Source organism: Rattus rattus, chromosome 7 (genome assembly GCF_011064425.1).
Source record: "Rattus rattus isolate New Zealand chromosome 7, Rrattus_CSIRO_v1, whole genome shotgun sequence".
NCBI lineage: Eukaryota > Metazoa > Chordata > Mammalia > Rodentia > Muridae > Rattus > Rattus rattus.
Window position 1 is genome coordinate 105,086,953 of NC_046160.1, and position 72,089 is coordinate 105,159,041.

General features: G+C 41.4%; 1 pseudogene; it reads right to left on the bottom strand.

Annotated features, from left to right (window-relative positions):
- Positions 1-8,891: 8,891 nt before the first annotated feature.
- Positions 8,892-59,192, bottom strand: LOC116906172 (annotated as a pseudogene).
- Positions 59,193-72,089: the final 12,897 nt, after the last annotated feature.

Below are 72,089 nucleotides of genomic sequence, written 5' to 3' on the forward strand. Positions count from 1 at the left end.
ACACGAAGGTAGCTGAAGGAAAGTTGGATAGAAATCAGGAGGCAGCTCTTATCGACTGACGTAACTGGTTCCTGGTAGCCGGAAACCCTTTTTCATAGGAAAGAGATTCAGCCTCAGTGTGGATTCTGAGCTTCTTGAGTGCCCTTCACTGAGGTAGGAGATGCAGGCGGATGAGACAGAGTCATGAGTTCAATCATCACCTGTGAGTCGATGACTCCTACATCCATCCTTCAGTCTGTCTGTCTGTCTCTGTGTTCTACAGCCACACTTTCAATTCTTTAAAGAATGACGCCATATGTTCCAGCATATTTGTAAACCGACAGGGTGAGGCTTTCTTAATCTTTCCCTCATATTTAATTCCACACCCACAACTTGGGTACCATTCTTGACTCGTGTTCTTGTGTTATTCCAACCCAGTTATGAAATTCTGTCAATTTTACACCTTCAACAGCCTACAGAGTATCCATTATTTTCCAAGTCCATTTTATAAGAACAGGAAGTAGAAACAATATATGGAAGGAGATGCCACAGCAGGGATCTGGATTAGAATGTAGGATTTCAGAGGCATTAGTAATGATCATGTTCAAAATACAGCGGCTGGCGATCAGTGAACAAAGAATGATCGAGAGACCTTTAACCAGACCGATAAGATGAAGTACAATCCTTTTGGATAACACAGCAGCCCTTTGTAACACCTGGGTGAATCCTATCTTATAAATACAAAAGATGAAATAAATAAATAGAATATATAAAAAGATAAATAAATATAAAAGATGAAAATGCCAAATAGCCTAGGCTTCACTTGTAGATAGACATGTATGGGATCCATATTCCACCGACCACTGTAGAATATGTGTCTGATAATGGTCTGTGGGGCTGCAAAGCTATAGATGTGACCAAGAAGTGTCAGGGCTGATACTGTGGTGTTCATTGCAGTAAGAGTTTGTTTCTGGCACAGAAATGGCAGTAGCATCTAGTAGCTTGATGGCTCTCACTCAACTAGTTCCATAGAATGGGTTTGGGCATTAGTGTTGGCTACTTAGACTTGAGTTCTTCCAGTGAGTCAGGAAACATGTCAGCCAAACATTCTTTCACCACAATAGCAGCAAATAGAACCAATAGTGGTGTAAACTATTGTATTTTTCTTGCTCCCTACACTTAAAGTGAGAGATCTGGAATCCACTAGCTATTGACATTTGTTCAAGGGCTGTGACTGCCGAGGCTGTTTGTCAGTGTCTCGGCCTTTCCTTAGGTTGTGGTTTCTGTCAAGGCAGAGTGCAGGGGGCAAAGGTTGGCGCTATTTAAATCTTTCCTTTAACCAGATACAGAAGGCCAAGCTGACTTAGGTTTAAATCTGGTTAGCTAGATCTGAGCATTATGGCCAACCATTTGAATAGAATTACAGGGATTTGGAATTATACTTAATGAGTGCTTGGAGTATCTGAGTTCTACCATGGGAGTCCGGAAGTGGGGAAGTTGAGAAAGAAACACTCAGTCTAAAAGAATGTGGGTACTGCTTCAGTCATTCGCAAAGATCTCTGATGCATTCTAAAAGCACCACTGTATGATTCAAGGCTTAGCATTTGTGATGGTTAATGTGAATTGTTAATCTGGCAGTTTGGAATCAACTGAGACATTGGTTTCTGGTCATGCATGTGAGGAACTATCTTTATTGTATTATTTTCTGTAGGAAAACCCATCTTGCTATGGTGGGACTATTCTTTGAGCAGGGGACCCTGGACTGTATAAAATGGAGAAGAGATGAATCCAAGCAAGCTTGAATTTATCCCTCTCTGTGGGTTATGGTATGACCTCAAGCTTCTGTTACGGAGAGTTCTCCACCATGATGGATTATATCATAAACTATGAAATAAAATAAACCCTTCTCCTTAGGTTGCATTTGTTAGTTTATTTTATAACAGAGACAGGAAGGATGCCAAGACAATACCTGTAAATTCACACAATGAGGGGGCTAGGGACTAAATAGAAGGCTAAAAGTTTAGGATTAGAGAGTGATGCTTGCTTATTGATGGAAATGAGAAAAACACAAAGGAGGAACTCAGTCTTACTTTGCTAAGTCTACTCCCTGCTATCAGAGGAGAAGGGCAGAGCATGGTGCTTGCTCTCATGTACTTTTTTTGTCAAACTGACAAGCTAGGAGAATCTGGGTAGAGGAAATTGCAATTCCAAAAATGCCCCTATTAGATTGGCTTACAGGTAAGCCCATGGGGGCATTTTTCTCAATTAATGACTGATCTGGGAGAGTCCAGTCTACTTTGAGTGGTGGCATCCCTGAGCAGGTAGGCCTGGGAATAAGAAAGAAGACAGACTGAGCAAGCCATTAGGAACAGGCCAGTCAGAACATTCCTCTGTGGCATATGCTTCAGTTTCTGACTTCAGGTTCCTGCCTTGATTTCCTTTCACAATGGACTACCAGTATAAGCTGAAACAAACCCTTTCTTTCTTAACTTGTTTTTGGTCATGGTGTTTATGAAAGCAACAGGAAGCAAACTAAGACGGTATATACCTGTAATCTCAACATTTGAGGGGCTGAGGCAGGAGGCTCTGGAGGTGAAGATTATCCTCAGTTACATAGGGGATTCCAAGCCAGCTTGGACTACGTGAGACCTTCCAACCCCATAGAAGAAAAAAAATAGGTGGAGAACATTGATGTAGTTGAATATCTAATTGGTAATATGTGTAGCAATGGTATTTTTGGACTGGAAAAACTTACTTTATCTTTTTTGGTGCTGTAGTTCCCTCGTCCCTTTGCTTCTCTATTTCTCAAACATTTAGAGGCCACTCTGAATGACCAGCATCATCACAATTCCCTTGACAGTGTGTCTGTGTGAAGGCCTGGCTTTCTGAGGGAGAATTAACTATTTATTAGGGCATCAAGTGAAGTTGGTTACATGGCGATTTAGTAAATCAGTTATAATATAGGTTCATAAGGTACAACCCCTAGTTACTGATTTAATTTTTACAGCTTTTTCTTTGGGACAAAAACGTATTGAAAGGTGACAATAAGGGCATCTTCACTCAGGGTTGCCAGGCAATGCTAACACCCTCACACTGTCAGGTACTCTATACTTGCTGACTCTGTTTTGGCTAGCTTTTGTTCATCCTTTACGAAACTGCATAGCCTTTCCTCTCCTAGGTTATGGGGACTGCTTTAACCAGCAGAGTCAGTCTCTGTCACATTCCAGAAAGAACCCTACATGACTATCCAAAATATGGTTCATAATAATACTGCGGATTCCTGCCATGATAGAGATTCTCTGAAATCATGGGTTAATGTAAGTCTGCCTTACATAACCTGTCAAATTCATGCAAAAGTTAATAATATACAGTGTCCCTCACTTGAAAGGAAAAATCTCTCAAAGCTATCTCCAATTGACATGTGTTTTCACAGGAAAACACAGCTTTCTCTAATGAAGTCTCACATAACCACACCTAAGGGTAAGCCCCACCCGTGCCCAGTAGTAAATGACCAACACAAATCAAATTCAGTGGTATTTTCTGTAGAGTTTTTTCTCATTTGGTTTTTTAAAAGCATTTTTTTGGGTTTACTGTTCTTTTACTGTTCCTATAGCTTCCAAGTTTGTGTTCTTATGGGTTTTGTGTGTGTATATTTCTTGAGTCTTACCTCCCTCCCCCCCCCCATCTCTCCTCTCTCTCTCTCTCTCTCTCTCTCTCTCTCTCTCTCTCTCTCTCTCTCTCTCTCTCCTATCTAAAGAGAGAAAGTGTGTACATTTGGGTGGAAGGAGAAGTGGAGAGCACCAGTGAGGAGTTGGGGTCCTCTGGAAGAGCAACCATTGCTTTTAACCACTGAGCCATCTCTCCAGCCCTCAATTTGCAAAGCTCTTTCATAGTTTTAGGAGTCGGGGACTCGTAAGAAGTCCAACAGACTAAGGCCAAACATGTTTTCATCATCCATACTTTCAGAATTTGTTGTACATAACAGAGTTCAAGAATTTCCTCCCTCTTCTGTGTTTGCAGAGTACAATGGGTGGTGGGGATGTGTCTGGATCAGAGTCGACCTGCCCTCTGATAAGAAAATGAAGAACACACATTCTTCTTGCTTAGAATCAAATTCAAGTGGCCTTTACATTCCAAGGGCCATTATGCCAATATATTTAAAAAAAAAACCGATTTATTATTTGTACTTGGCTGACACTGGGCAAAGCTCCCAGAGTATTTTGTGGTAATCATGCTACCTAGGGACGTGAAAGTGTTGTAGGAGCTTGCTAAAGTGGCTGCTTGCTCTTCCTTGGAGGATTGCAAAAATATAAAAAGAAAATCATTGTGGTTTGGAAAAATCTTTTTCTGCTTTATTATTCAGAAAGCAGCGCTGTTAGTTTTTTTGGTGGGAGTGTTTCCCAGGGATAGGTCTTAATTATTGATGGCCAAGTACTCATCGCTTAATGGAATTTGAGTTTTAAAGGAAAACAGGAGAGAACTTTCCTTGCTAATTGGTAACACATCGAATTGTTTTCCTCACAACCACAGGAAGAGAGAGAGAGAGAGAGAGAGAGAGAGAGAGAGAGAGAGAGAGAGAGAGAGAGAGAGAGAGAGAGAGAGAGAGAATAGGAGATTATAAAGTCAGGGATTGTTTGAAACCTTTTCTGCCTCTCATTTATTTATTTATTTATTTTATGTATATGAGTACACTATAGCTGTCTTCAGACACACCAGAAGAGGGCACCAGATCCCGTTACAGATGGTTGTGAGCCACCATGTGGTTGCTGGGAATTGAACTCAGGACCTCTGGAAGAGCAGTCAGTGTGCTCTTAACCTCTGAGCCATCTCTCCAGCCTTCTGCCTCTCATTATAACATCATGTTACTTGACTTTTTATGTGTGAGAATGTGATACAGAGGAATAGTACTATGAGGCAGATGTCACGATACCCTGTGTGAGGATGCTTCTGATGCAGGAGAGGACCACTCTTTTTGCTGAGTGACTGGCCTAGAAGCCAACCCATTCTGTGTAACATATGGAGGCTTTAGAATTGGGAGGGCTGGGTAGCACTGTTGGAGGTAAAAAGATTGGAAGGAGCTCAATGCAATTCCTTTGGAATATCTGGGCCACTTTTAAGGGCTGAAATGACTAATGAGTGACAAAGCCAGGCAAAGTGACAAGCAAAGTGGGTGGGCAGCAGGTGGGTGGCAAGAGGAGGTAACAAGAGGCATGAGTAGGATTGAAATGTATGTGCACATGAACATATCATAATGAAATGCATCATAATGAAATGTATAACAAAGAGACGACAGTGAAGCATTTAAAAAGAAGTCTAAAGACATGGATGTCTAATACTCAATTTGAAGTTGTTTCTGTTGCTGCTGTATATATATTTTTTTTCCAGAAGAATTCTTTGTTCAAGTCAGTTTTTGCTGAAGTAATCTTTACAACAGCCATTCCTCCCTTTGCCCCACCTCACAAGTCTCAGTGGCTTACAACCGAGAACAATTGCTGTTTTCTTCACAGGTCAGTGCAGTTGGCTACAGCAGCTGTGCTCCAGGCTGTAGATGTTCAAGCTTGTTCTCAGGATTTTCATTCTTCGACTTGGGTGAAGGAGCAGTGGCTACCTCAGGCCAGGATTTCTCAAGAAGCAGGTCAGAAGCACAAGCAGCCAGGGAAGCCTAGGTAAGCACATTTAAAGACTGGGCTCGAGATGCAATGTATGGTATTTTCTCACATTCTCAGGGGCAAAGGAAGTCACGTGGTGACTAAGCTACTCATTCAGGTGGGAGGGAGAAGTCTACCCCTCTTTCATTTCAGGGAGGGGCGGAGTGAGTCCTGAACACAGGGGTCCACTATGTTTGCTCAACTGTAGTGCGATCAGTATTCTCATATTGGCAGGAAAGATGTGTTTATTCATTGACATGTGGATACACATGCCATCTGTATGCGTCATCAAATAAGCACAGGACTCTAAAACAACCTGACAATGAAAATGGAACTTTTCCACATACTGTAATTTACAAAATACTTCACCCTTCCCACAACCCCCGGAAAATGCAAAGAGTAACTGAAGGAGTTGGCTATTTGAGATCCGTGCCCAGAGCACTAAAGTCAATCCTATTCACTTTTAAGGGTAAAGAGACCCTTATGGAACTCTGCATTTACACAGGAGCCTTGAATAGAATTACTCATGCTGACACTGCTTATAGGCAACCAATCTATATTCTTGAGCATCATCTCACTTTGTAGAAAAGAAACCACATCTGATTGGCTCTGAGAGCATCATACCTGCCAATTGCCTTAGATGCATCAACTCCCCACCTAGGCCCTTAGCATTACCCCTGCCTCCATAAAGAAACATGGCAATAAAAGGGGAAGAGACTTCTGGTGCCAAAGGCTGTCAACTGTTGAGCAAGAGAGCCCATTGCCTGTTTCCTACATTTTTAAAATGAACTCCGTTAGGGGACTCAAAGGCACACATAAAAGGAACAACCCCAAGAACACGGTGTACTCTGGCTTTCCTCCAGCTTACAGCTTCCTCTCAAGCCTGAGGTGCTTCCCTCTTGGATCTGAAGGGTTGCAAACTGTTAGTTTTTTACAGGTGCAGCAGCCACAGTCAATCGCCCCTCCTCATCACTTCTTTCCATAAACAGAAATTTTATTTCTTCTATTTCTTCTTCAGCTTCTCTTTTTCTCTTTTCGTAGGCGAAGCCTTTACTGGAGGGCTTCACTATTATTTCCATCTTCTCTTCTTTTCCTTTTGTTTGTTTTTCAGATTGTGTGTTAATGATAACATTTCTCTTTTCCCTTTACTCCCTTCAAATCTTTCCATATTCCCTTCCCTGCTGTCCTTAAAATTCATGGCTCCCCTGAAGGGGTTTGCAACCCCATAGGAAGAACAACAATATCAACCAACCAGAACCCCTCAGAGCTCCCAGGGACTAAACTACCATTCAAAGAGTACAGTCTGCATGTGTAGTAGAGGACGGCCTTATTTGGCATCAATGGAAGGAGAGGCCCTTGGTCCTGTGAAGGCTTTATGCCCTAGTGTAGGGGAAGGCCAGGGTGGTGAGGTGGGAGTGGATGGGTGGGAGGGTGGGAAAGCACCCTCATAGAAGCAGGGGGATGGGGATGGGATATGGGATTTGTGGAGGGGAAACCGAGAAAGAGGATAACATTTGAAATTTAAATAAATAAAATATCCAATAAAAACAAAACAGAACAACAAAAAACATAAAAGGTTCATGACTCTCTTTTCCCCTATTTATGTTGAATGCATATATGCATTTGTGTATACATGTATGTTCCTAAATATCACCTATTGAGTCCATAGAATGTTACTTGTATTATATACTTTCAGGACTGACCATTTGCCAATGAACAACCAGTTGGTGGGCTGTACCCTGGAGCAGACCACCTCTCCTGTGTCCAGCTTTACTCACTTGCCTGTAGTTCTTACTGTAAGGTTGAAGCCTTGTGGACTTTTCTGTGACCTAGTTTGGTACATTTATTGGTGTCTTCCTTGTTCAGCTTGAGTTTGGGCAGCCATGTTGGTGAGACTTTATGCATATAACTTACTAGGGGACACAGTCTCACAGCAAAGTCCCTGATCCTTTGGCTCCTACAATCTTCCTAGCCTCTCTTTTGCAGGGTTCCCTGAACCTTACCTGCGTGTTTCATAGCTTTATCTATGCTATAGTTTTGCATGCTGCAATCTTTCCTTGTCATTGCAGCTTTATTTCCTAGAAAAGAGAATGACAGAGTGATAGTTCATTCATTTTGACATTCTGTTATCCTTGGTCCACTCTCTTGCATGGCTGTCATCTCTGAGCCTTGCTGCTTACTGCTAGAGAAGGACCCTGTTCCTTCTCTTGACTTTCCCAAAAGTCAGTTGTGTGTTAAAGGAAAACTGTACTGAGTTCTTGTCTGTTAACACCAAATGAAGTAACAAGAAAATTACTACCAGCAATCAGTTAACTTTAAAATTTGAGGGCTTCTTCTTTCTAGGAGCCCAGGGTTTTAGAATCACAAATACTAGGAGACTGCATTTCCCAACCTTCTTGTTTTATAGATGGAGTCCCAGAGAAGTTGAAGGCTTTTCCAAGGTCGGACACTTTATTGGTAGCACTGGGACTAGAGCCCAGTTGTCCTAATTCTATTCTTTCCATTACATTTGATTTAATTCCAGAATCTCGATGACAATTAAAGGCGCAGACATATTAAAGTTAATCATTAACCTCTAAAACAGCAGATTGAGTTTTAATAGAGAGAACACTAAAATTCTCAGTAGGAATAATAAGGAAGCAACTGGGAGAGAATAAAACCGCTCAAGAATAAAACAACTTTCAGACTTTTCAGCTTTGGTGGAAATATAACTAACAAGAAAGTTTATTCCAAGGCATGCACATTTAAAGAAAGGAGTTTGGCAGAAAAGCAGAGAGTGATAGTTAAGACTAACCTGGAGATTTCTTCCAGTGCCATTCTGGGAAGCTCCACAACAAAGAAAAACAATGTCACTAACACAGGAAGGAGGGATTTACAAGGGTTCTTTGTCTTTGCACTTAAAAATGTATTTTCTTCCTTCTGAGTATATAAATATGATTTTGCAGGTGAAAATTTATTGCAAAACAACCCTGGTTCCTGGCTTTATTCCTGTAGCAATAACATAATGCATAACTCCAGTCTCCAAATGGGCCATGGCACCTTGCAGACTGTGTGTGTGTGTGTGCGCGCGCGCGTGCATGAGCCCTAGTGAGTGTACACAGTGAACATTGTTGATGTCCTTCAAGAGATTAGGGCCCATCCTGTTATTCTGGGGGATTGGGATAAAAACTGTAAGAGAGATGCTCAGTGTTGGGTTTGAATTGGGACAAAGACTTCTCAGCAGCCACAGGCCTCTCTCTGCTCTCTTGTTCTTGCTGAAGTGGGTTAGTCCAGGGCTTCTTGGTCCTTGGAACCCATGTAAGCCATGAGGTCTACCACCCTGTTGCTGTAGCCATATACATTGTCATACCAGGAAACAAGCTTTGTAAAGTTGTCATGGAGAGCAATGCCAGCCCCAATAGCAAAAGTGGAAGAGTGGACATCACTGTTAAAGTTGCAGGAGACAGTCTGGTCCTCGGTGTAGCCCTCGATGCCTTTAGTGTGCTCTCACATGCATGCTTCACCACCTCCTTGATGTCGTCATACTTGGCAGATTTCTTCATGTCAGATCCATGTCAGACACGTTGGAGGTAGGGACATGGAAGACCATGTTAGTAAGCTTTCTGTTCAGATCCATAGCTTTGGCAGCACTAGTGGATACAGGGATAATGTTCTGGGAAGCCCCATGGCCATACTGCCACAGCATTCCAGAGGGGTCATCTCCAGTCTTCTTGGAGGCAGTGATTATATAGACTGTGTTCATGAGTCCTTTCACAATACCAACGTTGTCATGGATAATGTTGGCCAGGAAGCTAAGCAGTTGGTAGTGCAGGAAGCATTGCCGACAATCTCAAGTGAGTTGTCATACTTCTCACGGTTCACACCCATCACAAACATGGGATATCAGAAGAAGGGGTGCGGATGTTAACCCTTTTGGACCCACTCTTCTAGTGGACCCTGGCCTTCAACATGGTACTGAAGACACTGGTAGACTTCACAATGCTCAACATCAGCATTAGTGGGATCTAGTTCCTGGAAGATGGTGATGGCTTTCCCATTGATGACAAGCTTTTCTATTTTCAGCCTTGACGGTGCTGTTGAACTTGTCATGGGTAGAGTCATACTGGAACATGTAGACTATGTTAGATGAGGTCAGTGAAAGGGTCGTTCATGGCAATATTCACTTTGTCAGATAAGAGTGCAGCCCTGGTAACCAGACACCTAACATGCCAAATCCATTCATTCTGACCTTCACCACCGTGTCTAAAGGATGAGGCTGGCACTGCGTGAAAGATGCGACTGTCTCTGGAACAAGGAGAATCAGAGCCCCTTGCAGATGCTTCTGACTTGTTTGATGTGCTCATTCTATGCAAGCTTTTACATTTCTCGATAGCCTTCCTTCTCTTATACCATATCTTCTGGGAGAAAAGGGCACTGAAAACCATTTTGGTCATTTTTTCTCTTTCATACCATTTCTTATTGAGAAATTAGGCTGGAAATAACAGTTGTAGGTAAGGGTGATGGAGGTGGAGTGCAGAGCCAGGGAAATATTATTTGGGGAGAGAATTTGTTCCCATCCCCAATTAGGAATGTATTTAAAAGGAAACAGTGAAATTGGAGAGAACCAGGTAGTATTAGCAGTCACAGACAGGTTGTGAGGTAATGGATGTTGTTGGAATAACACACGAGTATTTTGGCTATCCCCCAGAACCCTAGGGTTTGGAGGGCAAGGTACCCAAATATCAAACTTCCCTAGGTGTTGATTCCTTATGTCATCCCACTTGCCCCTCCCTCATCCCAATACTTAATTGTTTTCTTCCCATTTATTATCTCTAAGATGGTCAGGTATGTGTTTAATATGTACAGTAGCCCCTTCCTTAACTTTAAAATAACATTTAATAAAAAATGTAGCAATAATGCTAATTTATCTACCTCTTGATGAACCTATTTCTTCTTCTTTTTTTTATCTTCTCCTTTTTTTTTTTTTATTAACTTGAGTATTTCTTTTATACATTTCGAGTGTTATTCCTTTTCCTGGTTTCCGGGCAAACATCCCCCTAATCCCTCCCCTTCCCCTTCTTTATGGGTGTTCCCCTCCCCATCCTCCCCCCATTGCCGCCCTCCCCCCAACAATCTAGTTAACTGGGGGGATGAATCTATTTCTAAAGTCCTTGCATGATACCATGATTTTAATCATTATGCCCAAATGACGATAGTTATTCTTTCTCTATTTTACAAAAGAGAAAAAGGAGGTGAGGGAGATTTAATAATTTAATGTGTAGAAGAGCGAGGGTTTGAACACACCTTTTTCTGAGTGGAAAGGCTGTTTTCTGTATTTTATCAAGCCTGCTGCTACTCATACTTTTGCTCCTTCCTTGGTTTCTAGTTCCCCATCACTTTCCCTCGTAGAAGAGTGCTATTGTATTGTATTTATCTTTTGGAATTGTGTGTGTGTGTGTGTGTGTGTGTGTGTGTGTGTGTGTGTGTTGCTCAAGGAGACCAGAGGAAAACCTGAGGTGCCATTCTCAGGAACACGATTCACATACTTTATGACAGGGTTCGTCATTGACTTAATGCTCACCAATTTAGTCTAGACTCATTGGAAAAGATAGCTCAAGGAATCTTTCTCTCCCTTTCTAGTCCTGGAATTACAAGTGTGGGATACCATGCTTGGCATTTTTATGTTGGGTCTGGGGATACAACTCATGTCCTTATACTTGCAAGGCAAGCATTTTTAATGACCAAGTCATCCGTTCAACCTGATTTAGCTTTGACAGTAAAGGTGGAATGGTACTTGGGTGCCTATGTGGTAAGAATTAGCAAATCACAGCAGGAGACGCTGTGGTTTAATTGGAGGCTGATCAGAAAAAAACAAGGAATGAATCCATTCCATTTATCTTATACACCATTATTGTTGGTGAGTCTGTGCCTTTCAGAAAAGAAAGCTCCTCCACCCCCCAAAATCTCTTAGATAAGTCCTTTTCATTTTCTTTTCTAGGTGCTTACTAAAGTTTGCTTCAAAATACACCCTGTCTTCCCCCCTTTTCTAATAGAAAAGACTTATGCTGTCAAGGGATCTCAGTTCAATAGTTCCAATGGCAGCTTAAGCTTCTGTTTACTACTAGGAGATAAATAAAAATTGTAGGTTAAAGAATATAATGAATGGGGACTGGAGAGATGGCTCAGTAGTGAAGAACATTGACTGCTCTTCCAGAGGTCCTGAGTTCAAACCCCAGCAACCACATGGTGGCTCACAACCATCTGTAATGGGATCTGATGCCCTCTTCTGTTGTATCTGAAGGCAGCTACAGTGTATTTATATAAAATAAACAAATCTTTAAAAAAGAAGTAAAGAAAAAAGAGTGTAATGAATGAGGGCTAAAGAATGGAATTCCTACCAAATCTCTCTCCTCAAAGCTCAGGAATCTCCTCTTCCAGTGAAAGAGGAGGCAGATAAGTGTAAGAGCCAAAGGGGATGGAGGGCATCAGGAGAACAATTTCCTCTCAATCAACTGACCAAAGCTCAACTCACAGAGAGTGAAGCAGAGCCTGCACCAGGTCTCTGTCTATACCTTATAGCTTTCAGATTAGAATTTTTATGAGATGTTCGAGTGTGTGAATGATTAGGTCTCTGATTCTTATGCCTCTTCTTGGACTCTCTTCCTTCTGTTGGGTTGTCTTGTCCAACTGGTAGTTTTTATTTTATCTTATTATATTTTATTTTGTTATGTTTTGTTATGTCTTTTCTAAGAAGCCTTTCTTTTCTAATGAGAGGCAGAAAGGAAGAGAATCTAGATGGGAGGGAGGGTGGGGAGAAATTAGGAGGAGTAGAGGGAGGGAAACTTCAATCAGGATATATAGTATAAGAAAAGTCTATTTTCAATAAAAGGGAAAGACAAAACATGAACACAAATAGAAAAAATAAGAAAGAAAAAAGAAAGAAGAAAAGAAAGAAAAGAAAAGAGAATCCAGCTTTCCTTTTTTGCTTTTGTGACTGTAGAACTAAGAACATATTTACAAAGGCTGTTCTCTGTGTCCCATTCCTAAGTCTGCCTAACCAGTACTTAGCTCCTATTTTTAACATTATCCCTTCAAAAGAAGTAATCCTAATTGTCATTTATAGAATTTGAACAAAGATCTATTTGGCTTCTTAAAGCTGAGTAGGGTTATCAGCTGTGGCAGTTGTGGAACTACCTAGGGGACCCTGAAAGTATGTTTTTTAAAATTTGTTTTATTAATCATTTTATCTGTTTACATTTCAAATGATATCCCCATTACCACTTACCCCTCCACAACCCCACCCCCACTCCATCCACCCTCTCCCAGCCTCTATGAGGATGCTCCTCCACCCACTCACCCACTCCTGCCTCACCACTCTAGCTTCTATGCTGGGGCATCAAAACTCCACAGGACTAAGGGCCTCCCCTCCCACTGATGTCAGATAAGACTGTCCTTTGCTATGTATGTATCTGGAACCATGGATTCCTCCATGTAAACTCTTTGTTTGGTGGTTTAGTCACTGGGAGCTCTGGGTGGTCTAGTTAGTTGATGTTGTTCTTCTCATGGGGTTGCAATCCCCTTCAGCTCCTTCATTCCTTCCCCTAGCTTAGTCCTTGAGTTCAGTTGAATGGTTGGCTGTGAGCATCTGCCTCTGTAATTTCTTCTGTATGATCAATTGGTGTAGGGAAGAAAAAAAATCATGTGGTGCCTGGATAGAGACATGGGGGAAAGGTAAAGGGTCACTGAATTATTCATTTCTTCTTTTACTTATTCATCTCATCATTCAAATGAAACAACAAAACAAATAGAATTATGACAATTCTTAAATACCCTTTTTGATAAAAGAGTATCCCTAACAATGTTGAAAATCTTTAGTTTACTGGGTGTGTTGACCACTTGAGTGTTTAAGATTTTAAAGGAGCTGTGCTTTAAAAAGGGGAGATGCATCTGGAGGCTCATGGTACATATTGGGGGAGGGGAGAAAGAGTAATCTTAAAAATAATTGGGGTCTTCAGCAGATAACTCGGCATCTTTCTCAAAATACCCTTGACTCACAAAACATACTTAAGATGAGTATGTTTGTTGAAATTTCTATGGTTGGAGGTCATGTTTTCATTAGAGATCATACAAATGAGCCTTAGTCAAGCCTGAGGGGCATTAGGAATTAACAGAGGGTTGGGGAAGGCTTATATTTATTGTATGCATGTACAAACATTTTATTTTGGAAATAGAAGAAGAGATTTCTTCCATTAAAATAAATATGTAAAGACACACACACACACACACACACACACACACACACACACACACACATAGAGAGAGAGAGAGAGAGAGAGAGAGAGAGAGAGAGAGAGAGAGAGAGATAATAATGCTATCCCAGGTCTCCTTCTCCTCTCTTGATCCTTTTCACTCTGCCCACACCCTCAAGATTAGCTTTAGATAATCAGATCATGAGTCTTTTGAAACGAATTGTTCTCTTTAGCAAAATCTCTCCTTGGCTCACAGAGAGCTTCTCTTGTTATGGGTGATGTTCTTCTAGTAAAAAGTGAGTCACGTAAGACAGTGACACCCATTTTGGCTCCCTCACTGACTATGTGAGGTGCCTTGGTCAGTTGTGATTGTGCCTAGACATCTATGTGCTTCACCTCCTTTGTTGGAACTTCGGATTATTGTAATCCTCATTCCAAAGCAGTAGTGACATCCTTTGTTGATCCTGAAGCGTTTTGAAAGCACAGGTCATAATGGTTACTGGCAGTGGTTGCTAGAGAACAAAACAAGTTAAGATGCCAATATCAATTTTAATTTTATTTCAGAATCTGTCTGGAATTCTCCTACTGAGCTCTAGGGGCTAGAAGGCCAGGGCTAGCTTCCATGTACCCTGGTCTTTGTGGAAGTGGTGTTAATTAGGATAACAATGTAATCTTGCTTGCCATTCTAATTATTCATTTATTTCTAGAAAATACTGGAGAGGGAAAACACTATGTATTTTCTTTTTATAAATATTTCTATGAATACTCATAATAATTCTATGAAGTCTGTTATTTTTGTGTATGGAAGTAAAGTATATCTTCTTTTAGAAAAACACAAATTAGGCTTCTCTGTAAGCAATGATACAATTTAGAATTATAATACATAGTGAAAACACACACAAATAAACAAACAGATTTCTCAGTGTTTTCAATTTTGGCATGTTACTCTCTGACACTAAATCAGTATTCCCAGATATTCCCAGTGTCTCCAAAATTATGATATTTTAAACATACCGCCAACACTCTTCACACTGTAATTTGCATTGCTAAAATTCTTATTTAAAGAGTAAAATACACTAAGCTTCATAGCACTTACAAGACACCGTATCCTTTAGGAACATTCCATGAAAACACAATTTGAAGTTCAGATCTCTTGTCTAGTAAGATAACAGCCCCTCATGGAATCACACGTGCCAATTTCAGGAGTTATTTTACATTGAAAGAACAGTTTAAGGATTTACAAAAGTATACTATATAAGTAACCCAGTTCACATATTTTTTATAATATTTTCTTAAAGTCAGGCTCAAATAACTCAGAGTCAAAAGTTCTCAAACTTACAATTTGATGCAGTGAGGGTTGTATCTGTAACAATGGTATTTTCTGCCCTTTAGAAAGAATGTGAATGCGAGTGCGACTTTGACAGAAATAGCTAAGCATTTAACGCCGCAGAGGGAAGAAAACAATTTCTTTGGAAGAAGTATATTTAGCACAGTTGCAGGTAAAGGCAGCTTTGGAGTTAGATACTCAAAGATTGCAAAAGAAAGGGATCCAGAATTTACCTGGCTTTGAATAAAGGAATAGGAAGCATGCTCAATCTCACTGTCAAAGAAGAACCCATTATAGCCAGGTCTGGTGATGCTGACTTGCAATGACTACTCCAGAAGAGCACAAGTTCAAGACCAGCTTGTGCTACAGGGTCTCCATCTTGAAGAGTAAAGAGGGCTAGGGATGTATTTCAATGGAAAAGTGTTTGCCTAGCATGCATAAGGTCACAGATCCAATGCTTGACACTGAAAAAAAATGTTGGGCAAAAAAGAGAATGGGGGGCTATTTTGAGAACCTGAATTTTCGTAGTGGTTTAACCTCAAGGCCATAGTGTTTGAAGCCTTAATTCTTATGACTCTACTAGGGTTACATGTTAACAAGTGTCTTAGTTAGGATTTTATTGCTCAACCACAATAACTATTAAAAAGGGAAATATTTAATTGGGGATGACTTACAGGTCAGAGGTTTAGTTCGTTATCATCAAGGCAGGAAGCATGGTGGCACCAAGGCAGACATGGTACTGGAGAGATAGTTAGGAGTTCTACATCTGTATCTGCAGGTAGCAGGAGAGACGGTGACACTCTGAGACCTCAGTGCATACCCTCTAGTGACATACCTCTTCCAATATGGCTAGACCTCCTAATAGTGCCACTCCCTATGAGCCTATGGGGTACATTTTTACTCAAACCACCATAACAAAGATATTAGCTTTCTTTGACATATTAGGGATTTTCTTCAGATGTATTCCATCTTCTCATTCAAATTCACTGTAAACTTAGTAACTCATTAACTTATCTAAATTACTCTTTTGAGATTGAACACATTTGAAAATAGTATGCTATTTTATTTTTATGTGCTCTTCAATTCAAATGATGGTTGTTCTAAGTTTGTTGCTCTGCTTTATTTTTCACTCTTTAACAATTTCACATATAATATGAATTTATATATATTCATATAAATATAGTGAATTTTAGTCCTCTATACCCCTCTCCCCCTCTTTTATCTACCCTTCTTTTCCCTAAAAGTCACCTTCTTACTTTTTTTGTTTGTTTGTTTGTGTGCACGTGTAAGTTTAATGAGGGCTGCTTTCATGCATGAGGTGGGTAAATTATTTACCGGAGCATAGGCTGCACCACTAAAGAAAACATTCTAAGTTCCTTTCACAACCATTAGCTGCCAATAGTCCTTGATGAGGGGTAGGCTCGTGAGCTCACGAGCCCTTCCCATGTCCATGATACAATGTTGTTGTAAACATCTTGTGCAGGTCTTTTGCAGGTGACCACAGTTGTAGTGAATTTATGAGTGACAGTTCCATGTCCTGTTCAGAAGACAGTGTTTTGCAGCACCACTTTTTAACCTCCAGTGTTCATGTTTTGTTTGATGTCCCCTCTTTTATGACATTTCTGAAACCTACATGTTCTGTTTATGGTTGATCACTTAATAGCTACTTATTCTTAGCACTTTGAACAGTTTATGAGTCTCTGCATTAACTAACACTATATAAAAAGACTGTTCTTTGGTGAAGCAGCAGTAGTCATTGAAGCTGAACAAGCAGAGGGTAGGGGAGAACAAGGAGGAAGCTGTATTCTTCCATGTTTCTACTTCAGTCACGGTCTTCAGTTACTATCTTGCCTTACCTCGGTGTCGGTTGTAGTCTGCAAGCTAAAGAAACTCCTTTTCCCAAGTAGGTTTGGGTCAATGTGTAAGGGTCTGAAAATTGCTGAAACCAACTGTTCATACCAGAACTTGGAGTACTATATTGAATAAACATGAGGAGAGGGGCAGCCTTGTCTTGTCCCTAATTTTAGTGAGATTGCTTCAAGTATCTCTCCATTTAATTTTATATTGACTTTCGGTTTGTTATGTATTGCTTTTAGTATGTTTTGGTATAGGCCTTGAATTCCTGATCTCTCCAATACTTTTAACACAAAGGAGTATTGTATTTTGTCAAATGCTTTTCCAGCATCTAGTGAGATGATCATGTGATTTTTTCCCTTGAGTTTGTTTATATAGTAGATTATGTTAATAGATTTTTGTGTGTTGAATCAACCCTGCATCCTGGGATGAAACCTACTTGATCATGACGAATGATGGTTTTGACTTGTTCTTGGATTCAGTTTGCTAGAATTTTATTGGGTATTTTTACCACAGAACTCAAGAAGGTTAACAACTAGAAGGGCACAAGTGAGGATGCTTCAATTCTACTTGGGAGGGAGAAGAAAACAATCGTGGGAGGCAACTGGGTGGAAGAGGGGAAGGGGATGGAAAAGGGGAACCTGATCAGGTATGGGGTATAGGAGACAGGAGAGAAGCTCTTGAGGACCAGCAGAATGAATGAAAATATGCGAGGGGGGATGGGAAGTGGGAGAACGCTCTAGAAAGTACTAGAGACCTGGGAGATTAGAGAAGATCAGGACTCAAAGAGAGGGACCTTAGATGAAATGCCCAACAGTGGGGAGAGGGAACTTGTAGAGTCCACCTTCAGTGGAAAGACAGGGCATCAAGTGGAGGGATGGGGTTGCCATTCCACAGTCAAAAACTCTGACCCAGAATTGTTCCTGTCTAAAAGAACTGCAGGGACAAAAAAATGGAGAAGAGACTGAGGGAAAGGAGGTCTAGTGTCTATCCCAACTTGGGATCCATCTCAAGAGGAGGCTCCAAGGTCTGATACTATTACTGATGCTATGATGCTATGGAGCCCACCATGGTTGGCTGTCCTCTGAGAGACCCAACAAGCAACTGATTTAGACAGCAACAGATACTTACACCCAACCGTTGGACTGCAGTCAGGGACTCCTGTGGTTGAATTAGGGAAATGCTGGAAGAAGCTGAGGAGGAGGGCAACCCCATAGGAAAACCAGCAGTCTCAACTAACCTGGACCCCTGGGATCTCTCAGACACTGACCCACCAACCAGGTAGAATATAGGAGGTGATCCAAGGTCCCGACACATGTACAGCAGAGGACTACCTGGTCTGGCCTCAGTAGGAGAAGATTACCTAATCCTCAAGAGACTAGAGGCCCCAGGGATTGGGAAGGCTCGGAGTGGGGGGCATCCTCTTGGAGGAGGAATGGGATGAGAAACTGTGGGAGAGTTGACTGGGAAGGGGACAATGACTGGGTTGCAAAAAAAAGTAATAAACAAACAAACAAACAAAAAACCAATGTAAAAAGGGTCTCTTTACATTTTTGATTAGGTTTGCTATTGGTTTTTCTGTGTTTGCTTTGGAGAGATGGCCAAGTTTAGCCTGTGCCATCCTGCTTTCTTTCCTTAGAGCATTTGAACCTATTTACACATGCAGCTTATAGAGCCTCTTAGGTGATGAGCTTCTTGTCATATTTGTTGTTCAAAGTTACACTTCCTCTTACTTTCTCTCCCTATATCCTCATTCTTATACATGTGACCGTGCAATTCGAGACAAGTGATGAATGAAGTTAAATGACAGTTTGTAAAATGAGAATTCGAGGGACAACCTTGATTTCCGAAGCTACTAAAAAAACCAAAAACCACAGACATTGCTAGCATTCAGCTTTTATGATACAGTCACACTGAGGTGTTGGCTAACTAAACTGGCTTTTATTTACTATAATACACCAATTTCTCATTTATCCAGATGTAATTACTCTGACAGCCTCATCTATTTGGAATGCCAGAGGAAATAGTAATGGGAAATAAATCACTTCTATGCAGACGAACTACCTGCATCAAGACCATTAAAATAAATTTCATATATTTTTGCTAAAAGGAGAACGCCCGATTCAGAGCTTGCTTGAGTCCATTAAAAATTTTAACCAGCTTGTCTAATTGGATTTCTGTTTTTCCTTTAGCAGGAGAAAGAAAGAGAGAGAGAGAGAGAGAGAGAGAGAGAGAGAGAGAGAGAGAGAGAGAGGTGTTTAAATGGCTAAGAGATGAGTAGTAAACACATACTATGTAGAATGGGATATAACAACTGTATATTCTCCTTTAGGGCCGTTAGCAATGTCCTATTATTATGTCTGTGTGTCATATTCATAGCATCAGTCACAATGTGTTCAAACAAACAAGAACAAAAGGCTGGAATGACAGAAGGCCCATATGAACAGAAAGAATTTAAACAGCAGCTTGAGGATGCTTTGGGCATAGGCAGAGTCTATACTACACTCTATTGCACCAGGGAGGAATTTATATTTAGAGAAAATAGGAGCCAGCATAGAGTATTAGCTCATATTGGTATCAGTGACCTGTCATTCAGAAAAGGTTACTTAAAAAAAAAAAAACAAACTCAACTGAGTACTTACTACATTAAAAATGCTTTCCATTCTTGTCCCTACCTCATCTTTTCCAAGTTAGCAACCAATGGCTCATTATCCTATGATGTTGCTAAAATGATGTTTCCGTACACAGAGTCATCTCGCCAGAAGAAGTCTTTGTTCAGTCAGTTTACAGAGAACAAAATGCTCGCACACACTCCCGCCTTACGTCTGAGAAATGCTCTTCCGGTTTAGAGTATGGAAAGTCTCTGTATAGGCAGTCATTTCTGGGATGGTTCTGATGATTTGTTTACTCAGATTTCCTTGAGCATACTCTTCTTGTCAAGGACTGTAAATTTGGAAGTGCCGACAATGGGAATGACGGTAGTAGGCATGTGCCAAAGAGTGACACGTGTGAATATGCACATACATACACCCGGAACTTTGCAAAGAGCTGTCAGAGATTAATTTATTATTTAATTCCCACCATACTTTATGGGGAAGGAGCTATTATTACCAAGTCTTGCACTTGGGGAACTAAGGCTTGGAGAGCAACCTTTCAAAGCCAGGAAATGGTAGCTCTGTGATTCCAGCCTTAGCCGTCTGACTTCACCTGTGATCTCAACAGGATCCGTGCAGGTCTTTTCTCTTCCCAGTTATTTCTGGGAATACATTAGTTGACAGTGGCACAGTATCTACTTTATGTCCCATTTAATAGAACTATACATTGCCTTGTTGCCATTCAGTCCCGATGGCAGTGATTAAATTAACCCTTGGTTGGGAGACAGTAAGTGCATCCTGAGGCATCGCTTAGTAATTTGGTAGCAGCGGCCCTCGTGCCCTCCTCCCTTCCCATGTACTCGGTCTTTCCTCTTCTTTTTCCCCATCATCCTTCTAGCTCTCCTTCCCCTTCCCTTTTCCTTTCTTTCTTCCTCCTTCTCTTATTTCTTCCCACCACCCTCCCTTTCTTTCTCCATCTCCCTCTAAGTATCACTTTATTCTTTACCACCCTTTTCTCTTGGACTACCTTAGCCCATTTCACTTTACCTCAACTTTCTATTCCTTCTGAATTATTTGGGTAATTTAATTATTTCCCTATTTCACTTTCCCTTTAGAGCTCCTTGGTCATAATTTTTATTCATCTCAATGTAAATAAATTTTGTTCATATCTATTTTTTTTTATTCTGGGGACTAGAGAGAGATGGCTAATTAGCTAAACATTATTTGCCTTGCTATTCCTGAGGACTCAAGTTCAATTCCCAGCATCCAAGTTCAGAGCCCCACAAATGCCTTTAACTGTAGCTGGAGTAGGAACTGATAGCTTTGTCGGCACTACACTTATACAGGTGCGTGTGAGCATGTGTGCGCGCGCGCGCGCGCACACACACACACACACACACACACACACATACACACACACACACCTTAAAAACAATAGTTTAGGATTAAGCATAAAATGATTTTATTCTGTAATATAGGTCATATTCTGAAAAAGCTTAAAAAGTTTTATTCAAAATGCACTGGAAAGAAAAACCTGCAGCCCTGCTTTGCATTTGTAAATGCAAATTTGCAAAGAAAAATTTTTTTGTAAACATCATTAGCTAATAGGAGGATATTGCCAAGTTTAATTATCTTGGCATCCAGATATGGATAAAACAAGCAACAACAATAAAAAAAAAATCATGCCACTGATCTTCCCCGCCCCCACCGAAACAAAGCAAACCAATATGTATCCTTGCCAGAGGGTGAGAGACGCAGGGATGCCTTGTATATGACTTTAATAAAAAACATGCTTGTCTCTTAAAATTTTCCACGAGCGAAGTGGGAATCTGGGAGTTGAGGAAGAGCAAAAGATGGCCGCATCGGGGAATAATGAAAAATGAAGAGAGCGGGAGTGAGCGGGACTGATAAGATAAAATGCATTTAGGCTGTCTGTCATATGTCAGAAGCCATGCCCTGCTGTTCTGAAATTGAGTTTTTGTGTTGCACTCCTTGAAGGTGAGCTTGGAGTGCAGCCTTTAGCAGTCTTTTGGGGAAGAGAAATTCAGTAGCAAATACAGTACTCCCTGTGTGTGCCCATGGCTTCTTCTTAGTCATTGTTCATCAAGACCATTGAAGTGGACCTTTTAGATAAAACTGAGAGCTACTGATTTTTTAAATTAAATTGGTTCTTTCCAGTCGTCCTCCACAGTTGCTGCTTGCCACTCTTTCCCATTTTATTTTAGGATGTCCTTCTTGAGTATGATTAAGAATGTTGATATCGACTGTCTGACTCTTGTCCTGACCTTAATAGTTATATTTGAGAAACTCTTTTCTTGCTTTCCTGGAGCCATTTCAGCCATTCTTGGAGCTTATTAATTTTCTTCCCGTATGTATATGGTTGGGGCTTTTTAAGGGACAATTATGACTTATAGTGAGTCACAGAATATGAAGTTAGAACTCTTTTTCCTTGAGCAGTTAGAGTGTGAGCAATCTGAATTCTCTCCCTAACCTATCACATTCTCCATCCATTTAGTAATGGTGGTACATGGGTAGCAGTAACACTCATATCCTGTGGTGATGGCTTCCTCAATAATCTTTCCAGACTCAAGTAGCCTAAACACAGGTGCTGTTGGAAGAAGCAAGATGCTTTTGCATTATATCTGGGAACATTTGAGTTGGAAATGCCTGTGAACCCCAGCTTTTAACTCTCTTCCCTCCTTGTGTTTCACTGTCTTAAGTCCACCAAGAAGGGACCTAGAGGTCTAATAGTTCCTTTGCTTATTGTCTTGAAGAGAGGGTGACCTTGATAGAAAGCTAGTGTCTTTTGTAAGACGTGTAGGCTGTTAGACAAAATTGCCAGAACTCTGATCTAATTTTATTCTGGGGTCAGGTTGGTATGCAGCTCTATTCATTCCCCAGCTTGTGCCTTGACATCAAATTGCCCACCGGAAGGATACCAACTCCCAGTGTGAAACAGAACATGTGATGGATGATCCTTTTACCGTTTATAAGAATATTCCTGATGCAGGATTTTTCCCTCTTATTTTCTAAAGCCCTTCTGCATTTTTCAGTCCACTTCTCTCAGCAAAACCAGGCGAAGGGAAAGATGATTAAGTCTCAGAAGAGGCATGAAATAGCCTGAAGCTAAAGAGGGAAAAAGTTTAGGGTGGACATTTTGAAAGATGAACACCAGGAGCGATTAGGCAGTGGAATTGAAGTCCCATCCCTGCAGAGAGCTGAGAAAAGGTTAGATCCGATATTAACATTAATGAAGTTGAGCAAAGCCCTGGAGAATAAAGGAGTCCATACTAAAAGGAGACGAGTGGGAGGGAGTCACAACACCAAGTTGACAGTACATGCTTTTTCTCCTGCTTCCCTTCTTTCGGGAGGCAGCCAAGCATCTCGATTGCAATCTCTGGCAACTAGGATACTTCTGTAAATTGTAAAGTTAATTCTTCACTTGCTCAATGATATATTTTTAAGTGTCTTCTGCATACCAGGTATTGCATCTATGAGAATGCAAACCCATGAAGACAACTGGTACTATATCATGGGGTGGGGCAGGCTGCACAATCTGGGAACATGCTGCTATTCCAAAATGGAAGAGATAAAGAAGATGGATGAAAGATCTGAGAATCTCCTAGTGCCTGGCAAAAGGCCTTGTCCTTCTCGGAGGAAGGCATGGTACACAGATAATCTGTTTAGTGGACTGGGGTAGCAGATGCTTCTCCCTTTTTCGAGTGCTGCCAAGTGCTACAGCTAGCGCTCTAACAACTCCACAGAACTGGTATTTACTTCCCTACGATGGTGGCACCTGTATTCCATTCCCTGCTCTCCCCATCGGGCTTTCTCTAAGAAGGTAGACCAGTAGGCTGGAAGTGTTCTGCCTTATCTGTGCATGATTTTCTGAGACGATAATAACCTAAACACAGACTAAGTAGACCTTCTACTTGAGACTATCAAGTATCAGGGGAGTCAGCATTGCTATTTTACTTTTCCTCTAGACTAAAAACAATAGACTTTCTTTCTGCACAAGCTCTGCCATTTGCCTTGCAAGTTTCTCCAGTAAAGTCTATCTCTTAACTCTTGCTAGTTGACTGGCATTTGGCTTCTTATTGTCTACAGTCCGTTGGACACGTGTTTTTGTTTTTGTTTTTGTTTTTGTCCTTGATCTACAACTTCTTCGTGGAATTAGGTTAGGAGACCTGTTTATTAGTGCATGATAATTTTAAATTAACCCTCACCCCAACCCCATGCCCATGTTCACTTAGGATGCACCTTGTTTGTGAATGCAGGCACCCCGTGGCAACCAGGATGCAGGATGCACAGGACACTTTGGAAGTTTATTTCAGAGGAAATGCTTCAAGCTAATCCCTAGGATGTAAAGGAGTTAACTAGTATTATGGATGCTAGTGGGCATGTGTTATTTCAGTGGAAGGAACTAGTCAAGAGAGCCTAAAATGAAGGGTGGGTATGGATGTCTCTATGCTGGGTATGATAATCCCAAAGGATCCACAGCCATTTGAAAATTTTTCTTTTGAGTTGGGGAAGAATTGTTCTGAGGACTTTCACGTTTTTTACAATGAATTTTCTAGTGCCAGATATTGGGAGACCCCAGCTGTAGTTAGGGGAAGACATTGTGACCAACCTGGGAATAAAGTGAGATTAATGGAGGCAGAGTTTCTACCACATTTTCAGTTTTCTCTTAAAGGCTAACTCTCTTTTTCCCTTTTATAGCTGTTAAAAAACTTGAAAAAGCATCTGTGAACTCCTATGTATTTCCTGCTTCTATTTCTATTTTTCCCTCGCTGTTCTGGGATCCCACCCTCCCCGCTCTGGGATCTCTTCCTTCTCTTCCTTCCCCTCTTATTCTCTCCTCCCTTTCTCCTTCCCTCCCCTTTCTCTCCTGAGCTTAGAATGACAATGGACACAACAACAGACAAAACAGTTCCCTGAGTTTACTTTCATCTCCAGTTGTTTGAGGATCTGAGCTGGAGCCTGGGTCCCCAGGGAAACATGAATGCAAATCATTTGAAAATTAGATTTGTCAAGGAAAATACAAATTAAGAGACAAGAAGCTGAATTTTTCTCTGCTGAAAATAAGAAACTGCTTTTCCTTAAAAAGATAAAGAATCAGAACATTTACTTTTGAAAACTTGTGAATGCAGTTACTTTCTCTGTCTTTTTGAAATGGCTCTTTTAGAAACTAAGCCTTTTGTCAGCTTGGTGACCAAAGGACCTGGGAGCCATCTCTTTGATATATGATATCAGAGGAGTCAGCATTGCTATTTTACTTTTCCTCAAGAATATTAGGAGCCCAATTTCAGTGCTTGCTCAACAAGATTCTCTTTCTTGCCTTAAACAACTCTCATCCCATCTAGTCAAGAGATTTCTCCTCAGTTACCAGGTAAACTTAGAATTATTCTAATTCATGGGTGATCTATGGTGTTTCTTAGGATAATTCATGTGTGACTTGTATGCTCTTTAGTCTTCTTACTTGAGGACCAGTTATATTATCTATCTGAAAACATCTGTAAGATGAATTATATTGGATTTCTCTTTGTCTTTAAAGTTCTTGTATTATATATGATATACTGGCTTACGACTTATTCAGTCACCCCACTGTTTTTTTTTAATTCAACTATATTTGTAGAAATAATTTCTGGGGACAGAAAGGATATTTATTATATCTCCCATAAAGGTCTTGAGAAGAGAATATTTTTTTTCTCTCAGAACCTTGTGTGAGAACCTAGTGCTCTGAAAAATGAACCTGTTATATTCTACTTCTCAGTGGATGTGTGCGATATGAGTTCTATTTGGCAGATGGAACGCCAGCCCTTTCAAATGTTCCCAGGTGGACCAAACACTGTTTGCTTTCAGAAGTTCTCTGCGAGGCTTTCATTTGAAATTCATAAAAGTTATCAGCCAACTTCCAACAATTGTTTAGTAAAAAGCAATTAGCCAGCCAGAAATATAATGGCTTTTATGTCAAAATATGGTGGAGACAGCTGCTAAGCGGGCCACTGATGGCCCCCAGGCCATATGCTGTGAGTCCCAGGCATATGTGTAGCCAGGCACAGCAGCACAGAGCATATTGGGAGTAATAAACCCAGCTCCCCAATATTCTTCTCTCACCCACCCACTTCCCCCACTCCAGAGAAACTGACAAGAAGAAATTCTCTGGGGTCACTGTCACCGTCAAGATAGACAAGCCCCATTATCAGGCAGGCATCTTACCTGGTGATAGATGTGCAAGGCACTAGGTCCAGCATGGTTTGGATAAATGCCATGCAAACCTTATTGAATTATAGAAAACTGATTTTTAAAAGGAGAGCGTCCAGAAAACAGCAACAACATCAAATCTTAATGTAACAGCCCTCATTAAGAAATCAAACTCTGAATATAGATGCTTAGCTCTTCGCTCCTTCTGGTTTAGTATTCGTGTGGAAGAGGTTTCTAGAGCTTCCTGTTTCCTGCAGAGATGGTCTTATTCCCTGCAGGGTGCAGGCACCACTGCTCAATGCTCCATCTTTCTCCTGCAGGACACACTGAGGATGGCTCTGTACATCTGCTTTTAGAAACACAAATCTAGACACAGGGTTATTTTAATCATAGGGGGGTGGAGGAAAAGGAAATTCCTGGAATAATTTCTGCTATCAAGAAAGGACATATTTTTGTCAAAAACGTGTTTATCTGGAGAATGAAATTCGGGCAAAGCAGTTTTTGCATAGAGAGAGCCTTCCCATCCCGAAAGGATGTGGCGGTTCTGAAACATTCCGAAGCCATTTCTTTTAGAGCACTCATGTTGCCCGACTCTCTGAGCACAGTTCGAGTAATGGCCCTTTATACTTTCTTTACAGCTTAAAATGAGGAGTCATGAGTTTTGAGGCTCGTAGGAACTTTTCTCTTAGACAAACTAGACGGGCCAGTGTGCACAGAAGAAACCCAGAATGGCTCTTAGAAAAGAGACTCTCACGGATCCCTAGATTTCTAGATGCAGGTTTTTCTTCTCTCTTTCCCCAACAGTTTCTTTAGCAGAGATATGGTGAAGGGGTCGGTTAACGTTACCCTAAGACAACCTGTAGCTTGGATAAATCGCTGGAAGGACTTTAGGGACCCAGCATACAGTTCTGATAATTTTAACATGAAAAGCGCGCAAAGCTAAATCAGTAAAGGAAGCAGCACATGGAGGTGAAGTCTAGGGGACTCTAGGCCCATATCTCCTCAGCGTGGGCACATAGCTTGTATTTAGTTTTCCTAGTGAAGAGTCATGACAGTACTGGTGAGATTTCTACCAAGGAAGCATGGGGCTGCTCACGTGAATACTCTTTGCCTGGTGGGTACCAGAGCGTCACACTGTGTGTAGCACAGGCAGCTAGCATAAACGATGCTGTGTGTACAAATACTGCAGGCACAGTGAATTCTTCTTGCCAACTTGTGGAATAATGGGGGACTTCTTGAGATTCAAATCTCAGATGCCAGTTCATGGTCTCTTTGTAAGTGGATCTTCCTAACAAGAGCTGTCCCCCACATAGGCCACGGACACTGTGACTTCTGCACGAGAGCTATATGCTGAGCGTCACGTTACTTTTCTCTCATTTAATCTCCCTGAGTTGGACTCTGAGGAATTTTATTGATGGTCCTTGGAAGTGTAGATGGATTTATGAGCAGTGAAAGCTACAGTCTGACCGTTGATGTAGATGCTGAATCATGAGGTCTGTATGTCAGGAAGCATGGTGAAGATTTAAAGCAGGGACTTTACAGTTCACACACCTGAATCCAAATTCTCCTTCATATTTCTATAGTACTATGACAATTTCCGCCCTTCCATATTCATGCCTTGTAGATGGTCCACAGAGTATATAACACATGTTACATATATATTACTCGAGTAAATTTCATGGAAAGGTAAAAAATTTGGATTTCATGAGGATGTCATTTAATCGCCTGATGAGTACATAAATATGTAAGTGAGTTAAAAACGAAATTAATATTATTGGATGTAGACTCATGTATTCTGACTTTGGTTGGGTGCAGAGATATTCTCTCTCTCTCTCTCTCTCTCTCAGGGTGTGTGTGTGTGTGTGTGTGTGTGTGTGTGTGTGTGTTTATGTGTGGTGAGTTTGTTCATGACAGGGTTTTTCTGTTTAGCCTTGGCTATCCTGGAATTCACTCTGTAGACCAATCTGGCCTTGAAATTAGATGCCTGCCTCTTCCTTCCAAGTGCTAGGATTAAAGGCAAATGTCACTATGCCCAGCAGTGATGGGATTTCCATTCCATGCTTTTTACAAATAAGTCTGCACATTTATCTGTATGAATGAGGAAGGTCCTCTACTTAATTTTTTTTTGAGAATTTCATACATGAATACTGTATTTACATAATTTCTACTGCATCTTCCCCGTTCTTTTTTTTTTTTTTTCATCTTCCCCATTCTTAGTACTCCAATGCTTCCTTCAAATTGTGGACCTCTGTTTTTTTCAGTTGTGGATTGTGTAGTGTGTATTCTGATATACATGTGTGAGTGTACACCCTTGAGTCTAATAATATTGGCTGCATGTCTCTGTGTTTATGGCTGATCACTTGGGTTTGGATAGCCCATCAGAGGACTAATTCCTGCAGGTCTAGTTTGGGGTAGCATATTGTCAGGATTTCACGGTGCAGCACTCTGTCATCTATAGAAGACAATCCCTTGCAGCAGGCATCCTGGTTCTCTGGCTCATGCAGCCGTTTCGCCTCCCTTTGTATTTTAATTTCTGGGCCTTCTGTGTAGGGGTGCAATATAAATGTATCAGCTGGTGTTGGGCACCACATGGCCTGTTATTCTCCACATTTTGAACATTTGTGTCTTTCTGTGAGGTTCTCCATCTGCCATAGAGGAATCTTTTTTGATGACAGGTGAGAGCTTCACTTACCTGTGTGTATAAGGATAAGTATTTAGGGTTCAGCTTGAATGAGCATGCTAAAGTGAATAAAAGGATATCATTTAGGCAGACTGTGCTCTTAAGTGCTTTTAATCTGATGTGGCATTAGATGGAGCAAGAGACTCCCAAGGAGGCAGGGAATGGAGACTTTCAATCCCAGAATCTTCTCTAGAATGACAAGCAAGCTACAAACACCACCCCTTCCTAATAATTCACCATTAATGTGTTACCTGCACTTAAGCTCTTCTAGTTATACTTCAGTTTAAAATCCTTGGGTTTCAAACCGCTGTCTCCTGAGCTACACACTGAAAATGTTAAAATTCTTAGGGAAGGAGAGTTGCCCTGTTCTGTTCTTCCAATAGTTGTAGGTTTGATGTGCCTTTCTTCTTAGACCTAAGGGGGTGGGGCATCTTCATTGCGTCTTCTCTGCTGTAAAATCTTTAATTCTTCTAGCTTGTCTTAAGGTTCATTTAAGTCTATAGTTTTGTTTTGTAATTAAGCATGGAGGTCAGAAGAGAAAATGCTTTCTTTGTGGTTGCTGTGATGTTTTCTCCATTTTCTGGCAGGTGAATTTAAATTTTGTGTTTAAGAAGGTCAGACAGACTTATTTTTCAGGCACCTAGATATTTGATCTGATGTTCAGGTCTCTGTGTCTGTCATTTTCAGATACACAGACCTGTATACAGAGAGTTTTGAGTGCTGATATATTTGTGCTTTGAAATCAGTTGGTTAGCATGTACAGATATTTTAGTCTTGAGGACTGCTCCTAATCCTAGGACAAGTATGGAACACTCTAGACACAGTCAATTTTATCTCTCTGTTCTCAATTTCCTTATCAATAAGACAGGACACAAAATACTATTATTTATTTTATTATTAAATATGACATTTCGGTATGCTTACTGCTTACAACAGTATCTGATATTACATATAGAGAAAGAATCTTATGCCATATTTCAATGGCTCTTAGGTTGGAAAAGATTGCCTTGAGCTGTGCTTTCCTTGACCAGTCTTAGACTATTTGAAAGGAACTGTAACACAGACTAGGTCTTCTCCCTGATTTATCTTTGTTAGCTCTATCCTGGTTTCCTTTGGCAGAAGTCTGGGTTAATCTAGGTTATACACGGAAATGCAAATTTTTATGGAAAGAAGACAGCATTATCTTATGATTAGGAAAGGAGCTGCCTTTCTATAGTTAAAGGCATGGCTGCAGTCTTTTATCTACGGAAATTGTACAACTCCCCTCCCCTTTCCTACTATTACTAACATTCCGCACACATCCCTTCTTCCAAACAAGATCGCCAAGGACAATACACTTGTGAATGGGTTCTAGTTTCCATGTGACCAAGAAGAAGAGAGTGCAGGATCCACAGAAGACTATCACACACAGACAGACAACAAAACAAATTAACATAACTCATGGAGAATTTTTCATGAAATGAGAAACAAAAGATCTAACACATAGTAGGCACTCAAAATGGTAGTTCTTTTCTCTCACTTTGCCTGGCAACCAGAAGCAACTTCTCCTCTCCCCATTTCTCTCAACCTTTCTTTTTCTTGGTTAGGATAGATAACCCAAGGACATTTGTAAAGGGATCTTCCCATGAACTATTAAATGAGTATCTTCAGCAGAGGCATGAAGAAGCCCTGCTGTTGAAAGTGGAGTGAAATTGGTTCCCTAGCCCCCATTCCCCACACCAACTTGGGAGGAAGCTTGGGAATTATATAAACCAAGGTGAAGACTATTCCTTGAAAATGATGCTGTGAACATATGCACATGTTTTCAGGTGTGAATGTCTGGGTCCAGGTTTGGGGAGCCATCTTGGCAAGGAGAACTAAAGGCTAACAGGCAGGAATTAATCCAAAGTGATAGGTTGCAAAATGGTTTGACCCAAGCAGTGGATCCAAACTGTAACTTTTCCCTCTTTGCATTCTGGGTACACTGTAGGTAGCCACCTTCAAATTTCCTCTCTTAGAAGATACAGAATCAAGTTAAAATAACAGGTTTTACTTGGAGCAGTGAAGCTCATGGTTATTTCTTCAGATAAATCAGTAGCAAAGATGTAGTACTTGAGCCTGTCAGAATCCAAATAACTTAGGATGAATAGATAAATCACTATCTCCCAAAGTTCATGCCCAGAAAGGGGCTTCACGATCGATGGATTTCTTAATTTACAAATGTTCATGCATTTCTGTAAGTTACATGCCCAGTTATTTGTGTGTATCTATTACATGTATGTGTGTGTGTGTGTGTATACATGTGTGTGGAGGTCAAACGTCTACGTTGGTTCTCTTTCTCAGATGCTCTTCCCTTGCTTTTAAAACGTGGTCTTCCATTGAACTTACTGATTTTTTTTTAAGCAATGCTGGCTGTCCAGAGAGCTCCTGTGATCTCTCTGTCTCTGACAGACCAGTGTTGGGGTTATAAGTTATACCTCCATACCCGGGTTTTACATGGGTGTTAGCGATTCAAATTCAGGGCCTCAAGCTCGTTCAGCAGTCCTTTCATTAACTGGACTGAGATGCCTCCCCAGATCATACTTATCCAGTCCTACATAGAAATATAATAAAGCAAAAAAGTCGAGAACCGTGGGGGAGATACTCACCGCCTGGTCAGGTGGGCACTCCTGAGGCTGCAGAGCAGAAGAGACCACCAACACTGCCCACCCCTGCCCACATCCCTGGCCCAAGAGGAAACTGTATAAGGCCTCTGGGCTCCCGTGGGAGAGGGCCCAGGAGAGGCAGGAGCCCTGCCTGAGACACCGCCGGAACCTGAAGGAAACAGACCGGATAAACAGTTCTCTGCACCCAAATCCCGTGGGAGGGAGAGCTAAACCTTCAGAGAGGCAGACACGCCTGCGAAACCAGAAGAGACTGCTCTCTACACACATTGCTGATTCCAGAGGAAAACACCGGAGGCCATCTGGAACCCTGGTGCACGGAGGCTCCCGGAAGAGGCGGCGCAGATCTTCCCGGTTGCTGCCACTGCAGAGTCCGTGGGCAGCACCCCGCGAGCGAACTTGAGCCTCGGGACCACAGGTAAGACCAACTTTTCTGCTGCAAGTGACCTGCCTGGTGAACTCAAGTCACAGGCCCACAGGAACAGCTGAAGACCTGTAGAGGGACAAAACTACACACACGAAAGCAGAACACTCTGTCCCCATAACTGGCTGAAAGAAAACAGTAAAACAGGTCTACAGCACTCCTGACACACAGGCTTATAGGACAGTCTAGCCACTGTCAGAATTAGCAGAACAAAGTAACACTAGAGATAATCTGATGGCGAGAGGCAAGCGCAGGAACACTAGCAACAGAAACCAAGACTACATGGCATCATCGGAGCCCAATTCTCCCACCAAAACAAACATGGAATATCCAAACACACCAGAAAAGCAAGATCTATTTTCAAAATCAGATTTGATCATGATGCTGGAGGACTTCAAGAAAGACGTGAAGAACTCCCTTAGAGAACAAGTAGAAGCCTACAGAGAGGAATCGCAAAAATCCATGAAAGAATTCCAGGAAAACACAAACAAACAGTTGAAGGAATTAAAAATGGAAATAGAAGCAATCAAGAAAGAACACATGGAAATAACCCTGGATATAGAAAACAAAAAGAAGAGACAAGGAGCTGTAGATACAAGCTTCACCAACAGAATACAAGAGATGGAAGAGAGAATCTCAGGAGCAGAAGATTCCATAGAAATCATTGACTCAACTGTCAAAGATAATGTAAAGCGGAAAAAGCTACTGGTCCAAAACATACAGGAAATCCAGGACTCAATGAGAAGATCAAACCTAAGGATAATAGGTATAGAAGAGAGTGAAGACTCCCAGCTCAAAGGACCAGTAAATATCTTCAACAAAATCATAGAAGAAAACTTCCCTAACCTAAAAAGAGATACCCATAGGCATACAAGAAGCCTACAGAACTCCAAATAGATTGGACCAGAAAAGAAACACCTCCCATCACATAATAGTCAAAACACCAAACGCACAAAATAAAGAAAGAATATTAAAAGCAGTAAGGGAAAAAGGTCAAGTAACATATAAAGGCAGACCTATCAGAATCACACCAGACTTCTTGCCAGAAACTATGAAGGCCAGAAGATCCTGGACTGATGTCATACAGACCCTAAGAGAACACAAATGCCAGCCCAGGTTACTGTATCCTGCAAAAACTCTCAATTAACATAGATGGAGAAACCAAGATATTCCATGACAAAACCAAATTTACACAATATCTTTCTACAAATCCAGCACGACAAAGGATAATAAATGGTAAAGCCCAACATAAGGAGGCAAGCTATACCCAAGAAGAGGCAAGAAACTAATCGTCTTGGCAACAAAACAAAGAGAAGAAAAGCACACAAACACAACCTCACATCCAAATATGAATATAACAGGAAGCAATAATCACTATTCCTTAATATCTCTCAACATCAATGGCCTCAACTCCCCAATAAAAAGACATAGATTAACAAACTGGATACGTTAACGAGGACCCTGCATTCTGCTGCCTACAGGAAACACACCTCAGAGACAAAGACAGACACTACCTCAGAGGAAAGGCTGGGAAACAACTTTCCAAGCAAAATGGTCAGAAGAAGCAAGCTGGAGTAGCCATTCTAATATCAAATAAAAATCAATTTCCAACTAAAAGTCATCAAAAAAGATAAGGAAGGACACTTTATATTCATCAAAGGAAAAATCCACCAAGATGAACTCTCAATCCTAAATATCTATGCCCCAAATACAAGGGCACCTACATACGTAAAAGAAACCTTACTAAAGCTCAAAACACACATTGCACCTCACACAATAATAGTAGGAGATTTCAACACCCCACTCTCATCAATGGACAGATCATGGAAACAGAAATTAAATAGAGACGTAGACAGACTAAGAGAAGTCATGAGCCAAATGGACTTAACGGATATTTATAGAACGTTCTACCCTAAAGCAAAAGGATATACCTTCTTCTCAGCTCCTCATGGTACTTTTCCAAAATTGACCATATAATTGGTCAAAAACAGGCCTCAACAGATACAGAAAGATAGAAATAATCCCATGCGTGCTATCGGACCACCACGCCTAAAGCTGGTCTTCAATAACAATAAGGAAGAATGCCCACATACGTGGAAACTGAACAATGCTCTACTCAATGATAACCTGGTCAAGGAAGAAATAAAAAGAAAGAAATTAAAAAACTTTTTAGAATTTAATGAAAATGAAGGTACAACATACCCAAACTTATGGGACACAATGAAAGCTGTGCTAAGAGGAAAACTCATAGCGCTGAGTGCCTGCAGAAAGAAACAGGAAAGAGCATATGTCAGCAGCTTGACAGCACACCTAAAAGCTCTAGAACAAAAAGAAGCAAATACACCCAGGAGGAGTAGAAGGCAGGAAATAATCAAACTCAGAGCTGAAATCAACCAAGTAGAAACAAAAAGGACCATAGAAAGAATCAACAGAACCAAAAGTTGGTTCTTTGAGAAAATCAACAAGATAGATAAACCCCTAGCCAGACTAACGAGAGGACACAGAGAGTGTGTCCAAATTAACAAAATCAGAAATGAAAAGGGAGACATAACTACAGATTCAGAGGAAATTCAAAAAATCATCAGATCTTACTATAAAGCCTATATTCAACAAAACTTGAAAATCTACAGGAAATGGACAATTTCCTAGACAGATACCAGGTACCGAAGTTAAATCAGGAACAGATAAACCAGTTAAACAACCCCATAACTCCTAAGGAAATAGAAGCAGTCATTAAAGGTCTCCCAACCAAAAAGAGCCCAGGTCCAGACGGGTTTAGTGCAGAATTTATCAGACCTTCATAGAGACCTCATACCAATATTATCCAAACTATTCCACAAAATTGAAACAGATGGAGCACTACCGAATTCCTTCTATGAAGCCACAATTACTCTTATACCTAAACCACACAAAGACCCAACAAAGAAAAAGAGAACTTCAGACCAATTTCCCTTATGAACATTGACTTAAAAAAATACTCAACAAAATTCTGGCAAACCGAATCCAAGAGCACATCAAAACAATCATCCACCATGATCAAGTAGGCTTCATCCCAGGCATGCAGGGATGGTTTAATATAATGGAAAACCATCAACGTGATCCATTATATAAACAAACTGAAAGAACAAAACCACATGATCATTTCATTAGATGCTGAGAAAGCATTTGACAAAATTCAACACCCTTCATGATAAAAGTCCTGGAAAGAATAGGAATACAAGGCCATACCTAAACATAGTAAAAATATATACAGCAAACCAGTTGCTAACATTAAACTAAATGGAGAGAAACTTGAAATAATCCCACTAAAATCAGGGACTAGACAAGGCTGCCCACTCTCTCCCTACTTATTCAATATAGTTCTTGAAGTTCTAGCCAGAGCAATCAGACAACAAAAGGAGATCAAGGGATACAGATCGGAAAAGAAGAAGTCAAAATATCACTATTTGCAGATGATATGATAGTATATTTAAGTGATCCCAAAAGTTCCACCAGAGAACTACTAAAGCTGATAAACAACTTCAGCAAAGTGGCTGGGTATAAAATTAACTCAAATAAATCAGTAGCCTTCCTCTACACAAAAGAGAAACAAGCCGAGAAAGAAATTAGGGAAACGACACCCTTCATAATAGACCCAAATAATATAAAATATCTCGGTGTGACTTTAACCAAGCAAGTAAAAGATCTGTACAATAAGAACTTCAAGACACTGAAGAAAGAAATTGAAGAAGACCTCAGAAGGTGGAAAGATCTCCCATGCTCATGGATTGGCAGGATTAATATAGTAAAAATGGCCATTTTACCAAAAGCGATCTACAGATTCAATGCAATCCCCATCAAAATACCAATCCAATTCTTCAAAGAGTTAGACAGAACAATTTGCAAATTCATCTGGAATAACAAAAAACCCAGGATAGCTAAAACTATCCTCAACAATAAAAGGACTTCAGGGGGAATCACTATCCCTGAACTCAAGCAGTATTACAGAGCAATAGTGATAAAAACTGCATGGTATTGGTACAGAGACAGACAGATAGACCAATGAAACAGAATTGAAGACCCAGAAATGAATCCACACACCTATGGTCACTTGATTTTTGACAAAGGAGCCAAATCCATCCATTGGAAAAAAGATAGCATTTTCAGCAAATGGTGCTGGTTCAACTGGAGGTCAACATGTAGAAGAATGCAAATCGATCCATGCTTATCACCCTGTACAAAGCTTAAGTCCAAGTGGATCAAGGACCTCCACATCAAACCAGACACACTCAAACTAATAGAAGAAAAACTAGGGAAGCATCTGGAACACATGGGCACTGGAAAAAATTTCCTGAACAAAACACCAATGGCTTATGCTCTAAGATCAAGAATCGACAAATGGGATCTCATAAAACTGCAAAGCTTCTGTAAGGCAAAGGACACTGTGGTTAGGACAAAACGGCAACCAACAGATTGGGAAAAGATCTTTACCAATCCTACAACAAATAGAGGCCTTATATCCAAAAAATATACAAAGAACTCAAAAAGTTGGGGACCTCAGGGGAGACAAATAACCTATTAAAAATGGGGTTCAGAGCTAAACAAAGAATTCACAGCTGAGGAATGCGAATGGCTTGAGAAACACCTAAAGAAATGTTCAACATCTTTAGTCATCAGGAAATGCAAATCAAAACAACCCTGAGATTTCACCTCACACCAGTGAGAATGGCTAAGATCAAAAACTCAGGTGACAGCAAATGCTGGCGAGGATGTGGAGAAAGAGAAACAAGAAACAAGAACAACTCCTCCATTGTTGGTGGGTTTGCAGACTAGTACAACCATTCTGGAAATCAGTCTGGAGGTTCCTCAGAAAATTGGACATTAAACTGCCTGAGGATCCAGCTATCCCTCTCTTGGGCATATACCCAAAAGATGCCCCAACATATAAAAAAGACACGTGCTCCACTATGTTCATCGCAGCCTTATTTATAATAGCCAGAAGCTGGAAAGAACCCAGATGCCCTTCAACAGAAGAATGGATACAGAAAATGTGGTATATCTACACAATGGAATATTACTCAGCTATCAAAAACAACGAGTTTATGAAATTTTAGGCAAATGGTTGGAACTGGAAAATATCATCCTGAGTGAGCTAACCCAATCACAGAAAGACATACATGGTATGCACTCACTGATAAGTGGCTATTAGCCCAAATGCTTGAATTACCCTAGATGCCTAGAACAAATGAAACTCAAGACGGATGATCAAAATGTGAATGCTTCTACTCCTTCTTTAAAAAGGGAACAAGAATACCTTGGCAGGGAAAGAGAGGCAAAGATTAAAACAGAGACTGAAGGAACACCCATTCAGAGCCTGCCCACATGTGGCCCATATATATAGAGCCACCCAATTAGACAAGATGGATGAAGCAAAAGAAGTGCAGACCGACAGGAGCCGGATGTAGATCGATCCTGAGAGACACAGCCAGAATACAGCAAATACAGAGGCGAATGCCAGCAGCAAACCACTGAACTGAGAATGGAACCCCGTTGAAGGAATCAGAGAAAGAACTGGAAGAGCTTGAAGGGGCTCGAGACCCCATATGTACAACAATGCCAAGCAACCAGAGCTTCCAGGGACTAAGCCACTACCTAAAGACTATACATGGACTGACCCTGGACTCTGACCTCATAGGTAGCAATGAATATCCTAGTAAGAGCACCAGTGGAAGGGGAAGCCCTGGGTCCTGCTAAGACTGAACCCCCAGTGAACTAGACTGTTGCGGGAGGCGGCAATGGGGGGGGTCGGGAGGGGAACACCCATAAGGAAGGAGGGGGGGGATGTTTGCCCGAAACCGGGAAAGGGAATAACACTCAAATGTATATAAGAAATATTCAAGTTAATAAAAAAAAATAAAGCAAAAAGTCCTCAGCAGCAAATTTGCACAGTGGAAGTAAATCCTTTGTTTCTGCTACTAGATTATCGAAGACCATTATATGTTTGTGGACAGAACCCTGAAGACAGGCCAAAGCATTCATTTTTCTTCATTTTAATCTTTTCTAGAAAAACAAAATCTATTTCAAACAGAAGAGCAAAAAGTTTGAATCTGGAAGGGAGACAGATGAGTAGGGAGTCTCCTGACTAATAAAAATAAATCAGGGTCTTGGAAGTCTCCGTGAGCCCAGATTCACCACAAAGACCACAGGCTGCAACTGTAGCCACAGTGAGGCCTCCATTTGGCCTGCCATGTGATCCTTACCAGCTTCCCTGGGATGAGGAAAAACAATTTATTCTTCTTCACTAGCTCAGGTTGTCTTCACTACTTACCAGCAGGAGTTTCTGAAAACTTTGTTCTTGCCAGTTTTAGGGATTTAAAGAGAAACAAAATATAACACATTTTTAACTGGGGCAGGAAGAAGCCAGTCTAGCTCATTAGTGCATGGAAAACAGTGTCCGCTTTGGGCTAGATCAAAAGGTCAATGTGACTGAAAGGCCTTCTTTATTAACTAAATACCCATTACATGGGTCATGTCCAAGGCCAGCCTGATGGGTAGGTAACTCCCCATATGGTTTCATTTCAGGACTGAAATACCACCCCCTTGATCCTCTAAATGCCAAATATGGCTCCTATGTGCCCACTGATGCCTGAAATGTGTTTTATAGGAAAAAATGTCTTTCACAGAGCAGTCTGTAATAGGTTCATGGTGAAAGCACCTTAGGTGTGACTTAAGAACACATTGAGGTGCGAATGATTGGCTGGGGCTCTCTGGAGAGGAAGCTGAAAGACTGAGGAAAGAAAGAGGCTCTGTCTCAGATGGCAAGAGAGAGAGAGAGAGACAAACAGGGAAAAAGGGCAGAAGAAAAGATGGAGGACCAGGCAGGCCAACCTTGTTCATTTTTGTGTTTCAAAGTGAGACACTAGGAACTTATCCATAGGATCTGGGACATAGCAGATCTCTCAGTATGAATTTATTGTTTGTAGTGATGACAGGTCATGTCATTTTGGAGATGAACGTATAGAATTCATATGTTGATGTGGCGGTGAGTCAAGGGAAAACTTGTGTTTTATCTTTTTATCTTTTCTAGTCTTTCTTGAGCCTAACCTTTATTTCCATTATTCCTTAATCCTTTGCTTAAGAGGCTTTATACCAAGGAGAGATTGTAATTATAATTGTGAAAACCAGAGATACAGCAAAGTCAACTTCTAATACCTAACCACGTACACATGCCTGTGTGAGATTTGTCTTCTTACCATTACTAATTTGGAGGACTGGAAAGCAATGTGTCTGTCTCTCTTCATATGGAGTCACTGCCATAATTTCCAAATGACTCTTTTCTGGGCACATCACCTCCAGGCATGCTTTACTGAGTGAGCTCAGCTACTCCAGCGCACTGACATTCATATCTGGCATTCGACACTCATATATATTTTGCCTCATAAGCAAAAAGTACCACATTTCCCCTATATCAACATAAACATGACTGTTCACCATTTAACATGTCCATGGGTGTTTTTGCCTCCCTCCTAGAGTCCATGAGTTAGAGAGAGTCTAAGAAGCTCATTGGCATTTCTTTTACTCTACTTGTGGCCTTGCGTTGTCATCCCTTCCTCCTGTTTGCATATGGGTAGACCTGCTCACTTGTATTCAATGATCAGAAGAAAGCAAAAGTTGCAGGATATCATTTCCAACATTAGGCATCTGTCTAGCTAGAGATCTCTGGCTCATGCTTGTATAATCAATATTGATTGGTGCTACTGGCTATGTTTTCAGAACTAGGGTAAGAGGCACAAAGATGCTACGGTCTTTTAATATTAGAAATGGATGTTAGTACCAGCTTTGAGGAACCTAGTAGTCATCTGAATGAGTTTACAAATGGTTTCCCTAGTAGTCAAGTCTGCAAGAGGGGAAGTGGCCACAGATGACAACTTGACTTCAGTGTTGTAAGAGCCCTTGAGGCAGAAGCATCCAGAAAATTCAAGGTGAATTCCTGATATACAGAAGCTGTAAGTGTCTATTGCTTATGCTTTTGAAACGTGAAATAGTTTTGTTTGTAGTAATAGCTGATTCATGTAGTGCCTGTCTCAACACCTACACGCTAACACACTTTGCGTGAAGAAGCACTGGGAATACTGGAGACAGTGCTTTTTGTCACCAGGGAAACAGCTATTTCTTCCCTTTTATGGGGGAGAGGGTAAAAGGTGGAACTTAGAATTTGGTCTCCAAGTTTTGTGCTTATGAAATCTGAATCCAGAGGGTCAAATGAATACAAGAAGCAGCTTAGGAATGCAGTACCGAATGAAGGTGGTCACCCAGGGTCTCAGGGTTCCAGAACTCGAAGTTTAGTCTTAATATGAGGAAGCCAAAGAGCAAACAACAGTGGACTAGGGAAGAGGAAAATGACATTCTTTTTCCTTCCTTCCTTTCCTTCCTTCCTTCCTTCCTTCCTTCTTCCTTCCTTCCTTCCTTCCTTCCTCCTTCCTTCTTCCTTCTTCTTCCTTCCTTCCTTCCTTCCCTTCCTTCCTTCCTTCCTTCCTTCCTTCCTTCCTCCTTCCTTCCTTCCTTCTTCCTTCTTCCTTCCTTCTTCCTTCCTTCCTTCCTTCCTTCCTTCCTTCCTTCCTTCCTTCCTTCCTTCCTTCCTTCCTTCCTTCTTCCTTCCTTCCTTCCTTCCTTCCTTCCTTCCTCCCTTCCTTCCTCCCTTCCTTCCTTCCTTCCTTCCTTCCTTCCTTCCTTCTTCCTTCCTTCTTCCTTCCTTCCTCCTTCCTCCCCTTCCTTCTTCCTTCCTTCTTCCTTCCTTCCTTCCTTCCTCCCTTCCTTCCTTCCTTCCTTCCTTCCTCCCTCCCCTCTCTCTCTCTGTCCCTCTCTTCCCTCCTTCCCTCTTTCATTCCTCAGGGAAAAACCATTTTATTTATATATACTAACAACAATATCTGTTATAGCATACTAATATGTATTTCTTTAAAAAAAATTTAAAAATTCTTCTCTCATCCAGACCACTTTTTCCTCCTTCCATTCCTCACAGTCCCTGTTCCCCCATCAATCCTCCATTTCTCTTCAAAAAGAGTGGGATCTCCAGCAATCTTAACCAACGGTGGAATGACAAGTTGCAACAAGACTGGGCTCAAACCCTTCCATCAGGGATGGATAAGGCAACTCAGTAGGAGGAAAAGGACCTCAAGGGAAGGCAAAGGAGTCAGAGATATTTCCACTGCCACTGTGAGGAGTTCCCCCCAACACCAAGATAAGAGGTATGACATATTTGCACAGGACCTAGTGTAGACCTGTGCAGGTTCCATGACCGCTGCTTCAGTCTCTGTGAGCCCCCATGAGCCTTGCTTAGTTGATTCTGTGGGCTGTGTTCTTTTTGTATCTTCCACCCCTCTGGATCCTACAACTTGGAAGGATTATGGGAAGAAGTGACTGGAATTGGTGACATTTGGGGATGATGTGGAAACCTAATGCATAGAAACTCCCAGGTTTCTCTGACAGTAACCCTAACAATGACTCCTAGTAATGAAGGATACAGAACATAAAACCAATCACCTTCTGTAACCAGGCAAAGCTTATAGTTGTGGGACTGAGACCCCAACCCAGCCACAAAACCTTCGACTTACAATTTGTCCTACCTGGGGTAAAGGTGACAGAGAAATTCTAGGAGTGGTTGAGAACAATGATTGCTCCAGCTTCATGAGATTCATGCCACAAGAGGGAGCCCATGCCCAGCACTGCCAATGGCCCTAGTATATGAGTCATGTATATTGTCTGGGGCTTGGTAAACTGCAGAGAAGAAGCCTTGTTTAAGAGAAGACTAGTGTGTGTTATTGCACCCTCTGCAAATCTTCCTCATTTGGGACCATATTTCTCCACACCTGGCTATCAAGGGCTTATTGAAACATCCCTCAGTAAGTTCTATCCCCAAACACAGGAAACCTCAAGGCTTTGCCTCATCCCTACAGTGGCTGATTGTTGAGACAGATATATAAGACAGTGCAGAGAATAAATGTCTGTGTCTCAGTGTGGGACTGTCTGAGGATAATCCAGAAGTCCTCAAATGATTGGCAGGCTCAGAGAAAAGCACATTCAGGGCATATTTTCTCTGAACTACATTCTCTCTTTGCTTTCCCATACTGAATTGCCTATGAGCAGATTCCAGTCAACCTTTGGCCCACCACTCTCGATCTCAATTCCTAAAAACAATTCAAGACAAGGGGTTAGAAAGCATTTGGTTTCACTGATTGCTGTCTTGCATGGAGAAGATTTTGCCTGTCATATCTTGATTTTGAAAAGATGCAACTGTGGAAGTGAATCACTTTGTACAACGATGAGAAATTCAGTCCTAAGGGGATATCTGAATGAAACAGAGGACATACATGGCTTAGATACAGTGAATGGCCATGAATTTGAGTTTTTGAATCACTGCATGTGAAGCTGAACTTTTACAATTACAAATTTCAATCTCTGTTGATGTTGTTTTACCATTTGCTGAATGGGAGACTTGGGCATTTAATGTGTAGTTGAGAGAGGAGAAAGTGGAAGAAATCTACATTTTTGACCTTGGCACTGCATTTAAGTAATAGTTATTATTTTTCATCTATTCAAACCTCAAAGCAGATGTCTAGATTTTCCTGAGCATTGCACATAGAAAAAATTTCACTCCTGCATTAGTTCGTTGGGAATCTCCCTAACATTGTCATAAAATTTAGATGTTTTCAGCTTCCACCTGCCATTCCTGGGTAATAAGTAATTACTACACACCCACATTTATTCTCCCCTAATGTTCTAGTTTACAAAATATACATCTCTTTGTGGAGGAATCGGTCTACTTACCTGTCTGGATATCTTCTCCCACCCCCTTCCCCACGAATAAAGAAGCCGTGTAGACAATCAGTCTAGGATACACTACCTTGTAAAGAATGAAATTCATTAAAAGGAACATTTTTTTCTCCTGCAAATTTAGCTCTTCTTCTGTGCAGCAACTTGACCCAATAATTTATTTTTCAGGGGAATAGTTTCACACTCAGTTCGCAGTTTAAACCAATTTGATTTTACTACTAATTTCCCTTATTTTAACTTGGATCTGCTGAGGTAGTTTAAGCTGCTTCCAAACACTTACTGCCTCATTAGTTGATAACTGTGGTCTAATGGCTTTCAGACCAAACGAGGGCTTCCAGGGTGTTGGACACCGGTTGAAACCGCTCTTTGCAAACCTAAGGAGAGGAAGCCAGGATTGGATCTAATTCCATCCTTTGTTAGCTTTGGGATATTTAGCACGTATTTAAATGAAGCTGTAATTATTTTCAGTGTTGCTGATTGATGGGAAAGTCTCTGGGTAAATAGACTGAAGCCATCACATGGTCTGTTGCATAACTGAGTAAGTGCCTAGCAAGGGAGGCCTTTTCTCTTAAGGTAATTCTATGGGATTGTTTTAGGTTCAGATGACTGTTAAAGCCATGAAAAATAGATGACATAAACCTGTGTGTGTGTGTGTGTGTGTGTGTGCGCGCGCTTACACATGAACATATGTATGCTTGTGTACATGTATCTGTCCTCCCATATCTGTATATACCCACATACATATGTATATGTGTATATGAATATACATTTATAAATACAAATGTAAATACACCAAAATCTGACTCTTTTCCTAATTTCTAGGGTATAGACAATGATTTTTGGTTGGGATAATGCTCACTCAACCATCTTAAGAATAAGAATAAGTCTAAGTATTAAGATTTCAATCTGAAATGTTCTCCAAGACTTCATATTTTGAGTTCTTGTTCCCAGTTGGTGGCACTGCTTGGAGGAAGGTAACTGGTAAAAACAGGCCACTGGGGTAGAATTTGCAGCTTGTCCCTGGTTCTGGCTCCCCCTCCCCCTCTCCACCCTGTGGGTGGGTCTGCTTCACCTTCCCTGCTGTGATGGACAGATGCTTCTGAAACCATGAGCCAAATCCAATCTCTCTTTGCTTACACTGTTCTGTCAAGGATTTTTGTCACAGAAGCACAAGAGGAACCAAAACACCTTTTTAGGTGCAAAAGGAACCAAGGTACAAACTGAAGCCCTACTGACTCTCAAAAGAGGTTGAGTAAGCTCTTACTTGCTGTCTATCCTTAAATTTCGACTCTATCCTTCAGTTTTAGAAACTCATTACCCCCCTGATCCCACCAGGAGAGGTGGACAGACTACTTCTCAACCTTAGAGAACAAATCCTGTTTTGTTGAAGGTAGGCAGCAGAGTCCAGTTCTCTTTGGGTCATAGTTTTGGGGATAAGCCTAAGAGCAAGCCATGCAACACAAATTTGGTGATATAGGAAGTTGGATTTTTTCCCTCTAATGAGCTCATAGTTGGTGATGAGACCAATTCCATTTTTGTTACTGTGGAGTTATGTTCAATGTTCCCACAATTGGAGCTATGGCAGTTACCTTGAAAGCCTAGAGACCTTTATGCTAAGCACAGTCTCACAGGTGGATAAAGTTCTTCAATAGTTGCCTCAGATCTGGACAGCCTACGTGGACACTTTTGCTGTTTGAGAAAATTCAATATCTTTATTGTTTAAGCCATTCTTAGTTTGGTCCTTTCCTGCTTGCATCTAAAATCATTAGCTGCCAATGATCAAATAATCCTCCTCCTTTATGGATACTCATGTCTGTGTATTCAGGGTAGTTTTAATCAGGCCCAATGGAGCTTTCTGTATAGCATTGACTCAATTGTTTGTATTAGCACTTTTCTAGTCTCTGAGACCAAATATCTATAAAGAAGCAGTTTAAGAGAAGAAAGACTTACTTTTGGTCATAGTTTGAAAAAGTGGGAAGACAGGAAAGGGGTGGCAGCATTCATGATGTCATGGACATGTACAGGGGAAAGCTCCTAGCCAAGAAGCAAAGAGAGCCTGCCAAGAAGCAGCCAGGGATAATACATACCTAAGGACCCATCCCCATTAACTTATTTCCTCCATGTAGATCCTTCACCTAACCATTCCATAGCTCCTCAAAATAGCTCCACATGCCTCATGTGCTAAATGCTTAGACACATGAGTGTACAGAGATATTTTACATATTCACACTGTAACAGGGTCTTAGTAATCTTCAGGACTCTTTGCTTGGGTACGCAAGGATAAGCAGTATCACAGACTTCCACTTGATATGCAGAGGGGTTATTCAGTAAGTAGAGGTCAAAAGATGATCTAAAGAGTTTTAGCTTTTATATATTTTGCTTTTAACATTTCTCTTAGTTGTTTATTCAGTTAATAACTATTTATTGGTTACCTATTTAGGGTGAAATACAAGAATGCCCCTGCCTTCTTGGGAGAATCTCTATTTTAGTACTACAATACAACTTTTATATTTACTTGGCCTTTGAATGTAGAATGTCAGGGAAGCAATGCTGAGTTGTAAGAATAAAACAGAGAACCTTTTTTTTTTTTTTTTTTATGTGATATTTTCTCCAATGTGAGTACTTGTATCCCAGCCCACTATTTTTTTTTCCTTTTCTTTCTTTCTTTTTTTTTTAATTAACTTGAATATTTCTTATATACATTTGAGTGTTATTCCCTTTCGGTTTCGACAAACATCCCTCCCCCCTTCCTTATGGGTGTTCCCTCCCCACCTCCCCCATTGCGCCCTCCCCCAACAGTCTAGTTCACTGGGGTTCAGTATTAGCAGGACCCAGGGCTTCCCCTTCCACTGGTGCTCTTACTAGGATATTCATTGCTACCTATGAGGTCAGAGTCCAGGGTCAGTCCATGTATAGTCTTTAAGTAGTGGCTTAGTCCCTGGAAGCTCTGGTTGCTTGGCATTGTTGTACATATAGGGTCTCGAGCCCCTTCAAGCTCTTCCAGTTCTTTCTCTGATTCCTTCAACGGGGGTCCTATTCTCAGTTCAGTGGTTTGCTGCTGACATTCGCCTCTGTATTTGCTGTATTCTGGCTGTGTCTCTCAGGAGCGATCTACACTTCTGCACTTCTTTGCTTCATCCATCTTGTCTAATTGGGTGGCTGTATATATATGGGCCACATGTGGGGCAGGCTCTGAATGGGTGTTCCTTCAGTCTCTGTTTTAATCTTTGCCTCTCTCTTCCCTGCCAAGGGTATTCTTGTTCCCCTTTTAAAGAAGGAGTGAAGCATTCACATTTTGATCATCCGTCTTGAGTTTCATTTGTTCTAGGCATCTAGGGTAATTCAGGCATTTGGGCTAATAGCCACTTATCAATGAGTGCATACCATGTATGTCTTTCTGTGATTAGGTTAGCTCCTCAGGATGATATTTTCCAGTTCAACCATTTGCCTACGAATTTCATAAACTTCGTTGTTTTTTGATAGCTGAGTAATATTCCATTGTGTAGATGTACCACAACAGAGAACCTTTTAGAAGGAATGAATGTATGTTTTAAAGATGCAGATGGTGAGAACGGGACCCCGTTGAAGGAATCAGAGAAAGGACTGAAAAAGAGCTTGAAGGGCTTGAGACCCTATATGAACAACAATGCCAAGCAACCAGAGCTTCCAGGGACTAAGCCACTACCTAAAGACTATACATGGACTGACCCTGGACTCTGACCTCATAGGTAGCAATGAATATCCTAGTAAGAGCACCAGTGGAAGGGGAAGCCCTGGGTCCTGCTAAGACTGAACCCCCAGTGAACGTGATTGTTGGGGGGGGAGGTAATGGGGGAGGATGGGTAGGGACACCCATATAGAAGGGGAGGGGTTGGGGATGTTGGCCCGAAACGGGAAAAGGGAATACATTGAAATGTAAATAAGAAAATACTCAAGTTAATAAAAAAATTAAAAAACATGCAGATGGTAGCATATAACTTCATTTGTATTGTTTTTGTTTCTTTTTCTTTTTCTTTTTTTCTGATAGTTCAAAGGGTTGAAAACTGGTGAACTATTGGGTGGAGGCTTTCCTTATAGACAGCTTGTCTGGAACTAGATGCTGTTCCTTCTCTAGATTCCTAATTTGTGACATTAGAGTTATATGTACACATGCATGAGCACCTGCATATGCCCTCTGTAAGGGTTCCTAGTAATGGCGGATATGAAGTGTGAACTGGCCATCATTTGTAACAAGGCAAGACTTTCAGTGGTGGGAGAGGGTTGCATTTAGTTGAGTTTTTGGACAGAGAGAATCCTGTTGAGATCCCTAAACAAATCAGGCTGATGCTAAGACAGAGGGTAGCTCTGTCCAAAAACTGACAGTGAGACCCATTGTGGAGGACAACATCCACACAGCTCATTGAATGCAAAGAGGTCAAGCTGGCGCCTTCACCCCAATATTCTAGTCTCTTTGGCATGGTAAGGTACATTGCAAGCTGCAGAAAGACAAACTGGATAGCAACCCAGCCACAAAACCTTTGACCTACAATCTGTCCTGTCTGAAAGATATGCTGGGGCAAAGGTGGCACAGAACTTGTGGGAGTGGCCAACCAAAGTCGTTTAACTTGAGGCCAATCCTCTGAGAGGAAGCCCATGACCTACACTGCCTGGATGGCCAGGACCCAGAGACCAAATAGTCCAGAGACTTTAGATAGAACCAAATTCTGGCTAGAAACAAAACAAAACCAAAAATCTAATGAAATGATTCCTAATGATATTCTGCTATCGTCATAGATCAGTGCCTTGTGCAGTCATCATCAGAGAGCCTTCTCCTGGCAGCAGATGGGAGCTAGTACAGAGATCCACAGCCAGACATGATGCTGAGTCTAAATTGGAGGTCTCCATTGAGTTGTTCCCCTCAATGGAACAACTTTTTGAGAGCTTGGGGGATCTTTCAAAAGAGAGGGAGGAAAGATTGTAGGAGTCAGAGTAGATGGAGGATACCAGGAGAACATTTCCTACTAAATCAACTAGGCAGGGTGCATATAGGCTCATAGGACTGAAGTGGTAAGCATTGGTCTGGACTAGGGTCCTCTGCACATTTCTTCTTGCTGTTAGCTTAATATGTGGGCCAGTGGGAGTGGGTATGTCTCTCTTTTGCCTGCTCTTGGAGCTCTTCTCTTCCTATTGGGTTGCCTTGTCCTGCTTTGATATAAGGGTTGTTGACTTGTCTTACTGTATCTTGTTCTGTTGTGCTTCATTGTTGTCTCTTGGAGGCCCACTCTTTTTTGAAGGGAAATGGAGGGGGAGTAGATCTGGGGGAGAAGGGAGGTGGGGGTAGAACTGGCAGGAGTAGAGGGAGGGGATAACTGTGGTTGGGCTATAATCAAAATTCAATTAAAAAATAAAGAGAACAGAAAACATAGTCTCAAATAATCTAGTTCATGTGCCTCAAAGTAGGTTGGTAAAACCTTAGCAAGTGTCTCCTAAAATTTACATTGAAGTTAAACTTATCATTAGTTCTAGCATTCTCATACTTCCCTTTGGGATGGAGGAAGAAAACATTCATGTCTCAAGAGGCTTCTCTATATTTTCATGTGAATAAAAGCATTGCATTTGAACGATATTTCAGAAGAACAGCTTCAATCCAATAATCATATTTGTTTGTTTTGATTTTCCCTGGAGTTTTGATTGGATGCAGGCGTCATTATTTCTTGCCCTAGAGCTGCTGCACTTAATCATAGAAGAAATGAGTTGAGCTGATAGGTGGCTGACTCAGGCCTGTTACTTTTTGATTTTCTAACTTCATATCATTGACCCCTGGTAGGATTATTTTCCTATCAAGAAGAAGAATTTGCAGAGAGCCTTTGGTCAGGTGAGGATGAGTCTGTGCTTCATGGCAGTCTTTGGAGGCTGTGGTATTCTGTGTAAAACAATAATCTATGCACAGTGTATCTACAGTGACTAGGTTGATAATATTTTATTTGGTCCTTTGCTTTTTCCCCCTGTAGTTTCTTTTTATTTTCCATTGATTAGATTCCAATGAACATTAAAAAGGAAATTTTGTTTTAAAATAATTCTATGGACTGAACCACTCACACAAGAGCATACATGGGCTGGAACATGTGCCCCTCCCCTATACAGCAGATGTGCAGCTTGGTCTTCATGCAGGTCCTCCAGTAACTGTAGCAGGAGCTGTCGCTGAATAGGTGCTTACCTGTGGATCCCATTTTCCTAACTGGGATGCCTTGTCTGGCATCAGTGGGAGAGGAAATGCCTGGTTCTGCAGTGACTTGATGCGCTTTGGGATGGGATAAAAATCCTTCTCAGAAAAGAATGGGAGAAGGTATTGGGAGGGGGGCTGATATTGGTGTATAAAGGGAATAAATTTTAAAGGTTTAAACTGGCTACACGTTGAGCCTGCATAGCAGAAGAGGTGTCTGGAGTTGGAGCATATATAACCTCGGCCTTGTAATCACCTTAAAGATCAAGCTATGTGCTGAATCTTAGGCTAGCATAATAAGTTGGAGGCATATTAATAATATATATATTTACATTTATATGTAGATGTGTATATGTGAGTATATATGAATATATGCAACATATATATATATATATATATATTTCAATTTTCCTAGGAAGATGTTCTCATTTATTTATAATTCCATGGTTTCAAAGAAAATTTTTCATTAAAATTTTCATTTCATCAGTTAGAGGCAGTGGTGCAGAAAATAGATCATTCCTGTGATGAACTGTTAACTATATTTATACTCATAAAAGCCTTTAATGTGAATGTGAATAGGAAGCTGGGTGACCTATCACATTTCCATGACTGTGGTCCACAGGTGGCAGATGGTGAACAATATGCTACAGTAGTAAAGTGCAGCTCTTTTGATTTCCAAGGATGTACTGGTGACACAATTTAAACATCAATTATGAACATCTTTCTTAACTCTTCATCTACTTGATCAGCCAAATACAGACATTGTATTGTGTATTAATTATATTATTAAGAAACTGTTCATCTTTTGTTTCTGTTCTTAACAAAATGAGAATGTGGAGTTTACAATTTTTAAAAAGCAGAAGCCAAACTAGAAAAAAGTATTAATGTTTTTATTGAAAATATAAATGTATAAGTATATTACAAGTAGAAATTTCTAATTTTTCTAATAGTACTAAGAAATGACAAGGATCTCATTGATTATATGGCTGTTAGGCTTCTTCTTGATTGCCAGAAACCTCTCCCTTTCCAATTCTTCCCTGATATTAACAAGATGCTAAAATGAATTGCAGTGATCTCAGGAAGATTGTAAGCATCAGCAGAGCACAGTTGTCTCCCCTGTTTCATGCTTAACCCAGATGAGAACAAAATATAGCTTTGCATGCTCTGATTTTGCAGTCTCCGAAGCTCCTCTGGTAGCTAGAGGGTTATATTAAGCAAGAATAAAGTTGCCCCAGATGAACTTTCTTTAAGTAGATCATACTGGCATATAGAGAGGCTTGAAAAACATAAGATCTGGTCTGTAGATTATCACATATTCTTTCTTCTCTAATGTGGCAACTTATTTTTTCACATCCTCCTTACCTTTTGTTTTCCCAGGAACAAATGAGAAGGATTTATATCTTGCTATGGTGTGTGTGTGTGTGTGTGTGTGTGTGTGTGTGTGTGTATACACAGCAATAACCCCATGATTGTTAGAATTTCTGTCAACAGGACACGAATTAGTTACTCTGGAAGAGGAAACTGGAAACTTCAATTGATAAATTTGTCGTCATCAGATTGGCTCATTGGCATCTCTGTGGTCATTGTATATTTTCTTGATTAATGATTGATGTGGGAGTGCCTAGCCTACTGTGGATGATGCCTTCTCTGGGAAGGTAGTCTTGAATTGTATAAGAAAGCAAGCTGAGCAAACCATGTAAAACAAGCAAACCAGTAAGCGACATTACTACATGGTCTTTGCTTCGGATCCTGCTCCCGGGTTTCTGTCTTGGCTTCCCTCAGTGATGGTGTATGACTTGTAAGATAAGGTAACACCACACTTCAGTTTGCTTTGAGCTTCATCATAGAAACAGAAACAAAGCTAGGACAGAGATTGGTACCAGAGAGTAGGAGCTTGCTCTGATAGACCTGACCATGTTGTTTTGGGGGAATATTGTGGAATAATTTACTGTTCATAGCTTAATGAGCTGTGATGGACACTTGGACCATAATGTTGAGAAGAACATAGAGGGCAGAAGCTGGCTTTAGATGGAAGTTTGAGAGTTCATGAAAGACTTGATTTTTTTAAATTTTATTTTTGTTGGATATTTTATGTACTTACATTTCAAATGTTATCCCCCTTTCCCCTCTCCCATATCCCACCCCTCCCCCTGCTTCTATGAAGATGCTCCTGCTCCCACCCACCCACTCCCACTTCAACGCCCTGGCATTCCCCTACACTGGGGAAATGAGCCCTCACAGGACCAAAAGCTTTTCCTTCTATTGATGCTGGACAAGGCCATCCTTTGCTCCATATGCAGCTGGAGGCATTGGTTTCTCCATGTGTACTCTTTGTTGGTGGTTTAGTCCTTGGGAGCTCTGCTGGAGTCTGGTTGGTTGATATTGTTGTTCTTCCTATGGAGTTACAAACCTCTTCACCTCCTTTCTCTAACTCCTCCGTTGGGGTCCCACTTTTCAGTCTAATGGCTGGCTGTGAGAATCCTCATCTGTATCAGTAGGGCTGTGGCAGAGCCGAGACTCGATGTTTTGATGTGGTTTCTAGTCAGCTGGGGTTGAAGACTCAGTTGTGATGAACAAGAGATCAAAACTAAAGTGTAATCTCTGTGTTACTGGGACAATCTCCACTGGCTAGCGGAGGGTTTAAAAGGCAGATATGATTAATATGAGTCCAGCATCAACAAAGTCAAATCTTCTGGAAGTATTTCCTCAGGGTCAACAATAGAAACCATGGTATGTGTGAGAACAGGATGGTCTACGAGTGAGACAAGGCTGCAATTCAAGATGTCAACCACACTTTGCAATGTGTTACGTGCCTCCCATGTGGAACTGGTTTTAGAGGCATGAATGCTGCAGGACTGAGGGAGGTCAAGGAGGGAGCTGAAGCATGTTGCTCTATTACAGGATAAGAGTCTGTGAAGAGAGGTCATGAGGGCATTGGTGGAGGTGAAACCCAGTTGCAGTGGAACCTCACCATATTGGCGATCTCAGGACATAGAATAACTGTTGTGCTAGTGGCAGGTATGGAGTGGAGTGGGCCAGAGTCTGGGAAACAAGCTGTGTGTTTGCAAATGGAAGAGCTAGAGAAGTGAAGCTGCCCATGTTCTTTTAAGCCCAGGAAACTGTGATGAGTTCTAGATAATGGCCACTGCAATAGTTCACACTGCTGAATTTTGGTTTTACTTTGCTCTGTTCATAACTGTGCTCTGATTATAGCCTCTTAAAGTAAGAAGGTCTATTGTATGTTTTGGATTTTACAGAAACTTGCTGTTAAGAGATTTTTACATTTAAAAGAGACATCAGACTTTTAAAGTATTGGAAATTTAGAGACTGATATTTTTAAAGATTTTAATCTAAATACTAATGTAATTTTGGGATGAACAAGAAAGGAAAGGTTATGGCCTAATGTGGTTATTTGTGTGATGAGTTGACAGTGGGCCAAATGTGCTGTCTTTTCTTCCAACTAGACACAAGCTAGAGTCACCTGGGAAAAGGGAACTTAAGTTAAAGAATTTCCTCCATTAGACTGGACTATAGGCATGTCTGTGGGACCTCTTCTTGATCAACGATTAATGTTTCTAAAAGAAAGCTGTCTCTAAGGGCTAGAGGGATAGCTCAGCGGATAAATGCTTGCTGTGTAAGCCTTAAAGCCTGAGGTCGATGCTCAGCACCCACAGAGCTGGATCACGTTGAGAAAGGATTGTACTTTACATATGCCAAGAAGTAGAGAGAGAAAGATAGGACAGTGTTAGGGGCATAGTGTTCTTTCAATGCCCCCTTTCCTTCATGAAGAGTAGGCTACAAGGACCATAGGTAGGTGCAACCTGCTTCTAACTCTCTACCAGCCCCCATAATGCCAACAAATTATGATTTGTTAATAGATTGATCCATATACAATCATCTTCAGAAAATTTGGCAATCAAGTCTGCAGGGTACGAGCCTTTAAGGGATGTTTCAAGTTCAATCACAGCAATATGGGAGGGGATAGATGTGACAAAAAAAGAATAAATGATATTCTCAGGAAAATTTAAAGGTCTGCTGAGGAGGAAGGAGGAAAGCACACCGTTTTCTCTATTTATTTATTGACCAATAAAATATGGTTAATAACAAGATTCTTATAGTCTCTTTTTTTTTTATGATGAATTTTTGAAAACACGAGCTTCCGAAGAATATCCTGCTTCTGATTTTATTTTTGGTAGACTGTGAAAAACTATGTAAATCTTCGTTCTCTATTTCTAGTTGGTAAAGAGAAAAGTAGTGATGCTGAAAGTCTTACACTATTAAGAGGACTGTGTGTCCAGCACTCAAAATATGCTCCACCATGTCGGCTACCATCATTTCTCTTTTGATATGTTTTCTACTGCTACATTAATAAATGGTTAGAATATCATTTGCAAGCAACAAAAGCATGAGAAATGGCTGACTTGATCAGGATTTATATATCGTGATGAGCATTACATAATTATCTTCTTTATTTCTTTCTGGAAGTTTCTTTCTTCCAGGCATCCTCTGTCTCCATGTGGTGGGGAGGTCATTTAAATATCTTCAAGATTCTACTCATGAGAAACATCAAGCGCCTTCTTTCTTCCAGATATTTGAGTATGCTGAGGCTCTGGCTGGCCAGCTCCAGTCACTTGTATATCTTTATTGTAACAAATGTTACCTCTACTCACTTCAGCCTGCCTTGAGCTGACTTGGAGAGGAAGCTGTTGAGAGAAGAAAAGCTGAATGCCAGGGGGAAGAGTATGCAGCACTTGTGCCGTGACTCAAGAAGCTAACATGTAAGGAGAATTCTCTTCTAAATTGTCTTGCTACTTAGTATTATGGGTGTGGACACCAAGGATAAAGCAAAACTCAACAATGACTTTTGAATAGTAAAAGTTTGGGATAACAGCCTGTCATTTTCCAGCTCCACTAGGGACAGAAATGACCAGCTCAATGATAGAACAGTATGTACTATCCCCCCCCTCCCCCAGAGCTCCCAGGGACTAAATCACCAACCACAAATACTCCTGGAGGGACCCATGGCTCAAGCTGCATATGTAGCAGAGGGTGGCATCAATGGGAAGGGAGGCCCTTGATCCTGTGAAGGCTTAATGCTTCAGTGTAGGGGAATGCCAGGTCAGGGAGGCAGGAGTGGGTGGGGAGTGGGGGAGCACTCTATAAGAAAGCGGGCTGAGCAAGCCATAAGGAGTAAGGCAGCAAGCAGCAGTCCTCTATGGCCTCTGCATCAGATCCTGATCTGCTTGAGTTCTTTCAGTGATAAGGTAGTGTAAGCTAAGTAAATTCTTTGTTTTCCAAGTTGTTTATGGTTGTGGTGTTTCATCATAGCAATAATAACCCTAACTAAGACAACAGCTAAGGGAGGGAGGAAATTGCCTTCACTTAATAGGGGTATTCTAGGCAGCAAGGTAGAATAAGGCAGCACCCCCAGAACACAGCTGAAAGGGCTGGATGAATTTCTGACCAAATTTAATTGTGACCAGATTGTGGGAGTTAACGTTTCAGCTCGCACTGAGTTAACTGTTTTATTTCATGTCTCATTTTTAATGCTTCTGCATAGCCCTCTCGCTTTTTCTAAATTATATGCCTCATTGTATTTGAGTTCCTTCTGCATTTGACAGCTCCATGGCTTCCAATTTTGCTTCTGCTGCTTTGATTATTATTCCTGATTTGGTTGTTGATGAGACATGTGGTTTTCTTCAATTAGCTCTGTCACTCTTACAAATGTGTGTGTCTCGCAAGTGTCCTAATTAAAGTCAGGAGGAGGAGGGGGAAAAATTACAGGCAATTACAACAGTGCCATCCTCCTCCCGCTCTCTGCTCCTCTCTCCTCATCGCTGGGGTGCATTCTTCTGTATCTCCATTTTGCAAGCACACTGAGCAGTCTCTCTCTTTAAAATCCCATTAATTTTTCTTTTCCAGAACACGATATGCAGCTGTGTCACTGTGTCATGCATTAGCTTTCAGGAAACCCCATAGCTTCCATTTTGTTTTATTAAGTGCAGTCCCTTCCCTGACAATTTCCACAATACATTTAATTCTTCCTGCAAGAAGGTAGGTATCAAGGCCCTCAATCATCACGCAAAGTCTCCCTAGTGCTACAGCCTTGTGAGTTCATTGTCCTCTTGTGTGGGATTCAAAGTCCCCCCACCCCCACCCCAAGGTGTGGTCTTTGGTGTTCAGTTTCCCTGTGTGGGCTTCCATACATCCTATTGATTCATTCCAATTCGGCCCTAGGGATATTTGTTGAGCATCCTTGGCCAGGACATCCAGTGTGATTAATTGAGATAAGGTTAAGATGATGTGGCATAGTGAAAAAAGGGTTAGATTTCAGAATCAGATGAGACAAACTCAAGTGCCAGCTTTGCCACATGCTAGCTTCTGGCCTTGGATAAATCACTTAGGTGATTTTTTTTCAATCTGCAAAATTATGTTAATAATACTTACCTGAATATCCTAGTAAGAGCACCAGTGGAAGAGGAAGCCCTGGGTCCTGCTAAGACTGAACCCCCAGTGAACTAGACAGTTGGGGGGGGGCGGCAATAGGGGAGGGTGGGGGAGGAACACCCATAAGGAAGGGGAGGGGAGGGGGATGTTTGCCCGGAAACAGGGAAAGGGAATAACACTCGAAATGTATATAAGAAATACTCAAGTTAATAAAAAAAAAAAAAAAGAAAAAAAAAAATAATACTTACCTGGTAGGGTTGTTGTGAATTTTGGAGATAATGTATGCAAAGTAGCTAGTTTAGTGCCTGGTATAGTTCAATAAATGGAAGCTATAATTATTATCATGAATAAGATACAGTGTACTTAAGGAACTAACCGTCTACTCAAAGAGACAGAAGAGTAAATTAACTTTTATAACATATTGTTATATGTGTAATAATGGAAGGATGTAGGTGGTAATGGGTTATACTCCCTAGGGCTGTATGTGCTCTTTCCTTCAAACTTTACCATTTCTAGTTACATTCCGTTCCCATCTCCTCAACATGTTTCAGTCAACCAATGACCAATCCCTTCCCCTATCTGCCCTGTGTGTGTGCACATGCATGCGTGTGTGTGTGTGTGTGTGTGTGTGTGTGTGTGTGTGTGTACGTGCATGTGTCTGTCTGTCAATGTTCTATCATTGGTCTGGAGTTCACCAAGCACTATACAAGTGGTCGCTGAGTTCCAAGGCTGACTGTTACCTTATTTTGCTTCTGCCTCCCACCTTCTTTTACCCCATTCCTTTTTCTAATGTGTGCTTTGGGGAGTCAAACTCAGGGTCTAGTGTCTGCAAGGCAAGTGCTCTATGAGTCAACTCTCCAGCCGAATCTCAGCCTATCTTCATTGACTCACTGTTTCCTGAGCCTGGAAGCTCTTCTTTTGGGTTCTTACCTGTTTTTTTTTTCTTGGCATTTAACCTTCAATTTAAATGTAACCCTCTAGAGAAGCTTTCTATTATCTCCCCATCTGAAGTAGCCTCATCAATTTTATCTTACTTTGAATCATTTAACATTCTTTATGGTGTAGAGATGATCTGCAACTGTCTACCATTTCATTGGTTTATATTAATTTTCTGATTCTCCGTGCGAGTATATAGATACCATAGAGAGGGAACTCCGTCTTGTTTTTGTATAAGCCTGCTCCCCTAGTGATGTAAAGTATCTCAAATGGTTGGGGGACTGAACAGTGGTTGGAGATATAAGCCAGAGAATAAACTCAAGGAATTCTTGGGTAGCAGATCTGCAGTGGTTGCTGCTATGGACAACTACCCAGCGCTCCACATGGTTGTCACTGTGGCCTTTGTCTAAGGTAAGACAGCAATCGGATGGGAGAGTCACAGTGTGCTCTGCTGGGAGAGCCTGACTTGTACCCTCAATTCGGGACAAGTCTTTTTCAGAGCATCTAAAAAGTGACTTTTGTATGAACTCATCCTTGCTCCTGGGCTTCAAATCAATTATTTGCTGGAGGCTGATCTAGGCATATATCTTTGCTTCTATTCATTTGTCATGGAAACCCATGTGTGTGCGTATATACATCTCTGTGTGTATATGGAGGCCAGAAGTTGCTTTTGAGTATCTTCCTCTATTTCTCTTTATTTTCTTTTATTCAGACAGTGTCTCTTCACTAAGTCTGAGACTAGATTAGCCCATATATCTAACCACCTTTTCAGTTAGACTGGTCCCAGAATCCCTTGCTTCCTCTAGTGCTTGGGCTGGTGTTTCCCATCATGCCTGGCTTTCATGTGGGTGTTGGGGAATCTGAACTCTTGTCCTCATACTTGCCCCAGCCCTGGAAACGCATTTTTTTTTAAAAAATTGAATCATCTCTTAAAGCTTACTAAGGTGCAAAATGAGAATGCTTGTTGGAATAAGATGAGCTGCTTAGGGCTTTAAGGATGTACCCTTAAAGTTTCAGTTTCAGGGTCTTCTGAAATTGCCGAGGAGGCATGCAACTTTATAACTGATATCCCCTCGTATGCTTGAAGTAGATTCAGAATCAATCATCACAAAGTGTAGCAAGAAACAACTTTCCTTTCTAAAATAATCCATTATGTTACCCTTTTAGGTAGTGAGACTTGGGCTTTGCTTTTAACTCCATCAACTTAAGACCGAACTTGATTAGTTACTGAAGACATTTGTGCTATCTGCCCTCTTGGGAAAAAGTCATCCGAGATGCTATGCACATGGCCTGTACACGTCAGCCCCAGGTTCTCTGGGTATATATGTTATGGAGTGTGTGAACATTTGCATGACTGATTCTTATGCCTTCTTTGGATTCTTTTCCTTCTGTTTCTTTGTCTTGTTTGACTCTAATGAGATACTTTTTGTTTTATCTTATATTATTTTTGTTACATATATATATATATATTCTGTTAGAAACCTCTTCTTTTCTAATGAGAGACAGAAAGGGAGTAGATTTGATAGGAGGGGAGGGAAGTGGGGAGGGGCTGGGAGGGGCAGAGGGAGGAGAAGCCATAATCAGGATATATTATGTGAGAAGTTAAAAAAAACTATCTCGTTTTATATAAAAAATTGTATTTACTCACAGTCATTTGGAATGTCAACAAAACAGCAGGGGTTTTTTTTTGTTTTTTTGTTTTTTGGTAATTACAGAGTGGTATTCAGTTAGCAGAACAACAATTTGTACAAGCTGCATCAAAGACAACTGGAAATGAGAAAAACAAAACAAAACCTACCAACCCATTCCTCCCTCCCCAAAAAAACCCTACCTCCTCCACAGATCACTAAATTGTGCTGTGAACCAATACAAACCTGCTTTAAATTTCAATGTCAATTTATAAACCTCAGACTGTACTGAGCAAAGTTAGTGGCCATTGAAAATACCACCAGGACAGGACTATCTAAAGACATTCATCAACTATAAAGACATTTGTTAACTATACAAAAAAGACACACTGCATAGTTTAAAAACAAATGCAAACATTTCAGTTTCTTCTCTTTAAAATGAGCGAGTTGTGAACAGGGGGCTTAAGTTCTTTATAGACAAGAAAAAAATGCACTGGAACCCATTTCAGCATCATCATCAACTCCATGTTCCTTGTCTTCTCCTCCTCCTCTTTCTCCTCATCTTCTCCTCCCTTCTTTTTTTCTTGCTCTTTTCAGCGTTGATGACCCCCTTTTCCCACTGCATATTGGTTTCCTTTGGCTCTGTTTGCTGCAGCATCCTTCCTGTGCTTTTCCCTCACCTTGGCGTTTTCCTTGTCATGGGGCCGCTCTTCACTGGCAGCTGTGCTGTTCCGCATCTCTCCTAGTTTCTTTGTAACATCACCAGCGGACCAGCCGGGATGTTCTCCTTTGATCTTTCAGTGATGTTAAGAGCAGAACAAGAAGGCAGAAAGAGGCTGCTTGTGTGTACTGGGGTCCTTGAACTTCTTTTGGGTCTCCCTGTGGGCAGGGAGATGTAGGTTTTCACACCAGCCCATGCCATGTCTTCAATTTCCCCCCTTTCTTTAGCAGACTTGGTTTTCTGCCTCTCTGAGCACTTCCTACTGAACTCTGAGGCGATGACAGAAGCATCCGTGTACTTCTTCTTGTGCTCGTCCCAGCAGGTTTGCACAAAGAATTCATACGAAGACGTTTTGTCTCTCCACGTCTTAGGCGCTCCTTTGCTCAGGTTCAGTCGCTTTTCCTCCGAGAGGTACAGAGTAGCCCCGTCCCTCTCCGATTCTCACTTCTCCTGGCAGGCTGTCTCTGTGGAGCTAAAAGGACTGCCACCTCCAAATCTATTTTCAATAAAAGAAGGAGAAAAGAAAGAAAAAAAGTTGTCTTAAAACACTGCTTCAGGGTTGGGGATTTAGCTCAGCGGTAGAGCGCTTGCCTAGCGAGCGCAAGGCTCTGGGTTCCAAGCAGTGGGAAAGGATTTTTCTTTTGTTTAAAACATTATCAAATAATTCTGTTATTTAATATGTAAATTTGGGGATCAGAGAGGTGGATCATCTCCAGAGCACGTACTAACTCTCCCAGAGGACCTGAGTTTGATTCGCAACCTCCATATGGTAGCTCACAACCGTCTGTAGCTCTTGCTCCAGCTGATTTAACAACCTCTTCGGCCTCTGGTGGCATCAGGCACACATTCGGTGTGCAGACATACATGCAGTATGCACTCATACACTTAAAAATTAAAATGGACTTAAAATACTTAAAATAAAAAATATAAAACACATACAGATAATAAGGAAATTGTTTTATTATATAAAGTGAAGTATTTTATACAAAAAAATAAACCAAGTAATTCTCGTGAGAAACAGGAAAAGAAAGGAAAAAAAATGTGTGACAACTGAAGAAATCACAGGTTGGGAAAAATATTGGCTCAGTGAGAATCTACTTCTACCATTAAAAAAAATAATAATTCAGCAAGAGGCAAAACTTCTCATCTACTGATGGGACCAGGCACGTCCTTGTCCCATAAAGAGAACAAAGTTTTAATTTTAGTTTTACTAAGACTTCTATCACTCCTGGGTAAAAATGTCTATGAAACATTCAATTACCTCCTATCAGATGGTTAGCCATGCTATATAGTCATTTATTTGGTGTTTCTGTGGCTTGTCATCACATGCTTAAAAGTTTTAATATGTAGCTAGATTTTTTTTCTTTTTCTGTTTCAAAAAGCTTTATTTTCACTTGGTCCAAGACTTGGTAGAGGCTCCAGGGCGGTTACAAAGCTGCCTAGTGGCTTGAGAGGTTCATTCAGGCGGAGGTCCTGAGGCGGCTGGTGCAGAGCCGAGGAGGGAGCCCCTTGGAAGGCACAGAGGCCTCTGAGTTGAGCTTAAGAGTGAGGCACTCCAAGAGATACTCGCCCAGAGATACCTGGGGCACGGCAGTCTGTGCTGGTTGTCGCCCTGCCAGCCTAGGGAGGTTGGTCAGGTTGCCCATCTTCTTCATGAGCTTCACCTCCTTATCCAGGAAGTAGCTTTCTAAGAAGTCACAGAGTGAGGGTCTGTGCAGGCAGAACCCAGGGCATACAGATCCAAGAGAGCCTGGTTCAGGTTCTTCTCCAGAGCCAAGGCAGCTTCCATGGCCTCCTGAGTTTTACCTCGTTCATCTCGAGACAGCTTCTGCTCATCCTGGAAGAGTGTACATTCACCGTGATCATTCTGCAGCCCTCGTGCTTCTCCTCGGCCAGTTCGCAGAAGTGGCCTATGCCCTCCAAAGCCTCATCATCCCGATCAAAAAAGAAGCGCAGAGAGAGGTAGGTGTAGGAGGACCACAGGTCTAAGTTGACCCAGGCGGCTCATGGCTGTTTCCCCTTCGGTGGAATAATTCTCACGAATCTGAGGTCATCGCTGATCCGGAGTATGGGGCTAACAGCGAAGACAGTGCTGCTTAGGAACTAAAGGCAGCAAGGAGATGGTCCTGGAGGCTGTGACTGGAGAGACTTGTAAGGCGGCTGGAAGCTAACTAAAGTGGGAGTCCCCGGCTTTGTTCCGTCCAAACACTGTTGAAGCAAGACCCAGATCCACTGGACCTCCAAGGCGCTGCTCTGTGACTAGGTTTTTGTTTTTGTTTTTGTTTTTTTTTGTTTTTGTTTTTGTTTTTTTTTTTAATTCGGTTTCTGTCTCTCTCTCAGTCTCTATTCATGAAAGAGTCTGAATTAAGACTTAATGTCACTAAAGTTTTATCTTTGCATGATCACACTTAAATGTAAATCTAGGTTTTATTATGGTCTAGGAGAAAAAGATGCGGCTAAAGGGCAAAATCTGATTTGCTGCCAGTCAACTTTAGGTGTTGGCAGTGCCAGAAGCTCAAAATACATACTCCAACCTCTTAGTTTCTCAGACACATATGACTTTAGCTCTTTAAATTGTAGCACAGAAATAGAAATAGAAATAGAAATAGAAATTTGTCATGTATACACAGAAAGCATTCTTTTCAAAACAATATTGCCTCAGCTTGCATCGAAGAATAATCTCTTTGCAAAAGATGGAGACCGTTACAGAAACAAAGCACAGCCAATCAGAATGGGCCCCAGCCTAAACGGATATGTCTGTAGCACAGCTCCCTCACCTAAGGCCCAGGGATCATTGTGGAAGAGGGACCCCGGAGATCACAAGAGCCAGAGGAGCAGTGGATTTGCTGTGAGATCGAGTCTCCTAGGAAAGTCAGGAGTTAAAGCCAAAGAGTCTCATCGACGTGACTGTCTGAACATGAGCTGAACAAGAACAAGAGTAGGAGACATGTTAACATGGATGTGAGAAGGTCCACGGGGCTTCAACCTTCCATAAGGAAGTGCAGGCACCTAAAGAATGCTGAGAGCAGGAGAAAGTCTGCCCCAGTGAGGAGCGCGCACCAATTAGTTATCCTATACCAATGGTCAGCTTTGAGAAACATACTTACAAGTAACATTATATAGAGCAAGTATATTTTTCCATTTAGGAATATATGTGTATATACATCTATGTACACACACACATGTGTCCTATTGTCATATATATATATATGTGTGTGTGTGTGTGTGTGTGTGTGTGTTTTAGGTCCCGGTCTATTGATGTGAAGAAACACTGTAACCAAGGCAACTCTTATGAAGAAGGCATTTAATTGGGCTTGCTTTCGGTATTAGAGGGTTAGTCCATCATTATTACGGCAGGAAGCAGAGGTGCATGGCACTAGAGCGGTAGCTTTACATTCTGATCCATAGGCAGCAAGCAGAGTAAAAGACACCCGATTGAGGTGTGCGCTTTTGAAACCTCACAGCCCATCCCCAGTGACACATTTCTCTAGCAAGACCACGCCTCCCTATCCTTCTAAATTTCCTCCAACAGTTCCACTCACTAGTGACTAAGCATTCAAACATATGAGCCTATAGCAGCCATTCTTATTCAAATCACACAGTGTATAGCAGTAATTGATGAAAAATAGACCATTAATGTAAAAGAGGTATATGGGTGGGTTTAGAAGGGGGAAATATAAGGAGAAAATACAATTATATTATAATCCCCTCAAATACAACAATTAAAAAAATCTATATTGCTTTATGATGAACTTCACTCAGAATTATACTACTGAACTATTATTAACTTTCCGCAAGACTGGTCTTAGATGAAATGCAGAGGCTGAGCACTTATATATCTGGGATTTAATAAGGTGCACAGTGTGAAGCTCTCTGTAATTTTCAACGTGACAATCTGGAGTCACTTGAAAAGAGTCTCGATGGGGATTGTCTACATTGCTTTGGCTTGTTGGCATGTCTGGAGACATTTTTTTTAAAAATTGAAACGGGAAGACCCAGCCCAGCGAGGGTGCCACCATTCTCTAGTCAGCGGGTCTTGAAGTGTACAAGAATGATTCAATTGGCATTGAATCCAAGTCAGCAAGCAAGTGAGAATGTATGTGCTCTGTTCTTGCCCGTGGATGGCACCAGCTACGGGAAGCTTCTGCAGCTGTCACCTCCTTGATGTGACAGACTACAGCACCTGAAGTTGTAAGCCAAAGAAATTCCTTTCTTCTCTAAGTAGCTTTTTGTCAGGGGTGTTTTCTCACAGTTGTAAGAATGAAACTAGAGGGCTGGAGAGATGGCTCAGCGGTTAAGACCTCTGACTGCTCTTCCAGAGGACCTGAGTTCAAATCCCCAGCAACCACATGGTGGCTCATGACCATCTGTAATGGGATCTGGTGTGTCTGAAGACAGCTACAGTGTACTGGTATACATAAAAAAAATAAATAAGTAAATCTTAAAAAAAAAGAATGGAACTAGAGCAGGTTTCAGATAATAATAGTTTCGGGATCTTTGGCATTGTTTTACGGGTTAATTCCTCATTTTATAATAAGAATTTCAACATAAGTTGGGTCGTTTATGGAGAAATTTAAATTATGCCAATCTCCCCTATTGATCACACATAACCTTCTTCTGCTTTTGGAACCTCCTACTCCAACTATGTAGCTATTGAAGTTGATGGGAACCAAAGCGAGTCAAGGGGAGTTCTCTACCATCTCCAGCCACAGAGTGGACATGAACACCCTCTCGCATGTTCTAGATCTTTCATGGGAGTTCTGTGAAAATCCTGAGCTAGGAGAAACACCTTTGCCTCCAAGTCAGGAAGCTGTTAGAATGTCTAGGCAGTCACATTTGCTACAGTATAGAGGAAGAGTGTTTAAGGCAATAGGAAATAAAAACTTATATTTAAAGAGAGACGGGCGTATCCAATCCAGTAACACTTGATTGAATGGATTGGTCAGCCTAGCCATACTGTTACCTGTGTAGGGTGCATGAGCCCTGAATTTTATGTTTGTTCTTCTTAAAATGGCTTGAATGTGGATTAGGCAATCAAAGAACATGCTGGTACCGTAAACCCCCATTCATGCCACAGCATCAGTGAAGACAGGGATTGTCGGATCTTTACAGGGAAGTCAACATAATGGGAATCATTGACAGTTTGTTAAGGATAGGGAAAGTGAAGCAGATACAGTTAGAAACACAGGACTAACTATGGAAGTATTGTAGAAATAAAAATGAGACCCAAGACAGAAATAGAGAGCAGAGTCTTCCTGTAGTTGGAGACTAGAAATGAGGACAGCATCCTCACCTATCTGGGCCAAGTAGGGTCCGCTATTCCTACTGAGAGAGGCTGCTAAGTGCTTACAAAACCTTCTTATAGAAGGGCTAATGCATAACTATCAAAGGGTTCCTAGAACCTTAAGGCTAGCTATGTAGGAAAGCTTTTCAAATTAACTACCCAATGTTTGCTTAATAACTAAATTATTGATGTTATGAACCCATTGGTGACTTCAAGACACAAATAATAACCATCATTCTAAGTGTTTGCTCATTAGTTGATCATGCTAAAAAGCTTATGCATTTAATAAAATGAATTTCTCCAAGTGCCTGGACATTGCAGACTCCAACAAGCCTCTTAAAACTCCTTTGTGATTTTCGGTATGAACAAAACTTCTAGAAGTTTTCAACAATACTTTAAATACGTTAGGGTACAGACAGAGAAACACAAAGTAGCTCAACAATAAACAGGGTATGATAGTTGGAATAAAACTTCTTACCACAATACAAGTAGCATGAATTAAATGTCTGCTTCATGGCTCTTTAAAGACTCACCCTCATGTTTATTCTTATTGATAATTTTGCCACGATTATAATTCTTGTTTCTATTCTTATCCTTACATTAACAGTAGATCCTTTCCAGGTTTTTATTTGAGGTGTAGTTAATTTACACCATATGCACTACTTTGTTTTCAGCCTAAACTTGGGATAACCTAACCACAGTCGGCTGGAAAGCAATGTCCTTCTAAACTCACCAATCTGGAAGGCCTGGGCATAGCTGTGATGGAAAACCAGACAGAACACCTTAAAAAGGAGGAGTTTAACTGTCTCCCAAGAGGCTTCATTCAGCATTGGATGGAAACAGATGCAGAGAACCACAGCCAAACAGCAGGCGGAGCTCGAGGAGTCTTGCGGAAGAGTGCGGGATAGGATTGAGTGAGCTGGAAGGGCCAAGGACACTGGAAGAAAACCTACAGAGTCAACTAACCTGGGCCTGTAGGGGCTCAGAGGGACTGAACAACCAACCAAAGGGCATGCAGGGGCTGGACCTACATGTTTGTAGCACATGTTCAACTTGGTTTTCATGTGGGTGCTCTAACTGTTGGAGTGGGGACTGTTTCTGACTCTGTTGTCTGCCACTGGACCCCTTCTCCTAGCGGGACTGCCTCTCCAATTGGAGAGGATGCACTTAGTCCTACTGAAACTTGATGTCCCAGGGCTAGGGGGTGCTCAAGAGGGGGAAGAAGCAGGAGTAATGGGAGGAGGGATTTGTGAGGGCGGAGCTGGGAGGGGAGGAGTGACTGGCATGTAAAGTAAAGAAATAAATACACTCATGGGGAAAAGAAGGGAGGGTTTATTTACTTTGGTTCACAATTTCAGGTCTCAGTGCATCATGATTGTGCAGGCACGGAAGTTGGAAACACCTTGATCCATGCTGGCAGGAGTACGTGACATTTGCTTTTACATTACAGCAATGGGAAGTGGACAGAGTAGGTGGGAAGCAGACACCACCTTCACAAGCTCACTCATACTGACTTCCTTCTACTGTTCAGGCGCCATCTGCTACAGTGTACACAGTTTTCAGAAAGGCTCCACAAGCTGTGGGCCAAGCATGCAACCTAAGAGCCAGTGGGGGAGTGGTGTGGATTCCAGCTAATAGCTACGGACTGAATGGTTGCACAGGATAACACCTGAATGTGGGTAAAATTTGAAGCTGCCCCTTTTGGGTCAATGACGGAGCTTGGGAATTGAAAGTTATGAATTCCGATAGATTGCTCTGGGTGGTGTTGGTGGTATAGTGGTGAGTGTAACAGCCTTCCAAATAGATGTTTCCAGTTTATATTCTGCCTTATAGTTTTCCTTATGTACACGTTCTCATTTTTCTAAGACCTTTCATCATATCAAAAATTTATTTATAGCTTAATGTATATTAAAACATATCAAGTTCTTACTCCAAAGGCACATAAATCCAGACACTCCAAGATCTCCCGCCATCATTATCAAGTCCCAAGTTACACTGTGACAAAGGAGTATTTCAGTGGGCTGCCTTGTGATTTCCTGGCTTTTGAAGGGAAACCTGAGTTCAGCGGTCTTGACAAAACATTTCTGTCCCATTGTTCTTGCAGTTGGTGCTCCATTGACTTTCTGTAGACAGACATTCCTATTGAAATGGGCAGGTTTCACTTATGGGCCTTAAATGAAACCATCACTTTATTTCCTGGATGTAGGTCAATCAGCCTTCCTGATTGCTATAAGAATTTTGGCACACTGCCAGAGGAAATTCAGCATGGCCACGGAACATACCAATGGCTGGTTTCTATTGCCCCATGGAATGCCTAACTAGAAGGTTCTGATGATGATCTGAAAGAAGAAGAAGAACATTTTGTCTTTTTGTCAAGTTGGAGAGGAAATGCTGTAGATCCTCTGGTAGTGACCGCAGAGTTTAGAACTCAGAAAGATGACCAGCCAGGCCCTCTGTCCAATTCCACTGACCAGTTGCTGCTGACGGCAGAGCCAATTTTCTGTCTCAGGTATTTCAAAATGTCACACTTTCTCCAATTCTGACAGTCAGTCCACAGCTTGCCCTAAATGTTTCCATTTTATGCCTGGAAGTTAATAGGGGCATGGCTTGTTACATGCGAAACATATTTGGACTAATAAAAAATGGATGAGACCACCTGGTTGAGTTTCTCTTAATCTAGACCTTGGGCTCATTTCTGCCCCATTTATTCAAGGTTGGGGCTGAATCCTCCTTGCCAAATATAACAAGTGTGATCATTTCTGTTTGATTCTTTTTTTAAAAGCATGCACATTTTTTCTGACTTCAGTCCAAGTGAATACCCATCTAAGCAAATGTAAACCCTAATGTTTAAGCCTGAGTCCTATTCACTCGATCTGCCGGTAGGTGGCAGTAGTACAACACACAAAAAAGTTAAGGTGCTAAATGGAGTCAGAGGGATGATGATGAGGATGGTGGTGGTGGTGGTGGTGGTGGTGGTGGTGGTGGTGGTAACACTAACTATGACAGTGCACCAGTCATTCACTCTTAGGAGGCACTGGTTGAATTAAAAGTTTCTATCTCATTAATTTTTTTTTTTTACAATATCCTTGAAATGGGAGATGAAAAGTTTGGTCATTTATTTATTTGTCTCTATTTTCAGTAGTAATAATCAAAATTGAAGCTGTGAGAGATTCACCCAATTAGCTCAGAAAATGATTGCCAGAATCAGTCCTGACATTTTGGTCTTGAGATCCATCCAACTCCAGCCTTTCATTCACTTGAATGTCTTTCCACGGAACATCTAATTTTCTTGCCTGTACTTCAGAACTTAAATTTACCAGGGTTATATCTGGCCCTCAAGATAAAGGAAAGAGGCCGAGTAAGCCACACATTTATAGCTTCTTTTGTATCCAGAATGCCTAGTGTGGTGAACACCAGGGCTTCTGTAATTTCAGACTCTGTTCCTTTTTGGACATGTAGATAAAGGAGGGACCTTTCAGACCACCGGAAACAACATGGAATGACCTAGTGCAGGGGCTGGTCCATCGTTTCTCACTATGGAGGAGAGAAGCTGTGTATAAGGAGGGAAGGAACCACCCTAAGAATAAGAGCATTTCTCTCAACTGTACTCTGCAGTGAGTAACCACCAGAGGCTAAGCAGGGCCCTGAGGATGAGGATGGGAGGTCTGTGGGTGGCTTAAGCAATGGATCACATTGCGCTATCTGGTGCCTGTGCTTAAGGGCATTGGGATTAGAAAACGTTATCATTACTTTTGTTTTTATTCTCCATATTGCTTTTGAAGCAAAATGAGTCACACAAAGAATTCTACTCCTCTCTCTCTCTCTCTCTCTCTCTCTCTCTCTCTCTCTGTGTGTGTGTGTGTGTGTACGTGCACAGTTATGACTCACGCCACAAGCTTGTGCAGCTCTAGAAGCAAAGCCTTTCATTAAAGTACTTGAGAGATGTCACCTGGGCAAATGGGAATGAAGGAGTTAAACTGTAGAGACCCGAGGTGTGAGTTGTGAATTAGGACATTGATTAGGTAGCAGGGGCACAGGGCAGAGGAGACACAGTTTCTCTCTCCAGTGGGGGATGGGTAATAGATTAAAAAAAAAACCAACCCTACACATATTTTATCCATTGTTGGGTAAAAATAATGACATGCAAAGTCTGGCTTTTGAGCAGTTGCATATAGTCATTGTATTCTTGGCAAAGGGTTGTGAACTCTGAATGCTCCCAGCACAGGGAACTCTGAAGATAAGAGAACAATGAAAGACCCAGACAGCAGGGCAAGATTTGCGTCAGAACAGGAGCAGTGACATCGCCTGAGATTTGAAAACAAAGAATTCTCTCAGCTCATGTGGGGAACGAGAGTTGGGGGGTAAATGCAGAGGATCCTGTGTGGTTTCATCGCTGCCTTGTAAAAGAACTCTCAAATTCTATAGAAAATGTGTGTAACTAGACAGTCATAATTATGTGCATTTTAACTCTCCTGCATCACCTCTACTTATCCTCTTATTGATATTCAATTTCTAAAAACATAGCGGATAAAATAATGGGCTTTGTTATGATATGAATAGATCATTATACTCGATGCTTTGTACTAAAATATTAAGAAAATAATTTCGTATATATGAGTGTTTGCATACATGGACGTGTATCCACCACATGTAGAAAGTAGTGTCTGCAGAGGCCAGAAAAAAAATGCCAGATCCCCTGAGTCTGAAGTTACAGACAGCTATGAGGCATCATTTAGGCTCTGTGAACCAAAGCGGGGTCCTCTGCAAAACTAGAATCATTTTTGACTGCCAAGCTGTCTCTCTAGTTCCTCTTTTTGTATTTTTTTTTGTCTTAGCTGGCCTTGAACTCACGTACTAAGAGTACAGGACTATCCTAATTACGTGTGCCTTCTGCCTCTTCTTAGCAGACCTGGAGGAGAGAGAGAATTAGTTGGCAGTGGCATACAGGTATCGGGCATTTTGTATCTACTTTGCCAGTGCTCATATTACTCAATTTGTCTGGAGACGGTGCTCTGTCTGTACATGGAGCAAAGTAAACAGTGGGTTATTTAGAGAGAGCCATTGGGTAAGTGGAAAGTGGAGTTGGAGGCTGTGCGTGTAAATGTGTAAATGTAGCTTACAAGTGTTTTGGGGGAGGGAGGTTTGGTTTACTCTCCACAAGGTGTTGGGAGGACAGTACTATTACTATTAGGTTTATAGAAAAAGAAATGAAAACTTGGTTAATGATGCAGACATGTTCTTAGTTACTGATGAAAAAAAAATCCCAACTTTCAAGCAGTTTAAAGTGAAAGCAAGTTAGAGGTGGAGGGGTCTTTGCTGCTTGGAACAGTTCGCACTTCGTCCTCCAGCTTTCTTAAAGTGCTTGAGTAGGTTGCTTTCATTGCCACTGTTGTTGTTCTCCCAGCTTCAGACACTTTCGAAGTGGATGGAAATGGCCCAACCCCTCATGTCCCCTCCTGTACCCGCATCAGCAGGCAATATCCTCTTGCTACTCTCGATTTCCTGCTCACTTGGTTTTGTATTAGGAAAAAGGAGAGAAATCTCTGCTGTCATCCTGCGAATCAGTGGTTCTCAACCTTCCCCGTGCTGCGACCCCTTAAAACAGTTCCTCATGTTGTGGTGACCCCCAACCACAAAATTATTTTCTTGCTACTTTAGAACTGTAATTGTGCTGTTAGGAACTGTAATGTAAACATCCGACGTGCAGAATATTCGATATGTGACCCCTGTGAAAGGGTTATTTGACGCCCCAAAGGGTTGTGACTCACAGGTTGAGAACCACTGCTCTAAATGCTGCTTCCATGCATATGTTTTGGAAAATAAATTAGGATAACCAAAGTACACACTGCCTGTTTTTTCGATTTGTTTTTCTTCCCCCTACCAGATAGATCGTGACATGGACATGCTTCTGTTTGCGCGGTTTACAAATGCCACACATTTGACCCCACGTCCCTGGGCTATGTACTTGCTGCTGGTAGGGTTGATAGTATTGATGTCTTGCCACCTTTGGTGCCGATGATTTACCTGAGATAACCATCTCCTAAGCTTTGCTGTCCTTTGCAGGCATCCACTGGGCTCGAAGCATCCACTCATTTGGAACAGAGGCTGGGTGCTGCCAGGTCTTTTGATCATAGCCTCTGCAACGGAGACAGATGATGTGCGCTGGGCTTGCTGTGATCTCCTTTGACTTTCGTATTTCTAAACTTTGAGAGGAATGTCCCGAGGTTAGAGAGTTAGAGTAGAGTAGGAATGGAACATTAGTTTGCATAATGCTCTTCCTAGAGAACCATGTCACAAAAATGCTATAAGCAATGGCCTGGTAGAGGGAAAAATTTAGCAGGCAGCTTGATTCGAGTATCTGTAGAGAGTTGAAGTTGTAGAGAGAAACTCAAGGGCATAAACCAAGGGGAACACTGCTGGATGAGACCTTGCTTTAAGAAAAAGATTTATGGCTAGCCAGCACCTCTGGTACCAGGGCTGTAAGCCTGCAGACCCAGTGCCAAGACTTCAGGGAAAAGGGATTCTGATGGCTGGGAGGAGCGGAGGCTGGCAGGTGCACAGAATGAAGGGAACTGGGTCACCCTGAGTCAGTGCATCCTGATTTAACACTTAGCTTCCTCAGCAATTGTCTACATACAGATCCAGATGTGTACTCGAGACTCTGGGAAGAGCCATGACCCTTCTTGCAAGAAACTTGAGACAGAATTAGGCACAGGATGAGACTTGGATTGAATTTTAGGGGAAAAGGGTTGGGGATATTTACTCCTTATGGACAACTTTGGGCCAAATATCCAAGGAGAAATACTTTAGGCAAATCGTTAAGAAACCATAGTTAGTAAATGGCAAATCAGAATTTAGAATCTAGAATTGAACTTGAATCCAGGGACCCTCATAGCAGTCACTGAAAGAAACTCAATTCCATACAGCATGACCAACGGAGGGCAAACAGGTTATGCTTCTTGCTTTTGTAAAAATTTTCACAGAGATGTATTCAGCCATGTTCCTCTAAATGTCTTGTGCACTGGGGATATAGAATAGACGAGGAAGTTGGGATATTTACCTTTATAGATTGCACTTTTTAGTTACACAGAGAATAAATGACTTGTCCGGGTCACAAGGTTATTCAAACTACAAGGTTCGGGCTGAGATTTTCCCAAAGTCCCATTCATGTACAAGACTTCCCTAGTTCCCGGGGAATTGGTGTTGGAGCACACTGTACCCCTCTTTGCTTCTGGGATGTGTGCTTGCATTTCCTTCCCTCTTGTCTTGGTGATGTGTTACACCACTTCCCCTCATACGAAGCAGCCAGTCTCAAGTTGCTGGAGATGTAAGGAAACTCAGAGTTAGAGAGATGGAAACCATCTTCAATGGCTTCCTTTCTTTTTGGCTTGAGGTGCTTTGGAGCGTGCAAACATGGTCAGAGCTCACGATAGCCTGTGGCATGCACCTTTTTATGTACCCAGGAAGTGGTCACCACGTGTTTTCTCTCTAAGTGCTCAGTCACCCCTATTTGATGAATGGGAAACTGAGACCAAGAGAAGCATTTTCCCCAGGGTCAAGAGATTAGCAGGAAGTAGAGGCAGAACTTGGACAAATGTGCGTTTGCCTACAAATCATGCTTTTAACAACTCTACGAGGAGCGCAAAAGAAAGGGCTGTTGGGGGCTGCTGGCCGCTGACAAATCTCAAAGTCTTGGCTTTGAGTCAAGTCAAAGTCACTCCAATCTCTCTAGCATATGTCGTAGCTCCTAGATCTCAGACAGGAGAAACAGAACAGAGATGTGTGCTAATCGTTAAGCTATTATAGCAAGCCTCTTCTTCCTCCAGTATATTTTCATCTCTGTATAGAAAGGAGGTCATTTAAGTGACTCTTTTCTCCACATCTTTCCACCCTGGGACCAGGAGGAGACTATTTATTTGGCTTCCACTGCTTCAAGGAGAGCAAACCAAGTGGAAAAGATAATGAAGAACTTGGGAGGGGGGACTGTTTTGGTCCCCCTCCTACTTGATTGTACTTAATAGTTTTGAAGAATGCTACAAAATGATGTGGCTGTCGGAACACTTTCTGCACAGCTTCTTTCTGGCCAAGAATTCTTGAGAAAAGAAAACTATAAATAGCTGACGATAAAAGAAAATTGCTGCTGTGATCCTCGAAGAAAGGAAGGGAAAATACAAAGGACCGCCCTGAGAGGTTTTCAAATCAAAATTATGGACCCCTCCCCGGGGCTGGGATTGCTGCTTTTCCACAGACAGAGGGCGAGGGTGGGATGACTGTCTTTCTCTCTCTTGTTTGTTTTCAAAGATGTTTTGACTTCGTTGCTTTTCACTGTGTTAGGTTCAGAGCCCTTCACATCCATTAGGCACTTTAAAGTGAGTTGAATTTTCTGGAAAGGTAGGTAATTTACAAGTGGAGGTTTATTATTCAAGAGGCAATCATGCCGGTTTGTGTTCGTCCAAATTTGCATCTCTCTCTTTTATTC